General features: G+C 32.8%; 1 protein-coding gene across 4 annotated transcripts; it reads right to left on the bottom strand.

Moving 5' to 3' along the window:
- Window positions 1-19,418: 19,418 nt before the first annotated feature.
- On the bottom strand, window positions 19,419-62,505 carry Dhpr (dihydropteridine reductase). Of its 4 annotated transcripts, XM_085820600.1 has the most exons (7): window positions 62,348-62,498; window positions 62,192-62,265; window positions 56,358-56,547; window positions 33,365-33,505; window positions 27,492-27,684; window positions 25,775-25,865; window positions 19,419-23,393 (listed from the first exon to the last, which is right to left on the bottom strand). In XM_085820600.1, the coding sequence occupies exons 3-7, from the start codon at window positions 56,527-56,529 to the stop codon at window positions 23,379-23,381; spliced, it is 612 nt and encodes a 203-aa protein (XP_085676726.1). In that variant the 5' UTR covers window positions 56,530-56,547; window positions 62,192-62,265; window positions 62,348-62,498; the 3' UTR covers window positions 19,419-23,378. The 4 variants fall into 4 exon arrangements, with proteins under 4 accessions (XP_085676726.1, XP_085676718.1, XP_085676731.1 ...); XM_085820592.1 differs by having other exon boundaries at window positions 62,192-62,505; XM_085820605.1 differs by lacking the exon at window positions 62,192-62,265 and having other exon boundaries at window positions 62,348-62,501.
- Between the last annotated feature and the right edge of the window lie 9,584 nt (window positions 62,506-72,089).

The raw sequence follows: 72,089 nt of genomic DNA, 5'->3' as shown, positions 1-72,089 counted from the left end.
TGTTGATGATGTATGTAATCTTACTTAATGTCGCTATAATTAGCATTTTATATATGCTTGCTATTATTGAACTGAGTACGGCAAAGGAAGTGGAGGTTATCCATCTATGGGAAGGGATTGCTTTATGGAAGACTTTCTAAGGGAAACTGGCTTGTATTTGAATTTCATATAAGGGAAAATTATAAAAGTATTAATGCAGTCAGCCCGTTCGCCAAGATTATAAATAATATCAAACTAGCACCGTTGACCAGACTTATACATTCTCCCCACTAATGAACTATATAAACCATCTGCATATTTAACACCTGCTCCCTTAAATAATTTTAAACAGAGGATTTAAATTACTAGATGACTAATAGCGCAAAATTCATTGTACAGTCAAAAGTCGTTAATCCGGACTCGTCGGGACTTCGGCGATTCCGGATTATCGATTTTTCCGGATTATAGATCATGAGTTTAAATCTGGTAAAATGGCATGCAGAAATTATAAAATTAAAAATATGAAACCGTAATTTACGAAATAAAGAACAATTATGATCTAAAGAGTATCAAAATTTACAAAAAAAAAAAAAAAAAAGCTTAATATTTATTTGTTTACTTTATTAAACATTTCTTTCAATGTAAGTTGTTTAAGTTGCTTCGTTTTTTATGTAATAATACATTCTCTTTAATTCTATAAACAGACATAATTTCTTGTTCAGTTAAAAAGTTCCGCTGTTCAAGTCCTATAATTGCTGTGTCGAGAATACCGACTAATTTGTCAATCGAAATTTTTTCGTTTTCAATAACCTTTGTCACTTTCTTCGCTATCGGAAGCGAATTACAATGACGAGGCATTTGATTTAAATCATATCAAAGACGGAGTACATCGAGATGAAATACTACATTGAGTAAGCAATTATAAGCCAAATAAAATAAAACATCTGCCCTTCAGATAAGGATAGTGCTGACAGATCAACTTCCAATTCATTGCAGGCCGCCGCGGCGTTAAAGATAAACAAAGTTTAGATAAACAAACGTTAAAGTTTAAATAAGCAAAGGATATGCCTTTATCCATTTTTTGCAGCAATTCCACTTTTTGTTTAACGGACTCCGAAAGATACTTTCGCTTTGTATATCCTTTACATATTAGTAAATATATATCGGAAATTCTATTTGACATAATCGAAAGTTCAAGCTCACTTTTATAAAATTGCTCTAACAGTCTGCAAAAAATAATAATCCGGATCCAATTCGAAGATTAAGGAACAACGCAATCTGCAACATTAACTGAAATAGATAATTAGATAATTTTAGCTTAGCTTATCCCGTCCGTTATACATTAAACGCGCATTCGTAAACGTATTTTGCGCACGCGCAAGCGTCAACGCGACGCATGCACAGAAAGTTTGTAGCTTTGAGGTCCGGATTATGGGTGTCCGAATTAACGACTTTTGACTGTACTTAGCGCAGAAAAGTTGGCTTTCTTCCTATATTATAAAAAAAAATTATAATAAAATAAAATAAAATAAATTAATATTTTTGATACATTTAACTGACTTAGCTTCTTCTCCTCTCTTGTGCAATATTTGTGTAATAATTAATAAATGTAAAATTAAATACCCTAACTTACTTTTTTGGAATACTTAATTCTCTTAATCATTGTGATTTTAAAGACTTGGTCCAAAATAGAGCTGGAGCAAACCGCATGTATTCGTTACTGAGTAACGGGTACATCGTTTGACTCGAAGTACCGATTCGGTACTCACAAATTCATTTCGTTACTCGCATCTGTCGTACGATGCGGTTTGTTCGAGTACGAATGATGCGGTTGCTATACGAATACGAATGATGCGGTTTTTATGCGAATACGAATGATGCGGTTTCTATGCGAATACGAATGATGCCGTTGCGTCACAATGCGCTCATATTTTTCATAGATAATTTTGAATTTTTTTGGGCATCGGGCAAGTTCTTGTTTACATTATGTGTTTTAGTTGAAATACTATTTAGTTGTTGATATTTAAGAAAATGAGCAATTTTGATAGCGTGAAGCGTTATTTTGTATTTGCTTTTTACTATTGCTATTTATGTTTGTAATTTGAAAATTTAGATGATTCTTCTTCTTCTTTTTTTTTTTTTTTTTTTTTTTTTTTTCCCTTGAGCGTGCCATAGTCAGATTTTATTGATTTGAAATATTTATATACTGCACTTAGGTATTGTTTATATAAGAATATGTAGGTTAATATAGGTTCTTTACTTCCTTGTATCAAAGAAAATGGTAGTAATTATTGTAATCGAGAAAACTTTTGGGTATCATATTTTAATGGAAATATCCGTTTTTGACGATTACGGAATCCATGTGAATTATTTTTTGGGCTGACGCCTGTACGTACGAACACAATGAAGGACTCTCTCTCTCTCTTTTTTTTTTTCAAAAAAACTTATTGTTAAATGTAATCCCATTTACTCTAAGCTAATACTTATGACTAATGATTAAGTTGATACTTGAAAGGGATTTTTTTCGTGATGTGTAAGTACGTATGTATGCATTTTGCATAACTCAAAAACGTTAGTTATAGAACGTTGAAATTTTGTATATGGTTCCGTTATAACATCTAGATGTGCACCTCCCTTTTTATTGCAATCGGTAATACTACCAAACGTAAATATGTATATATATATCAAATAAATTATAATTAAATGTAAAGTACATATATATATGTCCTTATAATTAAATGTAAAGTATACACACATTTATATATATATATATAATAAAAGCCAAGTAAGGCGAAAATAAAAGCTTTGGCTTTTATTTTATTTAATTATCACTAAATAAGTTACTTGACTTTTATTTTCGCGATCATTGGTTGTAGTCAGGACTTAATTTTTAAAATTAGAAGTGCAGGAGCTCTATGGAAGGCCATCAGGAAAGATGAATAAATAAATAAATAAATAAAATAGCTATTACAATAATAAAATAATTAGCAACTATAATATTAAATTATTATTATTATAATTCAATAAAAATTTAAAGACAAATGAAAATTTAATTAATTCTTAAATTAATGATGAATAACTAAGTAATGAAATAAAATACCAGACATCGTCTTGTTTGGGGGCTGTGGCTAAAATTGCAATTTAAGAACTAAGCCGAGCATTAGCTAAATTCAGGCTTTTGATGAGCAAATAATGTACTGTTTACCAGAGTGTAGATAGAAATTTGGTTATGTAGCCCATTCTTCTAAAACGACGTTTCGTAGCTGCCTTCCACCACCAATTCCCCCCCCCCTTTTTTTTTTTCGGTTTTGGTTTATTCGGTTACAGCAAAGCACACTAGAGCTATTGCCTACGGGGAGGGAGGCCTTCGTGGAGGATTTTTTAAAGGGAACTGACTCATATGCAAGTTACACACGGGAATAACAATGAAACCGCCCGTGCAGCTAGCCGTTAGCCGGGAATTGAACCCCGGACCGAACTATTAGTGAACTTTACCGCTCGAGCTCTGATGGGCTCTTTTTTTCTTTTCATTCGCTGTTTGAAAAACGGTTGTTCACTTTACGATAAAGTAAGCACCTGTTTACTTCAATTAAAATGGGTTAGACGATATGACTCTTCCTACTTTAATCTCACTTAGCTTTTGATTTCTAATATTGATTCAATGTTTTCTGTAGACAAAGTATTCTGATTAGTATGATTTCAAACATGTTCAAAAGGTGTGTATCTGAATATAATTAGGTTTTTATAACCTAGGGCCCATTTTATTAGTTTCACATAGTTCTAAAGCAATTGAACCACAGCATCGCTGTTTTCAAAGAAAGTAAAAATGTGAGAAATGTATAATGAACATTAATATACAAGCTTTATTAAAAGTAGTCAGCCTTTTAAAACGTGACCGTCTATGCTTTTAGAGGATTTTTGGAGCTATGTGCATTTGCTCTGGCATCTTAAAAAAGTGATGTTCAATATCAACGTATGTTTATGTTCTCAAAAATACAGGTTTCTTTCAGAAAGCGACCTCTTAGAAGTCGTCAATAAATGATTCAGTATAGTTATTTTCTAATAGACCATAGAATAAATTTATTTTAACGTCAATTTAAAAATGGCTGCTTGTACTATCAGGACTTGTATTCCTCTTTACTTGCTTTGGAAACATGAACTGTCCTGACTCGGAACAGGGAGCTTACTCAAGCTATGTTCAATAAATTGTGAAGTAGACAATACACACAGGAAGGGTATACAAAACCCTTTTTTTTTCTATCTTTACAGTGATTTCCGGAACTTCGGAATACAGAAACCAACCACTTGTGGTCTGAACGTAAGAATATAAAAATACTAACTAAAACTCTAACTGAAACTAACTTTGGATTAATTTACAAATGCCTAACTTTAAGATTGGCCGTTATTTAACAAAATCCGTATGTAGTACAGAGAGCTGCTAAATCTATGATACGTTTAAAATTATCAAAAGGATTAAACCTCTGGCCTTGAAGGCAACCAGCAACCGAGTAAAACTACTATGGCAAGCGGCCTGCTTCTAATAACTCCTTCCTCTGTCTTGCTTGGCAAAAAGCCACAACTTAAGTACTTGGCGTTAGCAAGACAAATTTGCATAAATAAGTTAAAGCTTTTAATTCTGGCCGGAAGTAGAAAATAAGAAGTGATAGTAAAGATTTAAAATAAAATAAACGTTAGTAAAACTTAGGATCCTTACAGTACTAAGAGTTAAGAGCAATAAGACTCTAATTTTTCTTTCGAAATTAGCTATCATGCCAGCTGAATTGTTTTCTGCATAACCTTTATTGTGTATAATTGAAATATTTAGCTATGCATTCAACAAATATACAACAAATGTAAGACAAATCATTAAAAAAATTAAAATTTGGAACATTAACGATAATTTTTTTGTTATACATAAAATATTATTAATAAATGATGAATTTATATCATATTATATATAAATCAAAATTTAAACTCCTATTCCTTTATAATAAATTGAAGAAAAGCTATAAAGTGAATTAATTTTTAAAAACAAAACGAAAATTTAAAAAATAAATTTTGTCATATACCTAGAATCTAAAAATGACGAACATGTGTGTATTTAATTATGGCAAGGCACACTATGGCTATCTGCCTAAGGGGAGATGCCTTCGTCGAGGATTTTCTAAGGGAAACTGGCTCGTATACACGTTACACATGGGGAAAACCACGAAAACACCCATGTAGCCGGACCGTTCGCGGGATTCGAACCTCGGACCGAACTACCAGTGTTCAGCGACTTTACCGCTTGGCCGCTGGTGGGCCGTTTTACGACTCATATAATAATAAATGCATATTCATATTGTAACAGAAATTTTGTTAGAAGTCTAGCATATGTATAGTTATTTGTGATATTTTAAAACTGTCGTAACATGATGCATATTTATCATTATCGTGAACCAAAACAGTATGCTTTACATCCTTACAAATATACGTGACAGATTTTAATATTTATTTCTGCATATACTTACGTTTCCCAAAGACACGAAAGCAAGTCAAGCAGATTTTTGTTGTATTAAGCAGACTTAAGTTCTCTGTTAGCTACTGTAACATAATTTCGGATGTTAGTGTAACATAATTTCGGATGTTAGTGTAACATAATTTCGGATTCTATGAGCCTTCCAGAATTATTAGCAAAATAGTAGAAACGTCTTTAAAAAGTGTTTTTATAAGCAAACAGCAGATGTACACTGAGCAGTGATCAACTGATATATTTCTTAAATGATTTGGTTTAGTTGATTATGACAAAAAACACTGGGGCTATGTGCCTTAAAGGAAAAATGCCTTCGTAGAGCACTTTCTTAGGAAAGCTGGCTCGTATGGTACGTGGTAAGTTGGCTTGTAAGCTGGTACGGGAAAAAAACCATGAAACGCTTATGAAGCCAACCCGTTTGCCTGAGATCGAACTCAAGTCGGAACTACCAGTGTTCAGCGATTTTACCGCTCGACCGCTGGTGGGCCATTTCTTAAATGAATAAAGGTATACTCATAGCATTATGAAATAACACTGATTGAAATATTTAGTGCTTCACTATTATCTCTAATAAAGTAACATAAAACTTTCCTTACCTTTTATAGATTTCTAAATTTCTTTTAAGTTCTTATTCGTACTTAACCTATACATTTGCGAATGTTTTTATCGATTTTATTGTTAAGTGTAAAAAGCAAGTTGACATTTATAATATAGCATTCCTTGTCTCAACAAATAACAGTCTCAACAAGGAGTTTTTGGAGAGGGGATGAATCGGGGAAATTTCACCCTTTCGTCATTAGCGGTTCTGATGAAGGGAATGGGGGAAGCAGCAAACGAAATAACGAATAACGGACAAATAACGAAAGCTAATCTTTAATGCGGTCTCCCAGTTTCTGTATTTGTGTTTGGGAAAGTTTTATGGTCATTATGAAAAAGTGAAAATTTGATATGGATTCCGCATGACTTCCTTCTACGACTATTTAAATTATGCTTATTTTTTCTGCACTTCATTTAAACTTATTTCCTCGAATTATTTTAACTCAATTAAGCACTCAATTAAGCGATATTCAAAGGCAAGTTACAAATGGCATCAAACATTGCAAATTTTGAAACTAAATTTCCTGGTCAATCTTTGTCCTACGGGACTCAAACTTCTTGTATTTTTATTTTTTCATAACGAGTATAAAACTTTTCCAAATATAAATATAGAAACCAGAAGACGACATTAAAAGTTAGATTTCATAATTTGCTCAAAACTAATTCTTTTTTAAATTTGACATTGACAAAATATGAATATTTTCGTCATTTAAAATACTTCTGTATTTTTGTTGCACCGTATTTAAACTTGCTTCCTCGAGTTATTGACATTAAATTACATTAATTCCATTATCTATCGGAAAATAATTATAGCAAATCATCTATTTACGACATCTCTAAGAAGTCACCTTTTAAGAGATCTCTATTTTTGGGAACATAAACAAACATTGGTAGTGAACATCATCTTTTTAAGACCACCACATGTAAAATCCTCTAAAAGCATGAATGGGTTGCATTTAATGAGGACCCATTACTTTTAATAAGGAATGTAACATTAATCTTAATTATACATGTTTTTGATGTGTGTGTCAAAATAGTGATAACGTACTTCTGTTGCTTTAGAAATGTGTGAAATTAAAAAATGGATACTATACAACAAAAATGTTATTATATTTAGATACACACCTTTTGAACACGTCTGAAATTCATTATTCTGCTCAACATAATTTGTCTGCATAAAATATTAAAAAATCAAAAGCTAAGTCGAAGTAGAAACAGTCATCTCTTCTAAAACATTTTAATTGAAGTAAACAGACGTTCACCTTATCGTAAAGTAAACACCTATTTTTCAAACAGCGGATGAAACGGGAAAGAGGGAATTGGTGGGGGAAGGCAGCGAACGAAATAACACTTTTCCGAGCTGGGGATTAAATGAGAAAGGACGAAACGATACTAAGCCAATAAGACAAGATCTGATATTTTACTTTATTATTTAATTAGTCATCATAAATTTAAAAATTATTTTAATTTTTATTTGTTTTTACATTTTTATTAAATTGTACTTATAAGTATTTTATATTTCAGTTGCTAATTATTATGTTAATTTAATTATTCATTATTTTAATCACTATTTTTTGTTATTTTAATTATTAAGTTTTTTAATAAGTAATTTTTTGTTATTTTAATTACTAATTAATGTTATTATTGTAATATTTATTTCCTTCCTTTCTTTATTTTTTATTTTATTTTTTCCTGACGGCCTTCCGTAGGCCCTTCTGACTTTAGAAACTAAGCCCTGACAGCAATAGAAAATTTAATAATGAATCATATCCAGTGCACCAAAAAATAATAGCCAAAATAAAGTGAATTATTTCTACCCCCAAAAAGGGCGACGGAAAACTAGAATAGCTCACGTGATTCAATGCAATGTGACGTTTCAAAGCCCTTTTTAGGGCCGTAGACCGATAAAATAGGCTCAGTATACGGATACCGATCGATTTTACCGAAAGTAACGAGTAACGATACGATAGTAACGAGTACTGGTTCACCGAGTAACGAATACATACGGGTACACAATTTCTCGTTACTTCTACAGCACTAGTCCAAAATGAAAGGGCTTTTGCTATTCTAGTGTCTCCACTTTTAAAGAATCGCGACGCTAAACTTTATTGCTACAGGGAAAATGGGACCGGATACGGAGGGTTATTCAAAGCTGTAAAAGGACAAAAGCTTTACGACTTAAAAGTATCACATAACCTTCGAAGTATTTTCTCGCTGTTTGCTTAGGGATGAATGGGAAAGGGACTTGTGGGGAAGGATGACTTTCATTGACCTTACTTTTAAATCGAAAACCTAGCTTTTCTATTCAATCTTTGCTAATCACATGACAAAAAATGTAGGAAAAAGGTATCCTTATTATGATGGGGCGATAGACTAAGTATGCGAATTTTTTAAATTAATTTTTTTATTGCATTTAAAAAGAAAAAGAATTTATTCTAAAATTTCATAACATCCATTTGGCGCCCCCTAAATGCTGCGCCCGGGCACAGATGTCCCCCCTTGCCCCCCTAGCTACGCCACTGCTTGATGGGTATACTAAAGGAATAAATTTGAATTATTTTACTGAATAGCATTTAAACCCAAACTTCTATACATCATTTAGTAATAAAGCAATATTATATAAACCATTAAACAGTTATAAACTTCTTTATTGTTTACTGCAACTTTCAGCTACACCATGGTACCAAATTGTGGTGTGCGGAAAAAATGTCACCCGGAAAAAAGGGAAACGGAAAGAATGTCCCCAGAAAATAAGGAACGGAAAAAAAGGAACTCTAAAATCTCGCCAAATAATGTCGCCGATTGGAGATGGGGAAACCTGCCAAACGGGCAGGGTTATAGCGGGCTCTCTTGAGGGAGGTTTTAAAGGTAAGACGTTGAGCTGGCTGCAGCTGAGCAAGGTCATTTCGATAGCAGGTTTTTCCAACTTGCCTGCGGGAAAATCGTATGTTCTCCCCCCGTGGTTTGCTTCACCGGTTTCTTTAAAGAAACCGACCCACCTCACCCGGAAGGAAAGAATTCACGGGGAGCAAATGTTTCTCCTCTGTTAAATAATGATTGCCGGTCTTTAAACTAAATTTCATCCATCCCTAACTGAAAGCTAACAGCTTGTTCACATTAAAGTGTTGATAAATGACGAATTGTCAGTAAAGACGGCACACGAAAGCTGCTAAACAGAACTATTGGCGTAGTATAGTTTGTTATTTTTTATTACGGTTTAAAGAATCTAGCAATAATATTATATTATGCATTCCGTTATTATTTAATCTATCCGTAATATGAAATATAATTTTCTAAACACTAACGGTTTATCATCAGTTAATTTATAAAACAACAGATATTTTATAGTGTCAATTTTTTTCCCCACTTTAACGGTTTATCATTAGGTGTAAGACACTTTGATACTGGAGGACCATTCTTTTCGTGTTAGAGTCCTGCATTATATTCGAAGAAATTAAATAATGAAAAATGTGCATAAATATATGCATATTTCTCGCATTGTGATAAAACAACGGTACATAGAGCCATCGAATTTTGAATGACCTAATCCTCCTGCGAATATGGGCATCTGGAAGCCCAAATTCGAAATTTGTTTTATTATCTATTTCATATTTTGTAAAACTTTAACGAATTTTTGATTAACAAACTCAACGATTTAAAAGCGAGGAATGGCAACACTATACGAAAAAAAAAATTATCTCCAGCGCGCGGAACTGTGTATCGGAAATTCTTCTAAAGATATGCTTTTTTAAAATTCTTTTGCGACATTGCTATTTAAATGAATTTGACGGTTTAAGTGCAAAGAATATGATATTTAATAAATAAAGGTAGCACACAAAACGTTAAAAAAAAAAAACGCCCTCTTTGGACGTAGTTTAAAACCTGAAACCTTTGAGATTTTTTTTTGTTTGTTATAAAGTTTTTTTTTTTTTTTATATGAATGATGGTCCCTCAGCCGACTTCGACTTGACCAGAAGCAGTTGTCACTTTATTATGCAGTCACCTAATAGGTGGGCCACCTTTGACTTCTATGAAGGGACGGACCATTAGAACTATGCATTCCCCTGGATTCGAACCCAAGACGCTAGGTATCGAAGTTGGCTCCCCTAACCACTACACCGTCTGAGCGGCATTTATCATTGGTTAGTTTATAGAATATTATATTCTATACTAATTAATATAGTTATTTTAAAATAATTAGCTAAACCGGCTTGGCTAGTTCCCCCCCCCCCCAAATACTTACTTATTCGAGGAAATAACTTAATTATACGCTTTAACGGTAACATATATTTTACGCTACATTTATTTTATATTAAAATTTTTCCTATATATAAATAGATACGGCCATACACGCAATCGAATCGGCTTAATGTACTTTCATTTATAGAATAATGCACTTCCGAATGTGAACTGTGAACTTTCTTCTGGTGATTATCTTCCTGTGATGATCAGTATTTCTGAGAACTTGGACATCGGTGCTGAGAGCTATTTCTATTATTCGCAAAAGCCCAAAATCTTATGAACCTGTGGTCATCTTAGAAAGGGTTTACTGTACTTTCTGTCTCTAACTGTGGCAATTTATTGGTATGAAAAAATTTCTTATAGTAGAATATAATCCATTCATGCAAGCCCTGTTATAAGAATAATTTAATAAAGAAGCAAAATTATCATTTTATTCAAAATTGCATTTTTCGAGCGAGGTAGTAAAGAGTTCTGACTTTCTTATCGGTTAAATGTTGCTATTTCTGACTTTTAACTTGCTAATCTAACATTTATTTATTTATTTTTTAAGCCCAAAGGGGCGTTAGACCCAAAGGACTATTAGTCTCAAAACGACATTTTGCGTTGATTCACTTTTCAAACTGTTGCTACAAAATATTATTGCCATGCATTATATTTAAAGAAACTAAATAATGAAGATTCTGCATGAATGCATGAATGTTTCCACATTTTCAAACAACAGTACCTAGAGCCATCCAATTTTGAATAACGCAGTACTCCAACCAAACATGAGCACTTGAAATTCCGAATTTGGAATTTGTTTTATTAGCTATTCCCAATTTTGCAACACATTAACGAATTTTTTAATTAACAAACTCATCGATTTAAAAGCGTGCAACGGGAACACTGTACGAAAAAAGAAATGTATCTCCAGCGCCCGAAACTGTGTATTGGAAATTCTTAAATTTTGCGCTTTTTAAATATTTTGTGATATTGTTGTGGAATTGAATTTTATGGTAAAGTGCGAAGAACATTATATTTAATAAATAAAGGTACCACACAAAACGTTAAAAAAAATCCTTTTGGGCGCAATATGAAATGTGAAAGCTTTCAAATTTTCCTTTAAATAATGAAAAGTCTGCATAGATGTATGTATATTTCTCGCATTGTGATAAAACAACGATACATAGAGCCATCGAATTTTGAATGACGTAATCCTCCTACGAATATGGCCATGTGGAAGACCAAATTTGAAATTTGGAATTTGATTTATTATCGATTTTATATTTTGCAAAACTTTAACGAATTTTTGAGTAACAAACTCAGCGATTTAAAAGGGAGCAATGGCAACACTCTACGGCTGGGAAAAACCTTTTTGTCTCCAGCGCGCGGAAGTGTGTATGGGAAATTCTAAAGATATGCTGCGGCATTGCTATTGAATTGAATTTTATGGTTTAAGTGCAAAGAACATGATATTTAATAAATAAAGGTAACACACAAAATGTTAAAAAAACGCCCTTTGGACGTAATTGAAAATCTGAAAACTCAGATATTTTTTTTTTCCCCAGTGGCGTGGTAAAATGAATCATTAAAAACGAAGCTGAGCTTCTTAATTACATTTTGCAGCTTTAGAATGATACCGCTAATTTGATTATCCAGAACTCGAAATATTGAATAAATTAGAGTTAAATAAAATTCAAAATTAATGCGAAAGAATTTGTTTTAGCAAATTTCGTGAGATAGAAGATTATGTTCTGCTGTTCTGTAATTTTTGATTAGGACCGTAAAAGAAATGCATCTTGACGAAGAGGTTAAACTGTTGAAAACAGTCAATTTCCTATTTATGAGAAAACTTTATTATGACTTTGGGGATTAAAAAGTACATATAATAATTATAGCTCTCATTTTTCATGTTTAAATAATTAGTAAGAAATATGGATTCCAATGCAGCAATTGTAGTGTAATTCTAAATGAACTATTTATAACATTGTTATCAATGAAGCAATAATCGTATAATTAAAAAAATGAATGCAAAATTCTATTCTTGTTGTTTTGAGCTCAAGTTCTATGTTTCAAGAGCTTTCAAGTCTGAATTAATTACTTTTCAGACTTAAAATTGCAGTATAACTTTTGTATTTAAAATTTTGTTAGCAGTTCTAAAACAAATATCATGCAGAATTTTAGCAGTATTAGAAAAGGACTCAAAAAGAGCTGACAAGGAAACTTCCTATCTTTTGGCTTTTTTAATTGTTGAAGTGTATGGAGTCAAAATTAAAGCTACTAACAACCAGTTTTTAAAGTTGTTATTAATTAAAACATCTGTAATTTTTAATAAGCATCATGTTTATGAGGAAATGACAATTCAGATAATAAGCATTATCTGATAATTCAGATAAGTATTATCTGAATTATCGTTTCCTAGTCATTCCTAGTATCATCAGGGCCGGTGCCAGAGCATATGCAATCAGTGCGGCCGCACCGGGCGGCAGAATTGAGAGAACGCAAAATTTTTAGAACTTTGGAAAGAGCTGGGCGGCAGAATTTTGAAGTTGTAAAGCAGGCACCGTGCGGCAAAACGTCTAGCGCCGGCCTTGAGCATCATTCCAAGTCTTAGTAAATCAGCTTAGAATAATTAGAACTGATTTATAGGAATTTAGCAAAACTGCGCTACAGTAAAATATCATTGATAAAAGTATATCCCAGGAGAAAATATTCTTATTATTATACTATAATGTTCCCTTAAAAAGAATGTAATATTTAGCAATCATACTTAGTATTGCCGATTTTTCAAGAAAAACAAAATTCACAAGGTTTTGCAAGCGAGTACACCATTCAATACTTAACAAATGAGTCGCACTTGATCAAACAAACCATAGGTTTATACACAACCGTCCAGGAGTAATTTAGTCAGGTATTTTTAAAATGTTAATATGCAAAATATAGAATTAATACTAAATATGCATAAATTTTAGACTTGAGCCTTCTTGACGTGCTTTCGTGGTGTAGTGGTCTGCACGCTGGGCGCGTATTCCAGAGATCCGCAGTTCGATTCCCGGAGAGGGGGTTGCTCATTTTTCAAGTGTCCCGCTTCCATAAAATATCGAATGTCTCTGCAATCTAAGTGAAGAAATATTCGACATAACAGACATTTAACTTTTTCTTATAATATAAATTTTGCGTGGGAACAGTTTTACATTGCGCTGAAAATAAGTTTATGTATTCTGCAGTAAAAATTTACATTCATTCAATTAATTATTTATATGTACTGAAAATTGTTTTTTCATTTTATGTAAAATTTATCTGGCGAAATTGAATTTAGAAATTTTCTGCATTGGTTATAATTTTCTTCCTTCTGCAAAGAATATATACGTATATATATATACGTAAACGAGACATATTTTGTCGAATGCCGTAACAGCATTGCCGTATCCTTTTGTGTTAATATATTCAAAAATTTTAAGTGCTATTACGTAAACTACAGCATTATATGTTACATGAAGGGAATTAAATTGAATCCAAATTCAAAATATTTACATGTCTTTTCACTCATATTTCTAACAATTTTATTTTCATAGCGAAAGTTACCAAACACTGATGATATAATAAAATTGACAGTCATTTGTGTTCTATATTCTTAAGCAGAATACATAATGCAGCTCATCAGCGCTCCAGCGGTCGCCAGGGCCGTAGCTAGAAGAGGCCAAAGGGGCCATCTGTCCCTGGGCGCAGAATCCAAGGGGCGCCAAACTGATATTACGACATTGTAGAATTAATCTTCAGTTGTCCCTGGGCGCTGAAAACCCTAGCTACGACTCTGGCGGTCGCTTAACACTGACAGTTCGACAGGGGCTCAAATCCCAGCAAACAAGCTGGTTACAAGATAATTTAGTTATTTCTTCATGTGTAACGTAAATACAATCAAGTTTCCCTTTCTCATACTTCGTTAAGTCCTCCACGAAGGCATCCCTTCTCTTAGACAGACAGTTCCCGTCCTTTGCCATGATTCAAATAACCGCCAAAGAAGAAATGAGGAGAAAATGCAGTAGATACTAGCTATTCAAGGGATAGAACAATTATTAATAGATGTAGAAGAGCATTTTTGAAATCATTTTTTGAGTACCAATTCCGGGGAGTTCTAAATCACCGAGAGTTCTTAAATGTTAAATAACTTCAGTGCCTTTAATTGAGTCAGAAAATTGGATTGATGAAGTTGAATTTTTTTAATTTTAAAATTTGCAATTTGCTAGAAAAGACGAATTTTCTGCTCATGTGCTTCCAACAATATTGAAAGTTCAAAATTTGCGTATCTATGGGCGACGTACGTCATTAATTACATCAAATGCTTCTAATAATTATTCTAATAACTATTTTAGAGTTTAACATAAAAACTCTAAAATTGCAGGGACTGTAAATAATCTAAAGATATTTAGAAATACAACAAGATTTGACAGTTGAGGAAAATTGAAAAATACATTAATTATCATAAAAGATGAACTGAAAATAATTATAATGTAAGAAAGAAAAATTTTCTCCTTTCTTTTTGTTTATTTTCACAATTAAAAAAAAAAAAAATGATATAAATCTAAAATTTGGTTACTTAGGGAAATTGCTATAAATTAAGCATAAAACAAATCAGTGCGAGAATGGTTTTGCATACGAACTGCGACTGCAACACATTTCAACCAGTTTTAACCAGCTTCAGATGTTAAAAAGTTCCAGAATTAAGACCTTCTTATTGTAAATGCACAAAGTTTAAATCTTGGCATAAAATTAAATAACTTGGGCATTTAAAGCCCGAATATTGGAAAATATCATAATTAAGAATTTTTAAATTTTTGCAATAGCATACGTACAAAATAATGATCAACAATTGATTCAAGGCTTTCGTACGAATACAATAATCCGAATGGAATGTAAAAGATTATTACTATTCTAATTTATATTGAAAGTTGTTACACGACCTTGAAAAATCAATATTATAATTTATAAGGCAGACATGTAACTGAAATTATTAAATGCCACAAAAATGCAAATATAATGAGACTTTTCTAATGCGACCACTAACGGCGGCTTCAAGCGATTTTTAGGCCACTTATATAGTAGATGGTTGCATTAGAGAGGCAAATGTATAAAAGCCTGTTTATTTATGTTGTAGGAAACACTTTTAGAGTTCGCGGTCATGAGATTCTCTGTACTTATATGTAAAACAGTTACAAATAATACGTCTTACTAAAACGAACTGACATATTTAGGCTTCTAAAATGATGTGAAAATTTTCAAAAAGGAAATCTAACAGAAAAATTCCTGATTTAATTTAAAGCAGTTAACACAGTTTATGATAAATAAAACATTAATTAAAGCATCACAGGATTCAGTATGAGAAAAAATTAGCATAATCATCAAATCAGATTATTTAGGTTATGGCAAAGTACCATAAGATTATCTGCCGAAGTGAATATGGATGCCTTCATGGAGAACTGTTTATAGCGAGTAGTTGACAAAAATTATTTCATACGTCTAATAGAAACTGACTCGTATTTATGTTACACATGGAGAAAAACACGAAAATTTCCTGGTAAGCAGCACATCCGCCATGGTTTGAACGCCAGTCGAACTACCAATATTCAACTATTTTTACCTCTCGGCTGCTAGTGGTCAAAGGTCATTTAAGTTATTCTCTGAATTTCAAAGTTATCTGTCTATGCTTTATTACACATTTATTCATACTCAGATTTTTGGAAACAAGAGATAAATTAAAAACTGGAATTCTAGATAACCAAGTTAAATAATTAAATTTATTTAATTTCCCCATTTTGATACGTTTTACGTTATGAATACGAAAAGCTCCCACGTATGACTTATTTGGAGCTCAATTTGGAGAGTAGAATAAATAAGCTTCTTTAATTTGGCTTGGTTTACTTGACTATAACAAAGCGCACAAAAGGTATCTGCCTAAGAGAATGGTTGCCTTCGTGGAGGGCTTCCTAAGGAAAACTAGCTCGTAACCACGTTATATAGGGGAAAAACCACAAAAAGCTGCTTTGCTAGGAATCGTACCCAGATATAACAACCAGGGTATTCAGCAACTTAACCGCTCGGCCGCTTTTAAGTTTTCATAAGCTCTACACGTAATTGTAATTAATATAACTACTATAAGTGAAAATCCTTTCTAAGATATCCATCAGCCATCCATCAGATTTCAGCCTATCAGCGGCCGAGCGGTAAAGACGCTGAACACTGGTATTTCGGTCCGAGATTCCAATCCCGCGAACGGGCTGGCTGCATGGGCACTTTCGTGGTTTTCCCCATGTGTAATATGTATACGAGCCAGTTTCCCTTAGAAAGTTCTCCACGAAGGCATCCCTCCCTTTAGGTAGATAGCCCTCATGCGCTTTGCCATAATTGAATAATCCTAATCCATCCATGTTTCTAGTTGATTTTTGATATCTGTGAAGATCACCACCCTAGAAAGATGATATTCAGTGCAAGTGTTTGTTTATACCTATAGAAATGCCGGTCACTTTTGGAAGTGATCGTCTTAAGGAGATGGTCGCCAATCGTTTATGGGCTACTAGATGGTCCGGCTCTGAGTAGGTTACGCATTGGTGCATTAAATCCTCTCTAATACGATCATCCATGTTTCTAATTATTTTGGTCTTTGGTGGAAGTGGTCATCTTAAAGAGATAATGCTCGGTACAAGTGTTAATTTCTACTCTGAGAAATTATTTTGGAAGAGGTCGCCATAAGAGGGTTCATTGCATATTAAATGTTTAAATCCAGATCACGTGGTTATGGGATCCATTTAAATTAGATTTTAAATTTTTAGTAAAATAAAAAATCTGAAAGGTTTCAGATTTTAAATTACGTCCAAAGGGGCCTTTTTTTAACATTTTGTGTGTTATCGCAAACCGTAACTTGAAATTGCATCTACAACTGTTTCTTATACCAAAGCTCAGGATGAATTAGTTTTCTGTTGTGCGTCAATAAATGTTTCACTAAACCGCAGCTTAAGGCTCTAACTACATGCAGTGCGAGGAGAGTAATTACTAAAGACCTGACAATGACCGACGCTGGACAACCCGCCTTTTTCCCCTGGCGTCCATCGCGAAAGCTTCCCTCTCTAAACAACCCTCTATTTTTAACCTTAGCGAAGAAACTATGGAGGTAGGTTTCATGGAAGAAACAAGCAGCCAACACGTCTTCTTGCTTCTACTCGCACATGTTTCCGGTCATCCGAAGTTACGGTTGTTGAGATAAAACTTTTATCACCCTGATTGGCAATCTTTCTAAACATGCCTTAATTTCCCATTGCAAACGAAGGGTGACATTTTTTCCGTTCCTTATTTTCCGGGGATATTCTTTCCGTTTCCCTTTTTTCCGGGTGACATTTTTTCCTACAACCCAAATTGTAGGTGCTCATCAGTCAAGCTGGTTTTTTTTAGACTCATTTATTTTCCCTAACAAAAAAAGCTGCTCACATATAAATGTACTCTCAGTGATTATTATAAAAAATTAATATCTAGGGGTATTTTTTTACAATTCTGAATAAAAATCAAATCTATATCTTCAGTTCTTCGAGAAAGATTTCAAATTGTAAACTAATTCGCTCCACTTCAAGATTTTCTGGGATTTTACTCAACATTTCTTTTCGGGTTATGAAAATAATGTAAAATTGGAACTTTTTCAAATTCTTGGCATAATAATGTTAATTTACAAGAAATGCATTCACAAACTATGTAGATTTGCTTTGGGGGCTGTGAGTTTCAGACTATCTACATAAGGTATGCATTTTATGTCACATCTTAAGTATTGAATGTCATTTTATAAAAGATTTTGTTTATTCTAATGTAGGGACAAGAATATTTTCAAAGAGTGATTAAAACAAGACATTTTAGAAATCTTAATACGTAAATAAATTGCAGAAATGAAAATTTGAAAAGCAATTTTTCAAGTTACTAGAAAATGCCACACGCTCAGTGAGAAGGATTTTTCCCAATCAAGTATAGTCCCACTTCAATGACAAGCTGTTAAAAATTAACCAGTACATCCTGACTGGTTAATTTTTAACTCTCATATTTCTCATTGCTAAAATGATTATATCAGTTTAATTAACAAATTTTTGTGTTACTATTTAATCATATATCTGTGTAATAAAGCATTTATGTATTTAATTAATTTTTATTCTTTTACAAAAATTCAGTGTAAAATGAGAAAATTTTCATCTAATTTTTCAATGTCTTTTTAATTTAAAAAGATACACATTGCATTATTGAATTAGATATTTTTTCAATAAATATTTTTCAAATAAATATTTTTCAATTTATTGAATGCATATTTATTTAAGTGAATTAAAATGCTAATTACCTGAAAATTACATTTTTAATGTTAATCTGGAAAGGCATAGAATGCAAAATGGATGATATGGAGAAGCTTGAAAGATGTCTACATTATCATTAAAAAGATATAGTGTACATAAATGTCAATACAAATAATTATGATGATAAAATCATACCATGTGTGTAATGTTAAGCAAAAGAAGGGGGGGTTGAATATGGCAAAGCACATGAGAGCTATCTGCCTGAAAAGGATATCTTTGTGGTGGATATTCAAGTTACACATGAAGAAAACTATGAACTAATCTTTTCACCTAAAATCAAACCCACGTCGAACGCCCAATATTTAGTCGTGAAAAAGATCCAGACCCATCATTTACTGAAACTTTAATATTTTGAAATAACATTGTAGTAGTTAAAGTGGTAGGAAGATATCAATCAATTTGACTTCTCTGCTTAGAATTAACAATATGACATTATCTTCCTTGAAATAAAAATTCTATCTTTCATTTGGGGGGATGAATGAAGATATTGATTTTTATCTATTTTAAGAAAGGAAAGTGACAAGTATCATTCTTGTAGAGATTACATGGCATCATTCTCGAGTACATTTTAATTCTGGATTACATTATCTGATTATGTAATCTATCAGAACTGGAGCAGATTACAGCATATTTAAATAATTGGCATTTTAAAATGGTACTATTGATATTTTACTGCATATGATTACCTAAAAATTATGATAATATATTGACAGTAATACGCCAAAACAATATGAATACAGTTCAGTTTAATAGAATTTTATAATTGAGTTACATACCATGGAAGTAACAGAGCAAATCATAGTTTGTACTTAACATTTATAAACATCAATATTACTTTGAGAGATGCATATAACATTTACCATCAAGAAATTAAAATGGCATGCATATCTTTAGGAATGTCTATTAAAAACAGAAATAACTAATTTTTTTTTTGTTACAGTTAATGCTAACAGCAGAATTATTAATGTATAACTTAATACCATAGACATCAAGCTTTCTTCTGCATCATTTTTTCATTTAATGTAAAAAATCATTACAGACTTAGAAACATTACATAATTTGAATGCTATGTATCAAAGCAAATAGTATTTATCTCAAATAAGTTTTAATGAAAATATTAATCAAGCTCTAATTATTGCTTCCCTTATTTTATAATAGACAGCCATATTAGTTTATATAAATTATGTTGTATTAAAATAATACTTTTGATTTTTTTTCACATTAGCAAAGGTTTAAAAAAATATTATTACAACATTTTTATAGGAATATGAATACTCATGCCAAATATTTGTATCATTATAAAAGCAATATACATAGTAAACGCTAGACAGTAAACCTTTGCTGAGTGCGGAATGCTATTTGGCATTACTTTGTGTCCATTTAATTTGTCCCAGTGCTAGAATTTCATGTGTGGTTTAATCCTTTGTGTCACCTAAAATTTCCTTCTGTATGCACAGAAAAATTGAGTGAAAAAGGATTTGAAGGTTACTGCAGGTTACTCTGAACCGTCTTTATTTATAGTAGATGGCAGCTCAACACAAACCAGTCCATATATTTTAGCCATGTTTAGTTTTTTTAAGACCCTCATTTTTCGAAGAAATCTTCCAGATTTTTTCTAGGGTATAAAAGGAATTGTTTGAAAGGAAATGTCTATGTTACTTTTTTGGCTGTATACTAATCTTCTTATTCTATATCTGTTTTAAATTTTTACCTTGAAATCTTGTTTAAAATCGAATGGCGAACTGAAGTGTTTCCAGACTGGGTTCACTGAGAGGCAGCTGTATCTTTGTTTCTCTGCAGCTCATCGGTCAGTTCATTAACATAGAAAGGTGGGTCCACATCTGTGTTTCATTTCCTGTTTTTGTCTTTCTTCTTTTGGACTGATTTTCTGAAGATCAGGGAAAATTTTATCAGTTAGCTGTTTGGTTTTTCACTAGAACAGTTCTCTTTTTCTCTTTCACTTTGGTTCAAAGAAGTTTTCTTAGTGCAATGTTTAAAAGCTTTGAGTTGTAGACATTTATATTTTTATTTTATAGTTTATAATTTCAAATTGTAGATATAATATTAGTTTATTTTTTTCAGATTTTTAATTATTTTTCAAATGGTTCGGAGAGGGCTGACAATTTCTAAAGCACTGAATGTGGTACACGAATTGCTTTCAGATAGTGAATCTGATACGGATCATAGCACAAGTGCAAAACATGCAATATTGGGTTGTGCTTTTTCAAAGGTAGTGTCACTTTCTTCAAAAAGTACCACAATGAAAAAAATAGACTAAAGTGTAAATATAAAATGTAAATAAGGTAAATATCATATACCCAAGTTACTTTTTTTCCCCCATTCATAAGCATGTAATTATCATATAACCAAAAATGAGCTTTTTAGGGGGGTGCAGAGTAGCAGATCCCTCCGTGGCACACCCTGGGTAATGCTAAATCTGCTATGGTATTCAGAATCTAGTGTTTTTTAATTGTAGGCAAAATCTCTTACTTTTTCATGCGCTTCCCAGCGATGCTGGAATACTATCAGTGTGCCCCGCTTCGGGCACACGCACAGAATTAAAACTGTAAGTGCTATCTTTACAAAATTTTACTTGTGCACTCCTCTAGGCCTAATTAAACTGCCTACCTTTTTTTTTTTTTAAATCAAAATTCCAACTTTAAAAGGTAGCATGCCAGAAAGGGTTAATGTTCATTCATCAATATGAATGCATACTGTCATTGACTCTAGTCAGAAGTCATTGAGAATTAAAAAAGATTTCAATCAATTGAAAATTAAACCAAAGAAATTGTACAGACTGTAATAGTAAATGATGGTGAAGGATTTTCATATATAAGGAGAAGTCAGAATTAAGTGAGAAATGAAAATTGAAGAATTGAATAATCTAAGAACACCAGCCAACAGTAAAAGCATAAATCATGAAGATGATGATAAAGTGCCTTTAACTTAAAAGTTAAATGAATTCTTAAAAGGAACTATTTGATTTTTGCAATGGAGACTGACCCAAATAAAGAAAGAAGAGGATAATTTCCGAGAGGTACTGAAAAGTCATCAGTCCCTCCATGAAACTTTTTTTAAAGAGTTGTGCCAATCATTGTCCTGCACAAAAATTGACAGCTTTTTTAAAAAAATAAATTGTGTGATATACATATTAAGCAGTAATAAAAATCCTTTCAGTAACAGCTTTTTTTAAAAATCAATTGTGTTATATTATTAGTATAGCACTGAAAATTCATCAATACCTCCACAAAACCTTTTTTAAAGAATTCTGTCAATCATTGTCCTGCACAAAAATTAACAGCTTTTTTAAAAAAATCAATTGTGTATACTTATTAAGCAGTAATAAAAATCCTTTCAGTTAAAATTTATTTTGTTTTTTCCTTTTAATAAAATATTTGAGTCTATTTAAACTAGAAATCTTTTTTTATTCTGAATTATATTTAACACACTTTTTCCACAGAAAGTTAATTCTGGAGAAGGCCATATGCACAGTGTATTAATGACATAAACTTCACATTCAGCAAGGGTTTGCTGTATTTATATTTTATACATCTACTGCACATTACATTACAACCAGTATCCAATTAGCAGTCCAAAACAGTATGCTTTTACATAAATATTGATTTATGTCTACATTATATGTTTTATATCAATATGGTACAGAGAAATTTAAATACATTTTGAGGCCATTATAATATTTTGATATGAAAGAATTTTTAAAAATTGCTCGATCAATAATATAATTAGTACACATAAATAGGAACAAGATTTGTTTCAGATAGCTCTTCAATTATCAAAATTGAAATTTATTGCATTTTTATCTCTCATAGTTCTTAAGTTATATTTAAATTTCTTCTATCATTTCAGGTTTTTAGGTACTAGTTTATTAGATATAACTATAATAAATATATTTTCAGCTTCAATTCAAAATTTCAGTTTTTGGATTATTTTTAAACAGTCACTTGCTACTTAAAACAGCACATAAATTAACCTTTATTTGTACGCCTAAGAAAATTTTATAATTTTTCTTTCTTACAAGCAACTCACACAGCACTTTAACTCTCCTTATAAAATTATCCATCTCTTAACTTTCACTAACTGGTCAGTGTTTCATAAAAAAAATGCAAAACTAAACCAAGTTTCTATGACATTCATTCAAAAAGGATTTTTTAAGAAGAAAATGCATTTTACCAACAGCAATACATTTTGCATATATGCTGTTATACATGTAGCATTACTGACTAATTCTTCAGTCAAAATCACACTGAGATCCAAAATTCACAGGGAAAAAGAAGAAAATATTTTATTATATCTTCACTAATAAATTTTATGTAAACTGAACCATTTATATTAATTTAGAAATCACAAATTAATTGTGTTATATCCATTACTTGATTTATTAACATACTAGGCATTAACAAATTTAAAACTGTTATTCAGAGAACAAAAGTAAAACTTTCAATACACCAATGATATGAATACATTCAAGTGTTTATTTTATAGGTGCTAATGTAATCCCTGAAAACTGAAAATTTTGATTTATCTAAATACAAAAATATGCAATTACATGAACATGCAACTCATTTAATGTAGTTAATCTCTTATGAAACAATTATTTCTAATCCTTACAAGGTACGTTTAACGGTGCCGTCTCAATGTGAAGCTATAATATTTCCTCAAAATTCTTCAGTTCACAGAAATTGGTCCTTTAAAAAGTATAAAAAAGTGTCATTTACATTTCCAATTGAAAAATGAAATTATTTATTTATTTGCAATAAAATTCAACCAAAATAGACATTTCCTTTGAACAAACTATATTATTCCTTCCTTCTTTTATACTAAATTATTACTGTTACAAAATATCAAAATGTTTCAAAAATATAAATTTTAAACATTCTTTGTACTAAAATTTTTGTACCTTGTTATAAATACATTTTAAATAATTTCTATGAAAATCTCTTTGTTATTATTATTACACAATTTAATGATTAGCTACATACAGGACAGAGGTAATCCAAAAATGTCATTAAATCATCAGTTATCTCCCGCTAAATTTACTGAAGTTAAAGAAATATCGTATAATACTGACAGTTTCACTGCAGCAAAGTCATATATTGCATTTATTTTTTCTCCCACTGCAAAGAACTTGCAACCCAAAAGTCATATTAACATTTAAAATTATTAACATTAAATGAAGTTAGTTTAGAAATTAACATGTCTACAGTTTTTTTTTTTTCCCCTTAATTCTTTAAGTATTCTTTAAGTATTAAGGATGCTTTCTCCTCTGTAGTCACTCTGGTTATTTCACAGACAGAAACTTTATTTATACAGAGCATCTATAGAACCCTTGAGCAACTTTATAATTTTAGATGTACACATAATAATAACATATCATAAAACACTTAGAACTGCTTTACTGCAGCACAATTCACATTTCTAACATTCAATATAATCAATTTTTTTCATAACACATTATGCACACTAGTGTTTTAATTTTAAGATTCTTCAGCGATTTCACGAATTGCTTTTGCCATCCCAACCCTACATTTATCTAAAGAATATACACGACTGCTTTTACGTAATTAATCCAATGGAGTAACAGTAGATCAAACGCACGAAAAACTTGGTCTTAGTCTGTGAGAAAAGATTTCATTCAAGAACATTTTAGATCCAAAACATGATAATACTTAAATGAGGACATTTTTAGCTTTAAAATCAAGCTTTTAAATGCAATTTATAGCATATCTTCACTATTTGAAGTACATCCCTACATATATATCCAAAGTTGCAAAAAGACTTTATAAACAGCCTGTATTTAGTTTTAAATATTAGTCTCATCATATCCTTTCCCAAAAAAGTTTTACTCTAAAAATGCATTTTGTTAAATTCACTAATACCTTTGAATTGTTAATTTATATATATATATATATATTACTAGGATTAAATATTAATAGTTATATAATTAAAATATACATTTATAAATATAATGATATAACTAATATATATATATATATATTATTATTTAAAAAGAAGATAGTAAAATATACTTGTAAAAAAGTCTATCAAATATTTAATTGGAATTGAAAAGAGAAGAAAGCTTTTACAATTCATCTGTGCATAATTAAAATGTGGTTCAATCAATGTTCTTAAGATACACAGATTAAACACAACCCTTCTTTTTCCCTTTTTTAATTTAATAAGCTTACAGTTTGCACTTTCTATAAAGAGTTGAAAGTCTTAAATTCATCTTCCTAAAGAAACTTTTACAGTGAAATATTTTAAATAAGCAGGATTCAGTTTGAAGAAAGGTTGAATTTATTTGAATGGCATGCAAATAAATTCAACCATTCTTCACTAAATTCCTATTACAAATGGACATTTTATGCATCCTAATATTAAAATAATGAATTAAATGCTAGCTTGCTTGAATCTAAAGTGGTGTTCAACATTTGAAAAACTGAGCAAGAACTTAAAATGTTCCATAATTAAAAGCTGATAATACTTCTACCTTACATTTACAAAGTTATTTTGTACATCATATTTAACAATAACAACATTCAAAATAGTTAATAATATCACATTAAGGTCCCTGAATTTGGATATGTTAATCATAATTTCTATCTAAAATTTATATAAAAGAAAAACTTTACAGGTGTAAAAATGTAACCTGAATTACATTTAATTATAAAAAAAAAACTAAAAACCAGTTAAATTTATATAGTGATTAAAGTTAATTATATCAAAATAAAAAATACAAAATGTATATTTAAAATGTTATTGCTATTTTACACTAAAATTAATATAAACATTTAAGAATATAATCCAAAGAATGTTATCCCTATTTTTTACATAACAAAGATATAAAAATGTATATATATATTTTGCCATGGTTAACAAGACTTAGCAAATAAACTAAATTTTTAACATAATTTCAGTGTAACAATTAAGACATTTATCACAGATATGTTTTAAAATTGTGTTACAATAAGCCATACTGTAAATAATTTGGCCTTTTCTCAAATGCACTTACATTAAAAGCATTACAACAGAAATACATGTCAAAATATCATTTAAACATTCAATCAACCTTTAATTCAGTAACACTATTCTTGGTGATGAGCTGCACCAAACTTCCATTTGCTGGACATTCTTTTCCAGTTGCCCAGTTCAACAGCAATCTACATGAAAGTATATTTCTTAATTAACATAAAAAATGTTACAAATGAAAAATATTCAAAAGATGAACAAACAAAAAAAAAGGGGGGATTCTCTTCAGAGCTTCATTATTTAAAAACTTTACAAATAATAAATAAGTATTAACCATATACAGCAAAAAGGAACAAACAAAAAAATTTTCTTGAATTTATTTTTCCAAATTTTGAAACACTAAAGGAAAATGAGAATTTTGATTTCATTATAATTTAGCCTTGGTAATTTTTTACAATATTTAAAAATAAATTCTTAAATTTAATGCATATGTTTATGAATTTAAATGATTTAATTAAAATAAAATATTAGAGATTGTACGGAACTTCAAATAAAACTGGTTGAAAATAAAAGGCATGATAAAAAAAAATGTTTTTTAAACTAAGAAAAAAATGTGTATCAAAATAATAAAATGAATTTTGAATAGTCAATTTCTTTTATGCAAAAAAGAGAACTGTATGAATATTTAGTGTGCAAAAAATGCATAATAATTTAATAATATAAAATTTAGGTACTTTTCCGTTTCGCCAGCACAAATCTTGCCAAGCAGACTTTATTAGAGACAACATACAGTATACAGATAAAAAATGTTAGTTCTAAGAATTTTTTTATTTTGAACACATAAACATTTTAATATCCTTTAAAATTTTGTAAAAAGCCAATAAATAAAGACCATAAATTTGTAAAAACATATTAATTTAAGAATTTATCATGCTTTCATGGTTCAACATCCTGATTCGCCTGTTCATATCACGTGACCCTAAGTAATCTCATCTCGCATAAACTACCCTACAAAAATCTAATTCTCTTAGTAATTATCTACATTAATTTCAAGTTAAATCTTAATTTGGAATGCAAGAATTATTTCAGTTCATACGAATACCTTATTCAGAAATTATGTAAAACTGTAGAGCTTTACTTCGCTAATGCATTCTCATTAGAATTGATGAATTTAACCCTTGACTTTTCTATATTTTCACCTTCGGGTGAGCGGTGTGGTTGCATCCTAATTGACTTAACTACTGCGAATGGCCTTAGAGCATAAAATTGAACTATCTGATAAAAATTCTACGTAACCGTATGCCAGTATTGAAAGAAAGAATCAATCTGATAAGAAATGGCTGCGATTTGTTTTGAAAATGATGCGTAGAAGGTTACCAGCCATGATATTCTATTTGGCATCAGCTGGACCATTATTGGCGACTTTATCACCTGCAATGGCAAAACGGAAATTTATTCAATACTTAATTAAGAATCAATCCCCTCTCCCACAAAAATATTTAAAATATTTTTATAAACTAATGATATTTTCCACTTTTCCAGGAGCAAATTATTTTGTTACATAAAGGAAGAAAAAAGTTTAATAATCAATGGACATAAAATATAAATTATTTTTGAAATTTGCATTCTTTAAATGAATGAATTTTCTAGTGAAATTCTTCTGAAAAGAGTAATGTATTAAAGAAAAAGAAACATTGCTTGTTAGAGAAAAATGTTTTAACATCATTATTTTACATAACATAACCTCACACAGCATAAAAACTAATCACACTTACTTCATAAAATTTACATCTGATTTATTGATACAAAGGACTTACTCGGCAACAAATTCGAGAGGTGTCCATGATAAGAAATCAGCTTTTGGCATGAATTTTCTATTCATAGGTGTGTCTAAAGTAACAGGCAGAATAGCTAACGTTTTAGCATTTTCTGGTATTCCACTATTTGGTGATGCTAAACTTTTCACTAGGTGGTGGACAGCTGCCTTAGCCATACCATAACCAATCATTCCTTTAAATAAAACTTGTCTTGAGAAAAAAATTAATTGCAATTTATTCATAACTAAAATAAGATTTTGAAATTCAAATAAATTTACAAACTAAAAAGTTATTTTTTAAATATATTTCAGTATAAGTTCCTAAAATAATATAGTACAAAGTCTTTAATCCGGACCTCAAAGCTAAACTTTCTGTGCATGCGTAGCGTTTACCCATGCACATAATACGTTTACGCATGCGCATTTAATGTATAACAGACGGTATAAGCTAAGCTAAAATCATCTAATTATCTATTTCAGTTAATGTTGCAGATTGTGTTGTTCCTTAATCTTCTAACTGTATCCGGCTTATTATTTTTTGCAGCCTGTTAGAGCAATTTTATAAAAAGTAAGCTTGAACTTTCGATTATGTCAAAAAGAGTTTCCGATTCTGGAGTTGCCAAAGGATCTACAAAGCAAAAGCATGTTTCAATGTCCATCAAACAAAAAGTGGAATTGCTGCAAAAAATGGATAAAGGCATGAAGAAAGTGACAGAGAGGTTAGTGAATACGAAAAAGTTTCGATTGACAAGTTAGTCGGTATTCTCGGCACAGCAATTATAAGACTTGAACAGTGGAACTTTGTAACTGAACAAGAAATTATGTCTGTTTATAGAATTAAAGAGAAGGTATTAGCACATAAAACAAAGCAACTTAAACAACTTACATTGAAAGAAATGTTGAATAAAGCAAACAAATAAATATTAAGCTTTTTTTTGTAAATTCCGATACCCATTAGATCATAACTGCTTTATTTCATAAATTACGGTTTCATATTTTTAATTTTATAATTTCTGCATACCATCTTACCAGATTTAAACTGATGATCTAAAATCCGAAAAAACCCCTAATCCGGAATTGCCGAAGTCCCAACAAGTCCGGATTAAAGATAATGTACTGTACTAACACTCATAAATAAATATTCCAAGACCGAGTCATTAGCATTTAAATTTTACCTTGTTTTGTAAAATTTTTCAGTCTTAATTTGTTAATGAAGGAAAAATTATGATTTGCAGATCATGAAGAAGAAGAGGGGGTGGTGGAAGGAAGGAGCAATATATGTTACATAAAACAAGTAAATATTGTATAAATTACCTATATTATCAATTCTAAAATCCTGTCATTCAGTGAAAATATTTTCACAAAGCTAGAATTACCAATGATTTCGAATATGCAGTATAATAAAATGATACATCAAGATTACAATATAGAAAACAAACAGCGAGTAAATTTACTCAATGGCATAAGTATAATAATTTGGGGAACACAAGTAAGAGGGCTTTTAAAATTAATCCATTTATTTAATTTGTATATACATTTAGGTCTTCAAAATTTAAAATATATTTACAAATTTATTTCAACAAGTGACCGCATATTCAATTTGAACGTAAATAACATTAGTAGTGCTGCAAGAGCTGTCTGTATTAAGAGTTTTTGTAAATTACAAAAGGTGAAAGTTTTCTGAAATATTTTTAATATTTCAGAAATTAAAAAATATCTTAGTGTTAGAGTCATTATTTCTTATAATTATCAGAATGTTTGACATTAGTAATTTAAATGACCAGACATGGTTTATTTAAATTTAATTTTTAAAAAAGTAACAGTCTGAACTCAAATGCCACTTTTCAATTAATTTAAATACACTAATAATTCTGTTGTTTTATCTGAAAGGCATAAGTCTTAATCTTTTTATTTACTTCGATTTCACTTTTATCTTCATAAATTTACTTCTTATTTTGCATTTGTAACTCTGAAATAAATTGGTTAAAGTACTAAATAACTAAATTAATAATTAAACATAAATTAATTAAAAATACTTTATCCTGTGAATAATTTTGGAAGTTTGTGTATTTGGAATATATGAATAATTTTGGAAGTTTGTGTGATGTGTTGTAAACTGCTAGTACTGCAAACTCAGATAAATGCACAACCAGGCCTAACTTAGGACCTCTATATTAGGCCGGAGGTGGGTCTGTCAGGCAAACCTCCCCTCCGACGAAAGAAAATGAAATTCACTCTACTGCTGCCCATCTCACACTTACAGGCAACAGACTCTAAATGGTACTCTCAAATGCATGGCTGAAATGCTCGACTGGAGTCACTATTCCCAGAAACCACGGAGCACGGCTTTATGAGCCTGAAGATTTGAATAGTAGTCAAAGTGTACCTGCCAGTAAGTATGCAAGCATTCAAGGGATTACACAGAATTCTGTGGACAACAAACCACTAGTGACACCTAAATGGAATTGCACAGAATTTGGATTGAACGACAAGACGTGATCGCTAATAATACCACCAGTTTGGAGACTTACAGCCAGTCCCCCCCTTGGTCCACCAGTTTGGAGACTTACAGCCAGTCCCCCCCTTGGTCCACCATTTTGAACAATCTTCCTTCATGGTTCTGAAACCGTGAGGCTCATGTTTCTGTTTCCTTGATGTGCTACTGCCATAGTAAAATACTCAGTCAGTGTGTACAACCCAGTAGGTAAAACGTGAGGTAGGGCGACTGCACTCTATGCATGCGTCTGAAATGGAATAATGCATACTGTAACAGTTGATAAATTCAAGATTTAACTGTAACTGAACTTGATGATCTGCAGACAACGGTATGGAAGATTGCATATACTGAAAACATGTACCCCTTCTATCAACAAAACATGCAACTCTTCGCCAAAGACAACTTCCCATAAGGTAAAGCTTTTGCATTGGATGCTTGATGCTACTAGGAATAATAATAATCTACAATTTCTTATCACTATTTTATTCTCTTACAAGGCCAGACTAACACAAGATGGAATTGTCATAAAGCACATATGTGGTCAATAGAAAATTTCTATTTCAGTATTACTTGAAAAGCTCGACTGAGGTTCAGAGTTAAAAATTTGGGCAGGAATCCTAAGTGCTTATCTGCTGAAGGCATACCTTTTCCACGAATGCTCAGCAATGAAACATATGTCGGTTTCTTGATGCATATCATTTCAGATCTGGTGCAGACTATATCGCCTACACTGCTGAGGAGCATATAGTTTATGCCTGGTGCATATTTTTCCAATGTGGCATGTAATCACCTCCATGCTACTTAATCCAGGGGGTGGACTACATTTTTTTGCCTTCATGCTTCCCAGATCTCAATCCCTTGAGCTTCTTTTGAAGACGCCTCAAATGACTCATGAGATGTCTGTAAAAACTCTGCAGCATCTCACAGTACATATGACTGCTGCTGTGGAAGACATCAACAGCACACCTGGTACCTTCGAGCACATCAAACAACTGTTTCTGTGGATTGGGTAATGATGTTCTTAGTCACAACTATGAACACCACCTCTAATTTCTTAATATTCTGGGGACGGTTTAATTGCAACTGGATTTTTGAATTACTATTTACTTTCTAACTGTTTATTTAATACTCATTTCATGTACCCAAAATTGCACCTTTAACTATAAAGAAACAGTAAGTATTTATCTATATCTCAATAAGTAGCATAGCTTCACTCATGGTTGTGTGCAGATATATGCTTCTTATAACTTGTTTTTGTTGAATATAAAAGCTGTTAATGCTGTGAAAATGATCAGTAATTTGCATTAAATAGACTTTAATACTTAATATAATGCTTAAAAAAAAAAAAAAAAAAAAAGCACTAGAGGTGATATTAGGATTGAAACTCACTTTTGCGCCTGTTTCACTTTTCAAATTGTAACCACCAAATGTTATGTATTATTTTTTAGAAATTAAATAATGAAAAATCTGTATATGTGTATGTACATGGAAAATTATGGTACCTACAGTCACCAAATTTTTAATACATATATTCCTACCCCGCCCATATTATGCTTTTGAACCTAAACTCAAAATCTGAAATCAAGAAATGACAATACTGTTTAAAATAAAACATTTTTACCTCCAGTGCATCAGATTATTGTCATTCCGCAAAATGTCAGATATTTATCTTTCAATTTTAATCAACAATTTCAGATATTTGAAAACAATGTGTTGCCATACCCCCCCCAAAAAAATTACTTTTATTTTTCACACCTCAGCATGTTGCCATTCAGTAAAGCCTAAGATATTTAACTTTCAGATATAATCTGGAAGGTTATTTGCTTAACAAACTAATCAATTTAAAAGCAGTAAACACAGTTCTTAAAAATATCTTTTTTACTTTTTAATATGATTAATTTAAATAAAACGTACATTAATACTATGAGATATTTAATCAAAAATATTGAATATTTATATGAAATTACACTAGATGTACTCATTAAAAGCATTAATACATTTTTTTTTCTTTTAGAATAACTATTTTAGGCAGTTGTCCATGCTAGAAGCTAGTTTTGTTTTCATATAGTGAATATAAAAAAAAGTATGGCAACTTGACACATTATTGGGAATTCCAAAGTTATTCTATATTTAAATATTTTGTGATTTTGTTGTTGAATGTGATGTGGCATAAGTGGGAAGAATATGATATTTAATAAATAAAAAGTTAAACACACAAAAAGTTAATAATAAAAAGATAAAAGAAAAAAGTTTTGTAAATCATCTTAATAACAAAACTGGATACTTATATAATAAGCTGAGAAAAAACTGAAAAAGGAGAAAAAAGTATTCCAACACTTAATACTACATTGGGAATAATAATATGTAGCTTTTAAAATTTTTTTCTGTTAAATTGTATGTAATGCATTTGTGAAGAAAGCAATACTTAATAATAAAGGTTTAAAAAAAAAAAAAAAAAAAAAAAAAAACTTATTAGCAGGAGTGAATTGAAGAGCAGACTAATAAACTACAATGCTTAGCGAGAGCATAAAAAACCTTAACAAACCCTCTGATGCAATATTAAATCTGAATCTTTTCAGGTTTTTTTTCTTTAAAAAAAATTTCTTTTTTAAACTTTCCCCCCCCTCTTACCTTTTTTTTTTTTTTTTAAGAGGCAGAAAGAGCTTATTTTTTCCCCTTTTTTTCTTCTTTCTCTCTCTTTTTCATTTTGGTTATTGTTGCTGTTGGTGGTGGTTTCCCACTTGATATCAGACAGCCATAAGGATTTTTGCAATTTTTTCCTGAATGTGATTTATGATATATTTCGCAACAATTATATCTTCTTTTCTGCCTGTGCATTCCTCCGAGTTTGCTACTGCATTTACAGAATATCCTGATATTTAATATGACAAGCATTGCATAGTTAAAATATAAGATTACAAAAAATAAAGATTAACCAGATTTCTTCCAATATAAGGTTATTTATAATAATCACATATCTTGATAGATTGATTAAAATACTTAAAAATGATGCTTAAGAATCTCACTTACGAGAATAAACATTATGTCATATATTTCTGTCTCTCCAACGACTGAAAAATAATCTAAATTAAGAATCTGGATGAAGAATTTTTTTAAAAAACATTTAAAAAAGTATGTAATTTACAGATAATAAATATGCTTTATGAATTATTAGTCTCTTTTTCTATGTTTCTCTTTAACTGATTTATTCATTTTGTTGTTTGGTCCTGTTATTGAAGTAATTATTATTATTATTTTTTATTTAAAGTGTGTACAACTTTTTTAATCAGTGGAAATTTGGCAATTAAATATTTGTAGTTAAATATTCAATATTTTCATACTTTGTATGAAATAAAATGAAAAATATTATGAATTACCAGGTGTTCCTTCAAGTGCTGCTTTTGCACCAGTTAATGTCAGTAAACCTCCTTGTTTCAAATGTTTAACAGCTAATTTGGCAGAAATCACAGATGTCCAAACACTTTGTTTCCACATGAGATCAGAATTTTTAATCAAATCTAAAATAAATAAATAAATAAATAAATAAATAAATAAAATAAAATAAAATAACTGCATAGCGAACATCAATTATTTATTAACTTACATACAAGGGAAAAAAAGAACAGACAGAAAGATAAGAAAAGAAAAACACAGAATACAAATTTTTAATAGCTACTATAATTGACAAGTAAGAAAATTTAACAGTAAAAAATAATTTTTTTAAAATCATAAAATCAAACTATTCTAAATAAAGTTCCTCTTCTCAAAACATCAGTTATCAGGATTCATAGAACTTCACAAATCATTGTAAAAATGGCATTATACCAAAAATAAATAAAATCTATATATTTCATTATTCGCAGAAATTAATATAAAACTGCAAGTAGTATGCACTGAATATAATAGATAAGATGAATAATTTTCATTGCACATTTCTACACAAATCAAATATTTCTTCATAGAAATAAAAGCATTAATGTTAATAAAACTGCAGAGTATTTTTTAAATTTTATTATAATCATTTAAAGTAACATCTTTACTACAACTATGTTATAAAGAAAATATGTTATTGTCTTTTATATTTAACAATTTTATTGAAAAAAAAACTTGGAATTAATAGGGGGAAAATAGAAACTAAAATAATAATAAATATGTATTTGAGGCCACCTATTATCTTGCTGTAACATTAAGCAAGTTCTTAAAATGATACAAGTAGACTGTAGCTAATTCTGTATTTTGCATATTGTTGTTCACATTTGTATCCAGAATATACACAGTCAAAAGTCTTTAATTCGAACGTCCATAATCCGAAATGATCTATAATCCGGGCCTCAAAGCTACAAACTTTCTGTGCATGTGTAAACATATAATGCGTTTACACATTAGGTGGTGGACAGCTGCCTTAGCCATACCATAACCAATCATTCCTTTAAATAAAACTTGTAGAAAAAAAATTAATTGCAATTTATTCATAACTAAAATAAGATTTTGAAATTCAAATAAATTTACAAACTAAAAAGTTATTTTTTAAATATATTTCAGTACAAGTTCCTAAAATAATATAGTACAAAGTCTTTAATCCGGACCTCGAAGCTAAACTTTCTGTGCATGTGTAGCGTTTACCCATGCGCATAATACGTTTACGTATGCGCGTTTAATGTATAATGGACCGTATAAGATAAGCTAAAATCATCTAATTATCTATGTCAGTTAATATTGCAGATTGCATTGTTCCTCAATCTTCTAAGTGGATCCGGCTTATTATTTTTTGCAGACTGTTAGAGCAATTTTATAAAACTAAGGTTGAACTTTCGATTATGTCAAAAAGAATTTCCTATTCTGGAGCTGCCAAAGGATGTACAAAGTGAAAGCATGTTTCAATGTCCATCAAACAAAAGGTGGAATTGCTGCCAAAAATGGATAAAGGCATATCCTTTGTTTCTTTAACCCTTTGTGGCTCAGTGTTCCACTACATGGAACACCCAAACTGAATCACTTCTGAAACCTTTAAATTCAACCGTTAATAGATAAAAATGGCTTTATAATATACTTTGAACTTTTCGTTTTAAACAGTAGATAGCAGTATATCACAAGGAGAACAGAATTTTCATTTATTATGTGTTATTAAAATCCACTTTTTTTCAAGTAATTTTCTCTATTTTTTTAATGATATAAAAAATTTTATTTGGAAAAAAAATTAGGCATAATTTTGCTGGCTGTACTCCAAATTATTTGTTCTATTTTTTTTTCTTTTTTAATCTTTCATACAAAAACCATACGCAGAATCAATGAATAAAACCGGGTGTTCCATTAGTGGGAACACTGCACCTTTAGCGATCTCATGCTGTTACAAATCAGAACATCTGTGCTTAGGAGAGAACATCTGTTGTTTACGTTTTCTGTTTTCGTTGTTTTTTTTTGGGGGGGGAATGAATTCAAACAAAGCAGTATTGAGGAGTGAGGTGTGTTTTGTGTTATGAAAGCCCTAATATTAGCATCTCGAATTTTTTGGAAGTAGTTTTTAAACGGGAATTTTATTAGTAGCTTGACTCATCTTTACTTAGACCTGCGCAAATTTTTTGCTGTCGCTTTTTAGACTCATTCCTGTTTATTTTCAATAATTCTGCAGATATTTTTCGTGTATGTATATATTATAGGCTTATTTTTCTTTATTGTTAATATTAATCGTAGTTAATTATTTTAATCGTAGTTGGTTTGTGCTTCCATCAAAAAGGTGTGACTTGCTTTGAACAATTTTACGAAGCTAAGAAATAGGAAAATTTGTAAATATTTTTGTATATAGGACTTGTGTATATAGATATTTATCTCATTTATCTGTATATATTCAAGAATATTGTGTATATCCAGGAAACCATGTATACAGCCATAATACAGTTTTTTCATTCTTATACAAACGGTTCTACTCATTTTCGTGCTTCACTGCAATGCTCGCTTAGTCGCACTTTTAAAAGCTCTGGCGGCGCAGTGTTCCACCTCATGGAACACCCACAGAATTAAAACGGTAAGTGCAATTTAAAAAAAAATTTACCTGTATACTCCTTTAGGACTAAATAGACTGCATACAACTTTTTTTTTTTTTTTTTGTTGAAATTCCGATGTTAACGTATAGTGCACCACAAAGAGTTAACCATTCCGAAATCTGTTTATCAATTTCACGCTGCTCTGCCGGGGGGGGGGGGGGAAGGAACATCGCGGCGCGCAATGAACTGGAAGTTGATCTGTCAGCACTATCCTTATCTTCAGGGCAGATGTTGTTATTTTATTCGGCTAATAATTCCTTACTAAATGTAGTATTTCAGCCCGATGTACTCCGTCTTTGATATGATTTAAATCAAATCCCTCGTCATTATAAATATCACGAATACACATCAAATAGTTTCCTGGTTGCAATTTTCTAATTTTGACTATGTGTAATGTATGCTTTACGCATGCGTGCGTTGAAAGTTAATAATGTAAACAAATAAATATTAAGCCTTTTTTTTTTTTTTTGTAAATTTTGACACCCTTTAGATCATAATTGCTCTTTATTTCATAAATTACAGTTTCATATTTTTAATTTCATAATTTCTGCATGCCATCTTACCAGATTTAAACTGATGATCTATAATACGGAAAAACCGATAATCCGGAATCACCGAAGTGATGAGTCCGGATTAAAGACTTTTGACTATATATTTATATTTATTCCTGTTTACCTGCTTAAAAATCTGTTGTATAAAAGAAAATATTCAATATGAATTTTAAAATAAAATTTATTCAAAAAAGTGCTGAAAAGAAATGGTATAATAAGTTAAATGATGTATTTAGTTTCTAGTAGACATTCATCAAAAGAATACATCAAGAAAATACATCAAAAGATTTATCATTTGTTGTTTGAAATTATTAATTCTCCAGTAAAATATTTTAGTAGTTTCATATTTGAAGCAAACATTTCAAGACATTATAAAATAACTACAAGTTCTGCAAAAATTTCATTGTATAGGAGGTAAAAGTTTCAAAGGCATCATAAAACTGTTTGCATGAACTATCGTCAACTGTGTTTGATGTTACAGATGTTTGAGACTATTAATTTCCCATAAAAATATTTAAACATAGTTTCAAATTTGAAGCAAACAATATAGGATATTACAGGTTATGAGTTCTATTAAAAAATTAATTATGCAGGAGGTAAGTTTTAAATGCATCATAAAATTGTTAGTATAAAATATTTTCCAACTCTTTTTTAAGTTACAAACAATAGGTATTGCACGAAATGGTTGAAATGACATTAAGATTCTATTTCAAGACAACACCACAGAATAAGAAATTTGGTACTTTTCTATTTTGCCAGCGCAGGTGCCAAATTCACCAAAAATGGTACAACCGATGCCAAACTTAACATACACGCTGATAACTTTTCACGCTTTAATTTTTAAAACAAGTCGCAGGCATTTCTTATCAGATTGATTGTTTCTTTCATTACTGGCATACAATTACATAGAATTTGTACTAGATAGTTCAATTTTATGCCCTAAAGTCATTCGCCGTAATTAAGTTATTAGGATGCAATCATACAGCTCACCCAAAGGTGAAAATATAGAAAAGGCAAAGTCAAAGGTTAAATTCATCAATTCTAACGAGAATGCACTAGCGAAGTAAAGCACTGCGATTTTAAATAATTTCTGAGTAAGCTGTTCACACGAATTGAAATAATTCTTGCATTTAAACTTATATTTCAAATGAAGATTTAACTTGAAATTAATGTAGATAATTACTGAGAGAATTATATTTTTATAACATAGTTTACGTGAGATGAGATTACTTGGGGTGTGATATGAACAGGCGAATCAGGATGTTGAACAATGAAAGCATAGTAAATTCTTAAATTAACATCTTTTTTCAAATTTATTGTCTTTATTTATTGGCTTTTTACAAAATTATAAACGATATTAAAATGTTTATGCCTTCAAAATAAAAAATTCTTAGAACTAACATTCATTAACATTTTTTATTTGTGTATAGTGTATGTTGTCGCCAATAAAGTCTGCTTGGCAAGATTTGCGCCGGCGAAATGGAAAAGTACCAGAAATTTTTTCCTATGGAAAATCACGCAAAACTTATGGTTGCTGTAAAACTTATGACTAAATTAAAAGAAAAATATATAATAAAAGTTAATCCAGAAACTGACACATTACCAAGGTATATGGATACGATGGCAGGTGGTAAGAAGGTTCATAAAATGTTAAAAAAAAATCTGGCATTTGGAAATCCACTGCAAGAAAGGATTTATCATGCTGATATAACATGGATATTCAGAGACCAATCAAAATTTCACACATTTAGATCCACTGGATTATTTACTGCAAGAAAGTTCAATGAAGAACTAAACTAAAAATTCCTATTACTGAACAAATAAATAAAAGTTTCAGGAATTCCAATGTTCCTGGAACATAAACTATAGCTTTTATACGAGGGCCATCCAGGAAGTAGATTACGTTTCCGTCTGTGTCCGCTAGGGGCGGGGCTAGCGCGGCCATCTTGGGGTCAGAGCGTTGCGCAGCTCAGTCTGCATCTAGCCGTGCTAGTGAGAGGTTCGTGCTGTGCTCCGTTCAGATACTGTGACGGTTTGAAATGTCTGTGTTAATTGAAAATCCCGCGAGCTGCGAGGTGCGCTCAGTAATAAGGTTTCTGACTGCAAAAAACTGTAAACCGATAGAAATCTATCGGCAGCTTCGTGAAGTGTATGGGGACAACATTATCACTGAAGGTGGAGTGCGTCAGTGGGTCATAAGATTTCAAAATGGCCTCAATGCAGTGGGGGCACACAAGTTCTCCCCAAAAACCCAAGAAATGCATGCAAACAATGTTGGCAAGGAAGATGATGGCGACTGTTTTTTGGGACAGAAAAGGTGTAATTTTGGTAGACTTCCTGGAAAGAGGCACTACAATAAACTCTCAAAGGTATTGCCAAACTCTCCAAAAACTCAGAAGAGCAATTCAAAACATGCGCAGAGGAATGTTGAGCTCTAAGATCTTGTTGATTCACGACAACGCCCGGCCCCACACGGCAAATGTCACTCGTAAAGTTCTTTAATCTTTTAAGTGGGAGTTGTTTCCTCATCCGCCGTACAGTCCCGACCTGGCACCGAGCGACTTCCACCTATTCCCAGCAATGAAGAAGTGGCTGGCTATGCAGCGTTTTGATGACGACGCACAGCTGCAAGAAGAGGTAACGAAGTGGTTGAAGGCGCAGGCGGCCGAATTTTTCGACGAAGGAATTTCCAAGCTCGTACATCGCTACGATAAATGCCTTAATTTGTATGGTGACTATGTAGAAAAGTAGTATTTGAGTGTGGCTTTCATCTGTATATAATAAAATTTGTTTCCTATACTTTGTTTATTTTTTTATTCCAAAACGTAATCTACTTTCTGGATAGCCCTCGTAGTTTAAGAAACTAATTACACTACAAATTTGTATAAATATATAAAGATTCTGAATAAAAAACTGAAAACATCTATATGGAAATTTAGAATGCCGTAAGCATTTTAATTCTTTCAGGATAATGATACTCAATATCCAGTTCTAAATGTTTACATGTGGCTATTGTACAATTGCCCTGATTAAAATCCTCCATATCATTTGCATTTAAAGGCAGAAGAAAACAAGGAACCTAGATATTTTTCCAAAAATGCATCTGAAAGAAATTTAGAAGGAATGGGGGGGGGAAACACATACAGTCAAAAGCCGTTAATTTGGACACCCATAATCCGCAATGATCTATAATCTGGGCCTCAAAGCTACAAACTTTCTGCGCATATATATTATATAACTATAAAAGCTTTTATTATATAACTATAAAAGCTATATGCGTCATGTTGATGCATAGGCGTTTACGCATGCGTGTAAGACTTTTGATGCTAAAGCAAAGTTTAAAGTTTGAAAAAAATTAAACATTTAGCAGTAGTAGCATATAACGTTGCGCACCTACAACTTGCACGCTACCAAGGGTGACTGTGAAAGCTTGTATAAACCACAGAGTCTTGTAAAGGGTTTAAGTCCCTTTTTATTCAACGTAATGAATTACAATTGCGTTCTCTTGACGCTTACAAACGGTGCCAACTCGGCAGTCAGAATAAAAATAAGAACCTGAAAAGAAAGTAAAGACAATATTCTAACTACGAGGCTCTCTAAAATAACTAACTCACCGCGTTTTACAAAAGCCGCAGCTAATTCAGCAGACTTGAAGCTCACTGGAACAATTGCAACTACTTCCCGCCAAGCACATAGGCCGCAACGCGGGGTTCTTCAATTCTCGATTTCTACCTCCGCGCTCGCTAAGTAAGAATAACTCTCTCACCAAACTCGTTTCCTTCTATTTAAATCATACTACTTCCGCTGATAATTTGAATGCTTGCGCGTTCTACTCAAATTTACATATTCTGGCATTGGCAGTTCCAGGGGAAAGTAAGGCTTGACAGGAAAGATAGTTTAAACTTAAAATAAATGTCAGTTAAAATAAATATAAACCCTACATTTGCCGCTGCCAGAATTTGGAAAACTTGGAAGCAGGTCCTACAAACGACCTGTTGTAAGTTTATCTAATTCTGAACTAACTGGCGAAAGCCTCGTTTACACAAAAAAAAATCTTATGTAACAATTATATACTAAAATTCTTTTGCTCGTTACAAAGCTTTCTTCTTACAGCAACTTTTCCTGGACTTCATCAATCAATCTTGGTCTTTCCTTCCAGCATCTGGAAGGAATAAGTATCAGTATCTTTCTACATACATTATAATTTACACTTTCTTGACACAATAAATTTTTGTTTTTAAGCGATTCGTTTTTCTTAGTTATTGCTTACTTCACATTCATTCAATTTTTCAAGCATTAATTTAACTTTACCCTGGCTCTCCACCGTGTGTGGTGTCAAACGGGAATATTCGTGTTTTAGTCTTACAACACTTCCCCTAACCACCATGATTTGTTAGAATTCAACAACCAAAATAGACACACCTTACTCGACATTCTACAACTCAATGAGCTACTTTAATATTCTTAAAAATTCAAATGTAGGTGGAGAACCCTACAAAACACATTCATTCTAGCTTCCCCCTCATTCATCTTTAAACATGCAGGCTTTCGCTCTGAAGCATGACTTTACAGTTTAATACTTAAATTTTGACTTCATTGCTTTTAAGCATTCACTTTTAGCATCTACAATTTTATGCTTCTAGACTAAATTCTACTTTTACATAACATGCAAGTATTTACATACATTGACAAAAGTTTAATACATATGCTTTTTACAATTTACCATAAAATGAATAAGAGAAAATAAATTTTTACTTTACTCATTCTTCGCCAAGCTGGCGGCACTGGAACTAAAATTCTTATTAGTACAAGAATACGAAGTTATTTTTATCTTCGGCCAAATTTTGGCTTTAACATAACAGAATTAGTCTTTCGACCAACAGAAAATGCTTGTTTTTAGCTTTTACACTTAAAGAAAATAATACTGTTGCCTTAGCTAAATAAAGTAAAACAAAACTAAGTCTCAACCGAGACATATTGACTTTCGTCAAAACATAGAACTTCGTACTTATGCATAACATTTCGGAACAAAAGAGAAAAAAAAATTTATAGAAGGTTTTAACTTATCTTTGAGTTTTCGATGCTTGAAACTCCGTCATCCGTTTTTGACAAAATTGATCCCAAGTTAGAGGTGTCATGGATGTCAATCTTCTCCTTATTGATTTCCGTGTGTCGTCCCCGTTGATCTTTCTTTTGCGTCCTCTACATGCTGGCCTCTTGACGGAGTAATCGTCTGGTTGTTGGCCTTTGCGTTTCTGCCTGGGAGGGCTGGTCTTGACGTCCTCCGGTCTGGAGTCCTTGAATTTCTTCTGTTCCTCGTACTTCTGTGCCTCCTGTTGGCGTTTCAGTTTCCGGAACGGCGGCCTTGCTGGCACCTGACTCTGTGGCCGTGTGCGCGTTCTCCTTGATGTGTAATTTCTCCTGCCATCTTTTGTAGGTGGTGTTTTCGTCTTTACCATGGTTTCTTTACCCGGTTCATCTGTATTTTTGTTTTTCTTAAACGCCGGTGTTTGAAACTCATTTTTTCTTTTTGATACCGACGTCCGGGTTGTAGAAGTGCTAGGTCTCTCTTCAGTTCTCCGTTTCTTGGGTGGTGGAATAGTTGTTGCAGTCTCTGGCCCTTCTATTTCGTTTAGACTTGAGTCCTGCAAGAAACTTTTAAGGATTTCAAAATCATTTGGATTATAGTATTTTTTCACCTGGTCGGGACTTGCTTTACAGATTTCCCCTCTCTCGTTTTTAAGATATAAGACTACTCCTTTGATTTCCTGAATTACATAGGGGCCTTCAAACTTTGGAGCTAGCTTTGCCATAAAACTGTCTGGGGCACTTGATAAAGAAAATTTCCGTTTCAATACTTTATCCCCAACTTTAAAATCTGCTTCACGGCGTTTTCTATCATAATAAATTTTATTTTCTGTCTATTTCTTGGCGTATCCGAGGTTTTAAGTGCCTGATCAATTAGCTTTTGCACGTCCTTTTGTCTAAATTCCTGCTCTCTTTGTTGCACAAAGAATAATTTATCTAAAGGCGTAATTAACTTTCTGCCTAAAAATAATTCTGCTGGAGTTTTTCCTGTAGTATCATGATGTGCCGTTCTTAAAGCATAAGCTAATTCATTTATGTAGCCATCCCAGCGCTTGTGATGTGTGCTAACGTAACTGCGAATTATTTTTACAATGTTTTTATTAACTCTTTCTGCTATGTTAGCCTGTGGTCTATACGGAACCATTTTGATATGGCGTATATCAAGTCCATTGCATATGTTTTCAAATATTTGACTAATGAATTGTTTTCCGTTATCGCTAATGACTTTTATCGGTGCACCGTATTTTAAAATGTATCTGTGTAAGAATGCATCTGCGACTGTTTTGGCTGACGCGCGTTTAAGTGGAACAATTTCTATCCATTTTGAAAAATGATCTACTATTACTAAAAGAAAACGATTTTTATTTAACTCGCTCTGGGGGAAGGGACCAAGAAGATCTATGCCTAAAATTTCATTCGGAAATGTAGCGCGAATGCTATTTAAGTACTCGGCCAGGCTGTAATTAATATCATTTATTAACTGACATTGATTGCAGGACCTGACATACGCCGTTACTATTTTGTATAATTGCGGGAAATATACTGCCTCGCGTACCCTTTTTAAAGTCTTTCTGACCCCGAGGTGGCCCGCTGTTTTTTTTCCGTGCAACTCCTTCAAAATGCTTAATCGAAGCGAGGCTGGGATGACTGGCTTATACTCAAGATTTTCGTTTGTTGCTTTCGTATAGAATAATAAATTATCTATTATTTCATAGTTTTTTGCTCTATTTCTTATCGCATCGATATCTGTATGCTCAAAGCTTTCGGGGTCTTTCAAATAAGCATAGATATTTCCAAATTCAGGATCAGCTTTCAGTTCAGTAATAACCGTATCTCTAGAATCTAAAATTTTTGAAGTCAACACAGCGCATTTAAGTTCATTACCTTCATCGTCCAGTTTTATACGAGAAAGTGCGTCAGCTACATTGTTTTCCTTACCCGGTTTATATTTTATTGTGATATTATATTCTTGGAGTTTTAAAGCCCATCTTATTAACCTGGGCGTTAGGTTTTTTCCCGAGTAAAGTCTACCAACAGCCGCATGATCCGAAAAGACTGTTACTGGCGATTTGCCGAAATAAACTCGAAATTTGTGTACAGCCATTAATACGGCTAATGTTTCTCTTTCTGTAGCTGTATAATTCCTTTGTGTTTGATTCAATGTTTTACTAAAAAATGCCAGCGGATGGTTATTTTGCATAAGAACCGCACCCACCGCATAGTCTGATGCATCTGCCGCAATTTCCAGGTTTTCATCCCCCTCAGGGAATTTTAAAACAGGGGCATTAATAAGCGCTTCTTTTAATCTTTCAAAAGCTGTGTTCGCTTCCGCTGTCCACGTAAATTTACTCTTTTTTCTTTTGATTACTAAGAGTGATTCAACAATATTAGCGAAATCTTTTATGAAAGATCGATAGTAAGAACATAGTCCAAGGAAAGACGAAAGTTTCTTGGCGGTGTTGGGCGGTGGGAAATTCTTAATAGCTTTTATTTTTGAATCTTGCGTTTCTATACCCTTTTGGGAAATTTTATAACCGAGATATTTAAGTTCTTTAGTTGCGAACTTGCATTTTGAGGCGTTAATTGTAAGACCGGCCTCTTTTAATAATTTAAAAACTTGTTCGAGGCCATTAATGTGTTGTTCCAACGTACTACTCGTTATAATTATATCATCTAGATAAATTAAAGTTGATTTTCCTAGGACAGGCTTTAGAACAATGTCCATAGCTCTCTGGAATGTTGATGGGGCCCCACACAACCCAAAAGGCATGCGTAAAATTGCATAAGTGCCCGATTTTGTTATAAACGCGGTTTTATGTATATCTTCGGGTCTCATAGCTATTTGATAGTAGCCAGACGTTAAGTCCAAAGTAGACATATATCTCGTCGATTTGATCTGTCTAATAATCTCGTCTATAACCGGCAAAGGGTAAACTGGAAATTTAGTTTTCTATAATCGATAGCAAACCTCCAAGCCCTTTTATCCGAAGGAGGAAACTCGTTCTTTTTCCTACATAGTACGACTGGACTCGCGTATTCACTATTTATGGGCATTATTATTTTATTCTTTAACATCTCCTGAATATGTTCTTCGATGATTAGGTCTTTTTGTTTATCATAGCGGTAAGGTTTAGTCCTACAAGGTTTTTCGGCATTTAATTGAATCTTGAGCGTCACGATCTGACAGTTTCCCGTTTTTTCTGAAAACAAATGAGAAAAATTACTCACCACTTGCTGTATTGCTTTACTTTCCTGGTCATTCAAATGGCTAAGGTCCAATTCAGGTGTCTCCACCGGTTCCACCACTCTCTGGTCCATCTCCAGCACCACGGAACTATCTTGAAAATTTAATTTGGCCCTCGCGGCCCTTAAAAAGTCCATACCTAAAATAAGAGAGTGTTGGAGGTGTTTCACCACAAAAATTAATACTTTGAGATTTTCCTCTTTCATCTGTAAGTTTAATGATACTTTCCCGATGCAGTGACATGTTTTTCCTTGCGCCGCTATAATTTCCGTATTTCTGGTTTTAAAGAGTCGTATCCTATAAAAATTCTTTTTGAAGAACTTTTCACTCATGAAATTTCCTTCTGCCCCTGTATCGATGAGGGCTTCTACTGGTACATCGCCAACCAGGACTTGTATAATTGGTAGCTGTGAGTTTTTTACGATGACTGTATTTAGATGTCTATTTGAGGGTTTTTCTAAAACTTCCGGGGTCTGGACCCTCCCGTTCACAGGCCCCTCTAGTCGTTTAAAGCTTTCCTTTCAATCTGTGTCTTCTGGGTACGCGGATGGTTATTTTCAAATTTTCTTTTTGGGCCTTGACCTTCGAGTTTCGATGCGTTAGCTTGATAGTTCTTTCCCCCATATGAGCGATTTCCATTTCTGGTTTCCTCCTTCCTTCTGGTATTTTGAGAATATGTTTCCCCTCTCGCTCTTTCCGCTATTCTGCGATTTTGAAATTTCACCGCCAATTCGAAAAGTTCCTGCAATGTGGTTGGGTTTCTAATTTCGAAGTAGTCTTGGACAGCGGGTAACTATCTTGGTAATATTATTTCAATAATCTCCGCATCGGGTTTCTTGCCATACAGCATATCAGTTAGCTTGATTTTTCGTAAAATAAAGTCCGTCAATTGTGCTGTATCCCGTTGATAGAAACTATATAGCTCGGCTTCCAGCCGTGCGCGATCTTTCACTATGGGGAAGGCCTTTACTAACGATTTTTTGAAATTTTCAAATGTATACGTCGGGCTTCCAAATTCACCTAGAAGAAATTTGCCTATATTTTTCCACCATAGCGCGGCCTGTCCTCTTAGTGCTGATGTGGCAATAGCAACTTTTTGTCTTTCAGGCACAGGATAGAGCTGAAAGTGGTTTTCTATACCTTCTAAAAATACGGACACCGAATTTTTTCCGTCGAAATAGACGTTTGGCTTGATTGATGCTCTCAAAGTCTGGACCAGGTATCCAAATCCTTCTAACTGAGTTGTCATTTCTTGGTGTTGTCCAGCGGCTTCCATCCAATTTTCGGCCATTTCAGTTCGATAAGTGTTCGGGCGCCAATATAACGTTGCGCGCCTACAACTTGCACGCAATCAAGGGTGACTGTGAAAGCTTGTATAAACCACAGAGTCTTGTAAAGGGTTTAAGTCCCTTTTTATTCAACGTAATGAATTACAATTGCGTTCTCTTGACGCTTACAAACGGTGCCAACTCGGCAGTCAGAATAAAAATAAGAACCTGAAAAGAAAGTAAAGACAATATTCTAACTACGAGGCTCTCTAAAATAACTAACTCACCGCGTTTTACAAAAGCCGCAGCTAATTCAGCAGACTTGAAGCTCACTGGAACAATTGCAACTACTTCCCGCCAAGCACATAGGCCGCAACGCGGGGTTCTTCAATTCTCGATTTCTACCTCCGCGCTCGCTAAGTAAGAATAACTCTCTCACCAAACTCGTTTCCTTCTATTTAAATCATACTACTTCCGCTGATAATTTGAATGCTTGCGCGTTCTACTCAAATTTACATATTCTGGCATTGGCAGTTCCAGGGAAAAGTAAGGCTTGACAGGAAAGATAGTTTAAACTTAAAATAAATGTTAGTTAAAATAAATATAAACCCTACAAGCAATAAAAGCTCGCTGAGATATGTTGTGCAGACATTGAAGACAATAAAAGATTTTGAACTTAACCAATTTATTAACAATATAATAAATAATAAAAACACAGAAAATAAATTTCAACAATATCAGAGTCTTAGGAAAAATATAATATAACCATCATTCATCAAATAATATTTTTACCTGGTCTCCAAAACACTGGCATTCAATACAAATAAAATGTCCTAAACAGTAATTAAGCGGCCTAAAAATGAAGCTGGCTACACATTCAATAAGTCCATAATCAATGGTCAAGAAAAACACCTGAAAAAATTTAAATGAAGTTCTTGAAAGCACTTAAAACCAGCCTAACTCCGTTTGCACGAGGAATCGCCACTCACGTGTTTTAAATTCCGCCTTCATTGAAGAACATGGATGCCGCCCACAGCAGTCACTCATATGGTAGCCTCTGGAACCAAGGAACTTTATTCTGGAACAATCATTTTATGGATATGAACCAAGGAACTTTTTCCGAAATAGCCATCCCGCAAACCGGAACCAAGGCACTTTAATCACCGGACTACATGCATCCTTCTGACGGGGCTGGAAACCACTCACTCAAGTGCCTGGAAAGCAGGAACTAGAAGGGGGTTGAGCCTTGCTTAAATGCTTAAATGCTAATTGCTTATGCTTATATTAGCCCAGTTGGGCTTTAATAAGCTATATTGATTTAATCCCCTAAGGACAATCAGAATGTCAACTATCAGCTAGTTCCCAGCCGGGAAATCGGAGCGGGTAAGGAAAAGGGGGCCCATCGGCCATAGTGACAAAGTCCAATCATCAAAGTAACTTAACTCTCACCCGTGAGAAAAGAGTAATAATCACGTGTATGGAGCTATGAAGATGCAAAAGAAATGAAAATACATGAAATGTGCATAGGATACAGTGTTGAACATGTAATAAACAAATGAAAGTGAAGTAATGTACGCATAAAAATGTGTTTCGGCTTTTCAGATGACGTAACATCACGTTTCGTTTTTGCATCTCAATTAGGTTGAAACAGTTCGTTCTCAATGCAAACAGTGGCAGCAAGAAAAAGAAGTAGAAGTAACTACTATATTACATTAAAATAACAACTAAACTAAATAAACATTTCAAGGAGGAGAGATGATGCAGTAAAAGGTTTAAAAATAAGCTATATTTTCCAACAAATGCCCCCCACATCATCATCTCCGACCTGAAATAAAAACCGAATGCCAGTATCTTTACAAAATTCAAAACAAGAATAAATAAATATCACAATTTCATTCAGAAATTTTTAAGAAAATTTTTCTTTGGGAAAATCTTATCCCATTATTCAAAAATTTTACCGTAGCAAGAAAGTCCAACATGTTACAGAATAATACAAAGACATATATATGATCACACACTCGATACTTTTACCCAGGGCCCTGGTCACTCATACAACATTCTACACTATACAATTTTACATTTACCTAATATCCATCACATATGACTTAGTTTCAAATAAACAAAACTTAATTTAAATACACACAAAAACAAATTTCATAAGAAAATTGTTCCACAAAATCTTATCAGGTTATGCTTAGTCAGCGGTTTTGTCATGGGATCAGCCAGATTATCTTTACTTGGGATATATTTTAAATCAAAAATTTCCCTGTTTAATAGATCACGAATGAAAAATAGCTTCACATCTATATGTTTTGTCCTTGAGTTTTCAATGGGTGATTTTGTAAAACATATAGCAGCCATGTTATCAGCAAACAATATTGATTTTGAAACATAGTTACTTGCAATTTTAAACTGAATGCATTCATCCAAGATGTTTTTAAACCAAACTAATTCTTTTGCTGATTCAGTCATGGAGATAAATTCAGCCTCCATAGTAGACAAACTCACTCCCCTTTCTTTGAATGTACGCCAAGATACAGGTGATTCTCCCAACAAAGCTACTTGTCCACCAATAGACACCATATCATCCCTGCTTGAAGCAAAATCCGAATCTGAATATATATTGAGCTTCAGTTCCTTGCATACCAGTTTAAGTTTGTACTGTCTGGTATTGGAAACGTACCCTAAAAGTTTAAGTAATCCTTCCCAGTGAAACTTACCAGGATTGCTTTGGAACTGAGAAAATATATTAACAGCATAAGCTATATCCGGATGAGTACGATTGCAAAGAAACGAGAGACATCCCAAAACATTTCTATAAGGATAATTCATCATTTCAGTCGTTTCTTCTTGTGTACTGAGACTTTGAGTATTTCACACCTTTAACTATTGGAAGGGAAGTAATTTGTGTTTTAAAAGACTTAAATCAATCAACTATGCCTTCTATATATAATTGCTGATGAATTAAAACACTATTGTTCTCAAATTCCACACCCAGAAGCTTTCTTGTTTTACCCAAAATTTTCAAATCGAAATGTGAACTCAGGACTTTTAATATCCTTTTGGCCTGAACTTCACTTTTCCCAAACACTACTATATCATCAACATAAACCAACAGAATGACAAAATCTTTAAAATGATAGACACAATTACACCACTCAAACTTGATAAACCCTAGGTCACATAGTGTTCTATCCAACTCGTAGTACCATAATCGCCCACTCCGATGCAAACCATACAAGGCTCTATCTAAACGACATACAAAAGTTTCTTTATCTCGCTCTACAAAACCCTGAGGTTGGGACATGTAAATTTCCTCTGATAAAGGAGCGTAGAGATAGGCGCTTTTTACGTCGCATTGTATATTTGCCCATCCAAGGTGTGCAACTAAAAGGGAGAAAAAGAGCCTTATTACTGAAAAGTTGACTACAGGCGAGTAGGTTTCATCATAGGTATCGTATTTAATTTGCCGATAACCCTGAGCCACTAAACGAGCTTTAAAACGAACAATGTTTCCAAATTCGTCACGTTTAATGTTGAAAATCCACCTGCAACCTAGTGGAGTCTTGTCTTTAGGAAGTAGAACAAGATGCCATACGTTATGCTTTCCCATGTTGGCCATTTCCTCTTCCACTGCCTCTATCCATTTAAGCTTTTCTGTGGATTTCATTGCCTGGTTATAAGTGTTTGGAATTGAAACATCTAGTCAGCTATCTCGGGTATATGACGTTGAAGGAGTACCAGTTGGGTCGATTTCACCACTATAAGTATTGCTTCCCTTGAAATCAAACAAGGTAGGATCATACTGAATATTATGTTCAGTGCAATACCTTTCTACATCATTTGGTGATTGTAGTCTTTGATTAGACCCCCTCTCAAAATAATACACATCCATACGAGTGCCGTCTGGCCTTGGAACAGGTTTACGAAGCCAAGTTACTTGTCTCAATGTAGATTGAGTATCAGTGTCAATTGTAGAAGAAGGTACATTGGTATCGGTTCTTTTCTCTATTTCAGGAAAATAGCCAACTGGAGTATCAGTGGATTGGAACTCTACCCTTTCTTCAGATTCCAAATCAGGAAGGGTGCCCAGTGCAGCTCCACTGCCACTTTTCTGCATTCCAATTGACTCTTTAAAAGTAGCATTTAGGGTTTCTACTACCTTTTGCTCATTTTCCAATCAAATCTTGTACCCTTTTGTTCGTACACTGTACCCAATCAATCGGCCCTTCGTTGCCTTTGGATCAAGTTTAGAATTTCTTTTAGCCTTTGGAATTCCCACATAGGCAATCGTTCCAAATGCCTTAAGATGACGTACTGATGGTTTCCGCTTAGTGTATAATTTGAATGGGGTTTTATCTTGGCCCTTATGACAAATTCCATTAAATGAATATGCAAAATACATTACTGCATCTGACCAAAATTCGGAACTCATTCCACTATCGTGTAAGATTGCATGTACATTGTTGAGAGATGTCTGATTAAATCTCTCACAAACTCCAATCTGTTCTGGGGTGTATACATCTGTAAATTCGTGCTTTACACCATTTTTATTACAATATGATCCGAATTGATCATTATCATATTCTCGCCCATTGTCAGTCCTAAAGTATTTCAATCTAAGGTTCAAAGGTCTTTCCGCACGTGCTATATGCCTTTCAAATACTTCAAACACCTGACTTTTCTCCACAATGGGGTACACTACCACATAACGAGAATATTCGTCAATAAAGGAAACAAAATAACGTTCACCATTCCTACCTGGAATGTTAATAGGTCCCCATACATCAGAAAAAAACCCTTTCAAGCGGTCTCTTTACTTGAATACCTTCTAAGGGTCTATAGGAGATTCGTCTTTGTTTATTGATTTGGCAATGTTCACAAAACAAACTAGGTGAGTGCTTTAACACAGGAAGACCTCGAACTGAATGTCTCTTACTAGTCCTGACAATAGCACCATAATTTATATGACCAAACCGACCATGCCATAATTCACTATTATTATGCTGAACTGTGGATGCCTCAAATTTTACAGATTTGCCCCCCTTTTTGACTATTTTCGGGAATACATGATAGTTACTTCCTATCAACTTAGCTTTGTACAAAGTTTCATTTTCATCATCAGTAACTTTAATTTGCCCATTTTTACCATAAAATCTTGCTCCATTGATATCTACTCTAGGTCCAGATATTAAATTTCGTCTCAGTTCAGGTGAGTATAACACATCTTTAAGCAAAATAACCGTATCCCCAAATTTCATTTTAACAGTACCCTTCCCATGAATTGGAAAAGTTACCCCATCAATAGCTACTAGCATATTCTCATTTTTCACAGGAGAAAAAGTATCAAACAATTCACGACTTTTACAAAAATGATGAGATGCAGCCGTATCAAAAATCCAACTATCATCATTTTCTTCCAAATTGTTAACATTAGCTTGAGCTATAAAATGGGACTGTGCATGGGAATTATTTTTACATTTACTCAACTTGGGTTTATTCTTACACTTAGGAGATGTTTTATTACTACTAGATGCAGCTGAGGAAACAGAAAAAGCAGGTGAGGGTGATCTGGAAAGATTACCTTTCATTCTACAGTATTTTTGAATATGACCTGGACGGCCACATTTATAACACTTGAGCCCTTTAATCTGCTTAAATTTGGGTTCGCAGTGAGTACTTTGAACTTCTATAGTCTTATTGGAGTTTTCCCTATCTATCTCTCTTAAGTTAAGTAGCGTTTCCTCTGCTAGTATTTCAAGTTCAACATTTTTAAATATGAACTTTTCATCTGGCCACCTCAAAACATTCTGAACTACTTGATCAAATTTATCTGGAAGGAACCTAAGAAACTGGAAACATATATATACGTCTCTTACAGCCTGATTAATATCAGCTAACTGTTCAGTTACGCGTTTTAATCTAGAAGAAAAGAAACTAATGCTTTCATTTGGCTTAATTTTACAATTTAAGAACTCTGAAAACAGGGACATATGTCTAGACCGATAATCTGGCTGGAAGTATTTGGCAAGCGTATTCCATGCCACTACCTGGTCATCAATTTCACATATCAAGTTTCTATATTCAGGGCTTACATTCATATAAATTAACGATAATGCCAATCGACTTCTATTTTGATAGTCAGCAATAATTTCTTTTGTAATACCCTTAACATCATTTAAATCAGGACATTTTTCAATACCTTTAACCAAATGCCATGCATTTTTTTCATTCAAGACAAACTTCATATCTTTGGACCATGTAAAATAATTACATGCATCAAGTTTAGCAATATTATGCATGACACTAACAGTAGCCATATTTGAATTTTAACAAAAACCGCCCCCCAATCTCTTAAGTCCTAAATTAAATTTAAACTTCAAAAGTCTGCACTAAAAATAACTCAGGAGCTGGGCCCATAACCAAAATGATGCTAAAGCAAAGTTTAAAGTTTGAAAAAAAATTAAACATTTAGCAGTAGTAGCAATAAAAGCTCCCTGAGATATGTTGTGCAGACATTGAAGACAATAAAAGATTTTGAACTTAACCAATTTATTAACAATATAATAAATAATAAAAACACAGAAAATAAATTTCAACAATATCAGAGTCTTAGGAAAAATATAATATAACCATCATTCATCAAATAATATTTTTACCTGGTCTCCAAAACACTGGCATTCAATACAAATAAAATGTCCTAAACAGTAATTAAGCGGCCTAAAAATGAAGCTGGCTACACATTCAATAAGTCCATAATCAATGGTCAAGAAAAACACCTGAAAATATTTAAATGAAGTTCTTGAAAGCACTTAAAACCGGCCTAACTCCGTTTGCACAAGGAATCGCCGCTCACGTGTTTTAAATTCCGCCTTCATTGAAGAACATGGATGCCGCCCACAGCAGTCACTCATATGGTAGCCTCTGGAACCAAGGAACTTTATTCTGGAACAATCATTTTATGGATATGAACCAAGGAACTTTTTCCGGAACAGCCATCCGCCATCCCGCAAACTGGAACCAAGGCACTTTAATCACCGGACTGCATGCATCCTTCTGAAGGGGCTGGAAACCGCTCACTCAAGTGCCAGGAAAGCAGGAACTAGAAGGGGGTTGAGCCAGAGCGACGCGAGATACTTATAGCAGAAGTAGGAATGACGTCATCTCACGGCAACCAATCAGCTATCGGCATGAATCGGCTTCTCAGATGACGTAACGTCACGTTTCGTTTTTGCATCTCAATTAGGTTGAAACAGTCCGTTCTAAATGCAAACAGTGGCAGCAAGAAAAAGAAGTAACTACTATATTACATTAAAATAAGAACTAAATAAACATTTCAAGGAGGAGAGATGATGCAGTAAAAGGTTTAAAATAAGCTATATTTTCCAACAACCTTTACGGCTGCGCATATGTGTGTGCGCATGCGCATAATGTATAACAGACAGTATAAACTAAAATTATCTAATTATCTATTTCAGTTAATGTTGCAGATTGTAATGTTCCGTAATCTTCGAATTGCATCTGGCTTATTATTTTTTGCAGACTGTTAGAGCAATTTTATAAAAGTAAGCTTGAACTTTCGATTATGTTAAATAGAATTTCCGATGCTGGAGCTCCCAAAGGATCTACAAAGCGAAAGTATGTTTCGATGTCCATCAAACAAAATATGGAATTGCTGCAAAAAATGGATAAAGGCATATCCTTTGTTTCTCTAACCATTCCAAAATCTGTTTATCAATTTCACGCTGCTCTGCAGGGTGGGGGATGTAGCGGCGCGCAATGAACTGGAAGTTGATCTGTCAGCTTTATCCTTATCTTCAAGGCAGATGTTTTTATTTTATTTGGCTCATAATTCCTTACTAAATGTAGTATTTCATCTCAATGTACTCCACCTTTGATATGATTTAAATCAAATTCCTCATCATCATAATTTGCTTCCCATAGTGAAGAAAGTGACACAGAGGTTATTGAAAACGATTGACAAATTAGTCGGTATTCTCGACACAGCAATTATAGGATTTGAACAGCGAAACTTTGTAACTGACAATTTTTATGCAAAAATCGCCACTATACAAATAAAAGTCATTTAAAATACTTTTTAGTTACAAGTATATGATTAAGACTAACGATTATGAAAATAAAAGACAGAAAAGGACTTTTAAGCCAAGTAAGGGAAGGGTAATATAGCATATCAAGCTTATCTGTAATATTGCAGGATAAGTTGATGGCAGAGATGTACAAATTTTGCATTCCATAGATGTAGATTTGTAATGAAGAGAATTTGACAGCCATGGCAGATTAAATACAGTCAAAAGTCTTTAATCGGACTCGTCGGGATTTCGGATTATGGATCATCAGTTTAAATCTGGTAAGATGGCATGCAGAAATTATAAAATTAAAAATATGAAACCATAATTTATGAAATAAAGAGCAATTATGATCTAAAAGGTATCAAATTTAAAAAAAAGCTTAATATTTATTTGTTTACTTTATTAAACATCTCTTTCAACGCCTGCATGTGTAAAGCATACATTACGCATAATCGAAATTAGAAAATTGCAGCCAGAAAACTATTTGATGTGTATTCATGATATTTATAATGACGAGGAATTTGATTTAAATCATATCAAAGACGGAATACATTAAGATGAAATACTACATTTAGTAAGGAATTATAAGCCAAATAAAATAAAAACATCTGCCCTGAAGATAAGGATAGTGCTGACAGATCAACTTCCAGTTCATTGCATGCCGCGCCGTCAACGCGACGCATATGCAGAAAGTTTGTAGCTTTGAGGTCCGGATTATAGATCATTTCGGATTATGGGTGTCCGGATTAACGACTTTTGACTGTATTGATTTTTATTTTGGTAAACATTTGTGGCCATAAAAAAATTAACAGATTACTCGTGCCTTTTCAAGAACTTTTACATTTTGCATAGTTTTGTGGTAAAAGAAGCAACAGCATGTAGCAGTTTATCTAGGCCGAAGTGCAAAAAGCAAATGACTAGGTTCAGGATGAAATCTTAATCCCGAATGATATAGTTTCATTTTCAATGCAAATGACTGGAAATTAATAATGCTGTAAAATTATTATTAGCTGTTTGAGTTTTAATTCCATTTACATCACCAGAATAATGAAGAGTCATTTGAAATGGATTAATCTCTAAAAGAAGCAGAGCATAAAAAGTTTACTATTTTTAAAATAAAGATAGGAAATAAACAAATTAAAATTAAGAACTAAGGGGCTGCTGCTAATTTAAGTTATTTAAATTATAATTTATATTTACATATTTTTTATTTTTTTTTACATGTATATATATGTATAGCTTTATGTTTGGTAGTGCTGATAACAATAAAAAAGGGAGATGCACAACTAGATGTTATACCAACCCCATACATAAAACTTCAACGATCGTTTTTGAGTAATGCGAGACACACACATACATACATGCATATATTGGGGGGGGGGCACCAAAAAATCCCTTTTTAATTCATTTTACAAATCATTCTGGAAAAAAAAATCTTTTAATGTGTCTGTGCATACAGATATCAAAGAAAGAAAGAAATCCAAATAGATTGAAGAACAGTCAAAAGAGAAAAAGACACCAAATTTGAGAAAAAAAAAAGTTTAATGATTTGAGAAAAGATGTTTTATGGTTCAGTATGGGATTTTTGATGAAAATTTGGATCAGTTTTGGATTTCTGTCAAAAATCAGAATCCAGCAACTGGCTTCAAAGCTACTGAAATTCTTCTGCCTTTTGCATTTTCATAGTTCCATGAAGTTGGATTTTCAGCATTATCAGAAATCAAGTCCAGAAAGCGAGAAAAACTTTCAAAAGTTGACGATGAAATGCAAAGTTTCTGGTAACTTTGGAACTTCGTTTTTGATTAAATTTTTTCAAGAAGGCTTAGCCCTCTCTCTGAATCAATTTTGTAAATAATTTTTTTTTAAATCATAAAACTTCTACATTTTTTATATTCAGGTGTACCACAAATAATTCTTGATATTTTTAAAGGGAGGTTTCCCCAAAAAAGATTGACAAACACTGACTTAAGTAAACAAAACTGGTTATACTGGTTAACATTTAAGAAAAAGTTAAAATGCTACAGGTTTAAATAGTAATTAATTTCTTAAATTTTAAATAATAATTATAAATAAAATTGTGTGATTTACCTTTTGCTGAAGCATTTCCTCCAGCCCATCCTCCAGCAACACATATCAGAGCATCAAGCTTTTCCTGATCTAGCACTTTCTGCACCTCAGTTAAAACAGCAGATTCTTGTTCATCCCATGAGCTTGTTGGTTGTACTACTACGCTAGCATGAGCTTCTTCATTAGGACTCATATCTATTGATCCTACCCACTATAAAATGAATTGATTATTACAAGTTTTTGCATAGATAATCATTTAATGTTTTACAAGTATTTTACATGCTGAAATTTTACAATATAGAATAAATATGCAAGTCACCAAAAGTGACTTGATATTTACTTCACATCTTAAAACAGTGCTATATAATCTTACATTTCTTAGTCTTACAGACATAAAACAATGTCATTTCAATAAAACAAAGGGCTAAAATTAAAAGATACATAAACTACATACTAAATGAAAACATATCAAAACTCAAATAAGACAACAAAATTGCAAGCATTAATAAATAACAAAAAATACTACAAATAACAATCAATACTAATTTAAAAAAAACAGATAAAATATCAACACTAAATTAGAAAAGTCATGGGTTTATTAAGTGAATTTATCATTCAATCACATATCTTACTATATTTCAAAACCTCAAAATGACCGGCTGAGGTCAAAAATATAACATTAAATATAAAAATTTAAGTAATTAAATTAATGGTAAATTAGGAAGATAATCTATTTGAACGAAACCAGGGTTGATCTTTGGATTATGGTAACTTGGCGATTTTTTGGCAAAAATTTGGCGACAAACTCTGTTACAGCAACCCTCTATTTTTTTTCCCCGCCGCCATTTTGTCTTCACGAAATAAAGACATGTTTCTTTTCTTTTTATTTACTCAACACTTTTTCCAACAATCTACTAGCCGAATTACACTTATGCTAGAAATTTTATGTAACAAAACTGCTTAATCATGACAAATATTAACTGCAAAATTGGGAAAAAGTGCACAATCGCAAACTCTTTGCGCGTTTTTCAGAATAGCACATACACATAAACCATTTACACGTCGACTTATTTTTACTTAAAAAAAATCCCAGAATTACACAAAAATGGCATTGCACACACTCTTAACTTTATCCATCTACACTGCTATTTTCTCATAAATTACAAAAATTTGCACGAAAATGCAGGAAAATTTTCTTCATCTTTAAACTCAGTAAGAAGCACATATATGAAATTACCTGATCGCGAATAAGTATATACCCTTTCCAAGAATGAACATTTCCACGTATAAAATAAATAAAATATCCAAAAGCTTTTACCTCTAAATTATCTATTATATTATAAATGTCACCAATGAATTTATACACAAACATTAAAAATAGTTACAAATACTTAAGTGTCAAATATTTAAATTATTTCCATACACGTTTACTTCAACTGAAACGTATACCAAATTCCTACAAACATAAAATTCACAAAATAACTATCATTTAATTAAAATCTAACTAAACCATGTACACGTCAACTTATTTTTACTTAAAAAAAATCCCAGAATTGCACAAAAATGGCATTGCGCCCACTCTTCACTATATCCATGTACACTGCTTTTTTCTCATAAATTAGAAAAATTTCACGAAAATGCATGAAAATTTTGTGAATCTTTAAATTCGGTAAAAAGGACATATATGAAATTACCTGATCGCGAAAAAGTATATACCCTTTCCAAGGATGGACATTTGCACTTATAAAATAAATAAAATATCCAAAAACTTTTACCTCTAAATTATCTATTATAAACGTCACCAACGAATTTATAACAAAACATTAAAAATGATTACAAATACTTAGTGTCAAATACTTAAATTCTTTCCATGCACATTTACTTCTACTCAAACGTATTCCAAAATACTACAAACACATAACTCTCAAATTCACGATCATTAAATTAAAATATAATTAAATTAAAAAACACTACTTAAAATATAAATAAGCACATACATTAAATTAATAAAAATTAGCTTACGATCCTAATTACTTTAAACTAAATCAGTGCTAATAACAATTTTCCAATAATACCATATTAATTTATATACTCCTTACATTTAGAACAATGCATAAAAATAATATCCTCAAATAATTAAAAATACTAACTTACCTAATCTTCTACAGAATCTTGAGTGCATGGTGGATCACAAAATGTCCATTTTCACCAGGTTTCTTCCACCACCATTCAAACTACCTGTAATATCCTTCCTTTCACACAATCTCATTTCATTTCCACATATTGGACATTCATACTTATCTGCAATTAAGCAATTCTTTTCAATTACACATAAACGTAATAAAAATTTCGGATTTACTTTATATACAGCCATGGGATCCAAATATTAAACAACACTGTTTCACAGAACATAGAATGAAACTACTCCTATAAAGTACAGCAGATATTTTTACAATATACCCCCTTTTCCGATTAAAGAACAGTTATTCGTCCATTAATGTCACATGACATATCTCATGATCTCTCATTTCCCTCACACAAAATAATGCGTAATCGGAACTGAAAACTTCTCACATTATTCGCAAAGTCCTAGGTAGTAACCTTCATTGCCTCCAAAATGTCGCCAAACTACCTGTTACCATATTCCAAAGATCAGCCGAAACCAGTTAAATATAGTCTTTGTTTTTCAGATGAGAAAATATATAACTGGCTTTATTTTTGAATGCAACTTCTAGATATTTCTTTTCCTTCAACGTTGGTTTTGATTACTATGATCTATTCACTTTATCATTTCAATTAATAATAATTTTTGGGAGAGGTTACTTTTTTATCTCGTAGAGTTGTTTATTTCTTCAAAAGCAGGAAAAATGAAAAATAAGCAGGAAATGTGAAAAATAAGCTATTCCTCGTTGTGATTTGAACACTGGATCTTCCGATTGCTAGCTCAATGTGCTACCTATTAAGCCATAACAGTCCACAGTATGAAAGGTGAAATTTCTTTACATTCTCCCCCACTCAATAAGTGTTTGAGAAGGGAGAATGAGACCCAGTTGAAAATAACAAATTATCAACTACAGTCAAAAGTCGTTAATCCGGACTCGTCGGGACTTCGGCGATTCCGGATTATCGATTTTCCCGTATTATAGATCATCAGTTTAAATCTGGTAAGATGGCATGCAGAAATTATAACATTAAAAATATGAAACTGTAATTTATGAAATAAAGAACAATTATGATCTAAAGGGTATGAAAATTTACATAAAAAAGCTTAATATTTATTTGTTGACTTTACTTTCTTTGCTATCGGAAGCAAATTATAATGACGAGGAATTTGATTTAAATCATATCAAATACGGGGTACGTCGAGATGAAATACTACATTTAGTAAGGAATTATAAGCCAAATAAAATAAAAACATCTGGCCTGAAGATAAGGATAGTGCTGACAGATTAACTTCCAATTTATTGCGCGCCGCTGCGTTTCCGCTCCCCCCTCCAGAGCAGCGTGAAATTGATAAACAGATTTCGGAATGGTCAGAGAAACGAAGGATATGCCTTTATCCATTTTTAGCAGCAATTCCACTTTTTGTTTAATGGGCTTCGAAACATACTTTTGCTTCCTAGATCCCTGACATATTAGTAAATATATATCGGAAATTCTATTTGACATAATCGAAAGTTCAAGCTTACTTTTATAAAACTGCTCTAACAGTCTGCAAAAAATAATAAGCCGGATCCAATTTGAAGATTAAAGAACAACGCAATCTGCAGCATTAACTGAATTATATAATTTTAGCTTAGCTTATACCGTCCGTTATACATTGCACACGCATATTCGCAGCCGTAAAGGTCTTACGCGCATGTGTCAACGCGACGCATGCGCAGAAAGTTTGTAGCTTTGAAACCCGGATTATGGGTGTCTGAATTAACGACTTTTGACTGTACCACATTTTAATTGGTTTCTTTTACAATTTTTGGACCAAGAAATGTACTTTGGATCTAATTGCTAAGTGAATGTGCAACCAGTTACAACCAAGAGAGCATGCACTGGCAAAGTTTAAAAAAGAAAGGAAAAATTTATAACTTTGTTATTTCTATGTTAATGTTTTATTTTGTTTTGTTCATCACTATTACACTATGCTAGGATTTATTGCTTGCAATTTTAGTTACAAAATAAAGCAAGAGATGCTTGTCAAAATACAGTAGCAAAATTTAGTCTTACTTTCCTGTCCATGATTACAAATGAAAAGGCTCACTACATTTCAAAAGATAAAATTATTATCTGCCCACTTCGAATGAAAATTATTTGTTCTTAAAAGATACAGACTATATAGCTTTTTCTTTTGAAAGTACCAGTGAATTTAAATAACATTCTTTTTTCCATCTGAAATCAATGATGAACTATAGCTGAATTTTGATAGTGGTTTCATCAAGAGCAATATTTAGAAAAAGTTAAGGGGAAAGTGCAGAATTGCCCACTGCTTGGTGCGTTTTTAAGAATTGCACATACTCGGTATCCATGTACACATCGACCTATTTTCAATTAAGAAAACATCCCAGAATTGCACAAAAATGGCATTGTGCACTCCCTTGACTTTAGCCATGTACACATCAACCTATTTTCACTTAAAAAGTCAAAGAAAATTGACAAAAATCCAATTTTTCATACTCTTGTAAAAAGCACTAAACAAATAAGTGGGCGATTCTGCCCTTTAGCCAAAGTTAATATCAAGAGCAGTTTTATATATTTATGTTACATTTCTAAATATACAAATTTATGTATTCAGAAAATCTGTAAATATGTATATTATTATATATTTACTAGTAACAGATTTCTAGATCCAATTCTTAAAAAGTAGCAACATATTTTTAAGCTTATCTTTGGCAACAAGCCTAAATAAGGTTTTCTAAAAAATATTCTTAATTTAATATCTGATTACTTTATATGTATATACTAGAAAACCGAATATCTAGAAGTGAAATAATCACAAAGTACAAAATACAGGAAAGGAACATATTCTACTTCTGCCATCAGATATCTTACACTTCATATTATAGCTTTACGTAAAAGTGCTTATACGTTATTTGAAAAAAAATTCAGCTAAGTTTCATGTTTTATTATTTAAGCTTAATCTTAAATAATAAAACATGCTGTAAGGTCACAATGATAGCCTTAACACAGCACACAATCAACTACAGAATGAAAAGAAGACAGCTGTTCCCTCAAAAGTGTCTTTTTGCATTTCATTTTCCTCTTCCACTTTCTAAATGAGTTTAGTATCTATTTTACTACCAAACAAAAGTTCATTTACATAACCGTGCAAACTGTTTTCTGTAGATGATATAAAGGAAATGTATTCATAGTGGTTTACTTTTAAAATATCACAGATTAAGTTGATACAATCAGATCCTAATACAATGCTAATAAAACTGAAATGGAAAGATGTCATGCTAATACTTGGCAATAAACTAGTTAAACTAATACAGAACCCACAGATAAGAATGCTAATATTCTGCTAGTTAACGCATAATCCTATGAAAAACCTATCATCTATAATTTTTTTTACATCTATATATGTAAATTTATAAATTCTCTACAATTTTTTTTAAAAATTATGATTTTAAATTAAAAACAGAAAAAAAATTAAAAAAGAATCACTTCTTAAATTAAATCATCATATAAATTTATTGCAATCATACATGCTTCCAAATATCTCACACATTTCTAAAGAAAAAAAAACGTTAAAAATATTTTGCATGTTGATCTTAAAAATTATTTTCTCCAATAATCATCAGACTTTGGTAAGATATTTATATTGCGAAATAAATACTAAAATTAAATGCTACTCAATTTACCCAATTACGAGCTTGAAAATACGAAACAATTGTACTTCCTAAAGCTCCCTTTCCTCCATAGACAAGAACACGTCCTGCATTAGAAGACATATTGATTCAACTACGATTTTAAAAAATTCTTAGAAAACTTTTTGAAAATGCAGATAAAGAGATTACTACGTATTCGGGTATAGACGTCACACCTCCACCCAACTTAATGCAGTGATTGAAGTAAATCAATGATTCTTTACATCACACATGTAGAGAGCGACCTTTAATCGATGAGTTTGAACTTCTCGACACAAGCGTCTAGGTACAGCCTAGGTAAAGAATCTGTAAGGATTCTTTGGTCAGCAGGGTCATAGTGCGGCGCGCATGCGCAATATGATCTGCGACCAATATGAGGGTTGTACCAGTTTGGCGATGATTTTGTTCATCTCCACAGAAGTCACAAAGCGGTGTGTTGGCGGTGAATTTCGCAATAATAGCAAAAGAATGAACTTAAAACATCTGAAGTTAAAAGTAAACTGGAGTCACAGTAAGACTATTCCTCAACAATATTAATAATTGCACCTTTGTAAAGGGGTTAAACATAAAATCTATACAATTCAAAAGAAAAAAGGATCATAGTAGTACAAACTCGAAAACAAAAAATGCAAAATGGAAAAATATACACAAGATAATAAAAATATAAAAATTAATTTTCCTTTATTGAAACTTCAATTAAGAACTCATCAGGGCAGTTTTTGTCTTGTCATCAACTATCTGTCAGTTTTTTCTGATATTGATATAAATTGTTCTTTCTCGTAATTTGATTTCTTTGGATTTTATTCTTGGAAAAAAAATATTGTGTTATTTTATAAGAAAAGTAGCACAAGACTTGCCTTTCTCCTTTCTTAATTAAAAAGATTTATTTTCAGCTGCTGTTTCATGCTTAATTTCTTCTCTAATCCATTTTATTGTATATTTTCCTACTTTTAATTAATAGCATTCTTTATATTGCTTAATATTTATATAATGATCTAACTTTAGGAGTTTTATTCTGCAAGCATCATAAACATCTTTACATATGTGATTTGGAGAATGTGGGAAAATTCGAAAGTTTTTCTCTTTTGATGTGTATAAAAGCAATTTAAAAGGAAACAAATCCTGTTGAAAATAGTAAATATTATTAACAGGTAGACAATTGGGAATGGTTTTGTATTTGAGATAAAGCATGGATAATTGTAACTGTATTAGTACTTTTGTAAAATTGAAGCACATAAAATCTTCCGATACAAAAGTTTTCTCAAGAGCTTTGTGATAATACAAGGCAAGCTGTATTAGATTTGATCATTATGAATTGTGCACATATGAGTGAAAAATAATGTGTATTACAGTTACATATTTCTTAAAATCAATTTTAATTAGTTACTGTTTCCCATATTTAAACATGTAAATCATAATTATAAATAGAATATGTAATTGCATGTGCATCATTTATAAAAATGTAAAATCACATGAGGGAAAAAATCCTTAAATGTGCTAAAGCTACATTGGTAGAGGTTGAATATAAAAGCTCATTATGTACTACATGTTATACATTTTAAATATAGTCCTCACTTATTAATTATCTACACATTAATGATGTTTAAATATTAATAATTATATTTTGTTGAACACATAGTTTTAGCTTTAAAAAAATAATTATTATTGTAATAGAAATTTATATAATGAAATGTTTTCTTAAAAGAAAAGTGATAAGGTTTCCTTCCTTCACTCTAATTTAAAAAGATTTGTGTAGCTTCAATAAGCTGATTTGTTTCATTCCTATTTTTTAATTACAACTTGATTGTGTGCAGATTATGTGATAATTTTAAAAGTTGTATTCCTTTAAGAAGTAGGACTGGATTATTTGAATTAATAAAGCACAAAAATGCTGTTCACCTAAATCAAGCCGATCAAATATCCTGAAGTGACAGAAAAACAATGCAATGTAGAGAGATAAGTGTTTCTAAATTAATACTAAATAGGTAAATAATAAATTAAAATATAAAAATTAAATGAAACAACAAAAAATTGAAAGTAAATCACTAAGAAATCATGATTTAGACAATATAAAATTTAAATGATAAAAGGAATGAAGAATAAATTAATAAAATATTATAAAACTCAAATGAATGGTGAAGAAATTAGTAGTAACAAAATAGATTACTGAACATAAAAAAGAGGTAACTATTTTCAACAACATTGTGTTCAGCTAAAACTGCATCTTAGGCTCCAATTTTAAATCATATGTATTCCTATACACAGCACAGTTCTATTAATGCAAATGAATGCCATATATGAAAAAATGATACTGCAATCTTCAGTAAATTACGAGACTTTCTTGGATCACCCATAAGATGACAAACTGTAAACTACAGTTCATATGCTAACACCAGTTTAAACAGAATTTTTTGTTCTTATCCAGAAAATACAGTTAAATAAACTATATGTGAACATAGCAGAATGATTTTAAACAAATAAAGAAATTCAGCCCAATTTTACTGCAGTTTTCTGTTGTTACTGAAAGTTCCATTGCTACTAATTAGCAATAATAACAGTTACTTCATATAGGTGGAATACGTTGTGACAAAAATTTTCTTTTACATGGCAGTACATTAAACAGCTTTACAGCAGCTCTGAACATGAGTATGACTTAATTTCTAAATCGGTAAATGTAAAAGTTTGAGGTGTAATATAAGGTTTTCCTCAATTTATATTTTTACATTAACTGTATAATCAGTTCCTACGTTTTTTCTTTGTAATGGATATCCATGAAAATTAATAATGTTACATAATGCAGTTGCATTAAGTGTATTTTATTGTTATCATTCATAAGGGTTCTATGAGTAGCACTACAATTTTGAAGTTAAATCGGCATCTTGTGTGGTCATTTTTAACATTAAATTGTTAACTGAAATAAAACAGGCTATGCATTTTGATACCATGATGTAATTTTTGTGGCAAAGACCTTGAAAAACTAATTTATACATTCATTCGAAATAAAAATCCCTAGTTACAATCCCATGTTTTAATTTATTATAACCCCAAGTTTTCTCCAAAAATTTTTAAGGCAAAGCATATTTATTCCGTTTTTATCTGATTATATTTCTTATTTTGGCCAATGTTATATCTTATTACATCTTTTTTTATTTACAGTAATTCAATATCTTTCACTTATGATGCATGAATGTACCAGGTACAAAGGTGCATTTTGTCTTTCGAATGTTTTTCTTTTCTCAATAGCAATATTCGAAACATGATTTGGTTTAGAATCGGCAGATTTTTGGACGACAAAGAGTCACTCATAACCATTAAAAATTAAACATGCTAATTAAGTTCCACTTTTAGTCGAATGACCTCCTAACTAAAATTGACCAGCACAATGCCAAATTGGCGAAAAACGTCGCCAGTCTGGAGTAATTCCAGTAGCAGTGGCAGACGGCGGTCATAGAAGCGGCGGATCATACTGCGCATGCTCGCCGCATCGTGACCTGCTGGCCGTAGACGCTTATCTTCGCGACAGTTTTGCATCGACAGCAAATCTTGAGCGTGACTGGTGAGTTTTACAGCTTAAGAATATATAACGCAGTATCTAATTGGTTAATTCAATATCCCATATTTTAAATGCATCAAAATTGATTGGTGAATTCTGCTAACTATATGGGGCAAGAGGCATCCAAACCCACGCACGAGGTGCGGGGGAAACCGGGCCAGTCGACGTCATCGCGGAAGCGAAAGAAGCAGACTATCGACTCTGACGGGTTTATCACCCCCGCGGCTCGAAAGCAGGAGAAGGCGCCTATTGTGGATCTCACAACAGATGATTTGGCACATAACATTAAAGAATCAAATTCTACTCTTCCAAATTCTAAATTATCAAATAGTTCAAAAAATGCTACTCCTAAAAAGGAGAGGAATACAAATAAGTATGAAAGAATTAGGAACTCCATCATTAATGATGAAACCAACGAAACTGAAATGGCTATTCATCTGAAGAGCAGCAAAAACTGGAAGACGCAAGTGTCTTTCATGAGAGAAATCGCCCCAAATTTACGGAGCTTCCTGACTGGAACTTATTTAAATATATTTGTTCAGACAGAGCTGAAGTTCAGGGAGGTCACCCGCTGGATGAAACAAGCCGGCATCCAGTTCAAAACTTTCGACTTAAAGCAGGACCGGCCAGTCAAAATTGTTATCAGAGGCCTCCCTGTTGAAACAGACATCGGGGACATCAAAGAGGAAGTTGAGGCGATGGGATTTAAAGTGCATCGCATCGTTCGGCTTACTCAGCCTGGCTCCAGACATCCAATGCCACTTGTTTATTTACAAGTCATCCCACACCCCTTCCTCGATCATCTGTTTGCCGTCACTGACATGTGGGGCACAGAGATCAGCATTGAGCGTTACCGCGGCCGCAAGGGCCCTACTCAGTGCTTTCGGTGCCAGGGCTTTTTCCATTCTTCGGAACTCTGCACCCTTCCAATCCGTTGTGTCAGATGCTCTGGACCCCATTGGGCACGTGAGTGTACCAAAGGCTTAGAAGTACCTGCCACTTGCTGCAACTACGGTGGAGATCATCCTGCTTCTTATAAATCTTGTCCCCGCTACCCAGGTAATAAACGGGCTCGTGGTAAAAATCTCACGCTTAAGAATAGGGCAGCTGCACAGACAGCCACCCCACAGGGTTCTTTTAAGCCCACAGCAACCGCTGAGACAGGACGTCCCATACCTGCTCCCCCATGCAACGTCAGTTCACCATCTTATGCACAGATGGTGAAGAACACCACCGAGCACGGATTCAAATCCACGAATCCAAGACTGCCGGTTGCAGAAGCCTCTGCAGCCCCAGCAGTATCAGCCACAGCAGAGTGTAGCAATGATTCCGATGATGTCTTCTCATCTACACTAAAATGCTTAATCGAAATCTCCCGCGACCCAGCGGTAGATAAGCATATTCTGCTTCTTGCCTTCAAAAAAGCAATGCCTAAACTCAGGCAAGCAGATGCTTTAATGAGGGCATTTTATTTGTATGAAAGCTATGTTGAGCTTTCAAGTTAATTTCGGCATTTTTAGACCCATGTCTTCTGTTTTTCAGTGATGAACCTCTTTTTAACGGCCTAAAATTCAATTATGTGAATAACAGTTCAAATACCATCAGAGAACTGACCATTGGCACATGGAATGCCAATGGATTAACATAAAAAATTCACGAAGTTCGTGATTTTATAGTAGAGCATGATATTGACGTGTTATTAGTCCAAGAGACTCACCTCACCCCAGGGAATACTCCCAAAATTAGGAATTATGACATTTACTGTATTGACAGGCTGTCACAGAGCAGAAATCCCAGTGGTGGCACCTGTATCTATGTGAAGCGTTCCTTAAAGCATCATATGATGCCGTCCCCTGATTTAAATACTCTAAAAGCGACTATCATCAAAATTTTCCTTCAAAATTCTCCCCCGCTGACAAAAGTCTCAGCCTATTTACCTCCACAATCAACAGCACGTGGAAGGCCAACTTTTCCTGTCAGTGACTTTGATAAACTTCTGAATGTTTCAAATCACCTAATTATTGCTGGTGATCTAAATTCGCGCCATACCGCATGGTTTTGTCCAAATAGGAACAGGTATGGTATTAGTCTAAATTCATGGTGCCAGAGTAACCATGTTCAGATCATAGCTCCTACCCTCCCGACTTACTACCCTGCAAGAGGGTCCCCTGCTGTTCTTGATCTGGCTGCCTTTTATAATATATTTTTTGGCATGAGATAAAAGTGATTCAGGAATTGGACTCTGATCACTACCCTGTCTTGATTACCTTAAATATTCAAAATCGATACTCAAAATTAGAGGAGCAAGTCTCAACAAATTAGAACGACTTTAGATTTATTTTGGAAAAAACTGCTTTCCCTCCCATCAAAATTTCCAGCAATTCGGACTTTGACAGGTATATTAAAAGTCTGGAGTCTGTACTTAAAGAAGCGATAGCTGCGGCTTCAAAACCACTTAAACACTTAGGTGCTAGGCTCCCACCTGAGACTAAATTCAAAATTAAGCAGCGGAACTACTTGCGAAGAACTTGGCAAAGGTCACGAGATCCAAATATCCGTGCCCAGTTTCGCAAGATGCAGAACGAGATAAGGACCGAAACCCGCTTACTGAAACAAGCGGAGTGGAAAACATACATTGAGTCCCTAACGACTGAAGACAAATCGATTTGGCGCGCAGCCGCCCGATTACGCAAACATAAAACACCCATTCCGCCCCTTCAAACGGCCGATGGCGCACAGTTGGCCTACACTGACTCAGGCTGAAGTCATTGCTGACAGCCTTGCAACTCAATTCACACCAAATCACGCCTCCTACTGTAACCGCCCGGTTACACAGGGGCGCATACAAGCACAGCTTAAAGAATTTTTAACACAACCCATCGCTACTGAACTCCGACCTACGGATCCTACTGAAGTTATGGTTTTCATAGACAAATTGAAACCTAACAAGGCACCGGGCATAGATTCTATTTCGAATCGCATGATCAAAAACTTCCCCCCAATGTTTATCATCTGGATCACGGTAATTATAAATTTAATACTTAGGAGAAGCTATTTCCCTGACTGTTGGAAAATTGCAGCAGTCGTCCCTATTCCAAAACCGGGACAAAATTTAAACTTACCCGTCAATTACAGACCCAAACGTTTGTTATCCTCTCTCTCAAAGATCTATGAGTTTGTCTTACTTAATCGCCTGAATGAATTCTTTCGGGATCAAAATTTATTAATCCGGAACAATTCGGCTTCCGACCTAAACACTCCATAGTACACCAGTTACTACGTGTAGTGGAATTCATTCATGAAGGCTTTCGTAAGCGAGAGAAAACTGGTATCATCTATTTCGACGTTGCCAAAGCCTTTGACAGGACTTGGCATGACGGAATTATTTACAAGTTCATGCGACTTGGTTTTTCGGCTCATCTCATTAAAATTATTAACTCGTACTTGACCGGACGCAGTTTCCGCGTGCGAGTTAACCACGAACTCTCCTCTCCGTCCAATCTATGCCGGCGTAGCTCAAGGTAGTCTCCTTGAACCTTCGATCTTTAACCTTTATGTAAATGATATTCCTAAGGCCCCAAATATCGATCTTGCATTATACGCAGACGATACAGCCATCATTTCACAACATTCTAACACCCTCCAGGTAATCTCCCAATTGCAGAGTTAACTTTCGGCCTTAGAACTCTGGCTCGGTCAGTATAAAATCAAAATTAATGTCGCAAAATGTGCTGCCACTATGTACATCCGAAGAAACATCCCAAGTTTACCTAATTTAATCCTCTTCGGTGAACCCATTCCCTGGGTTTCTTCTTATAAATATTTAAATGTTTTACTAGATTCAAAATTAACTTGGCAGCCTCACATTTGCAAAATCATAGCGAGTGCAACAGCTGTCAAAACCACCTTACGCTCCTTTTTCGCTACAAATAGCGACCTGTCACTTGATAACAAAATCCTGCTCTACAAATCTATGATAAGGCCTGTTCTTACACATGCGTGTCTCATCTGGGCCCTTCTGCACTGACTAACAGAAAACATGTTCAAATTTTTCAATCCAAATTGCTTCGGCAAATACTAAAAGCTCCGTGGTTTGTACGGAACGAAGAGATTCATAACGACCTCAAAATTATGCCTATTAATCGCTTTATACAGCGACTTTCGGAAAAATTTTTCAAAAATATTCAACATGTTGCTAATCCTGTGCTTCATATGCTACCCGTATATGTTGCTTATTCCCGGAAAAGACCCCGAGCGGTTCTTACCCGGAATATTCAGCTGTCCCATTTAAACGGGCTAGGAATGAGCGCACTGACGGCCATGTGAATAACTACCTCTCGTTCCTTAATCCCCCCGCTTCTAAAGTTCTTTAATGCACACAGGGGCGTAGCTAGAGGGGGGCAAGGGGGGCATCTGTGCCCGGGCGCAGAATCCAAGGGGCGCCAAACTGATGTTACGACATTTTAGAATTAAATGTTTTCCATCCTTGGCAAGCAGTAGGGGGCGCGAAATCTTCAGTTGTCCCTGGGCGCTGAAAACCCTAGCTACGACTCTGAATGCACACAGCATTAACTTGAGGAACCCACTTTAACGTTTCTTTAATAAGAAACATCAGAGCCTAAAAGGACTGAATTAAATTATTTTAACTTTTTGAATAGCCTTTAACTGATAAAGATTTCTAAATACAGCTCTTTTCTTCCTTTAAGAAGGAACTCTTTCAGGCGTTTAACAACGTCATTTTTGGGCTTTTAAATACCGCGTTGAATAGCGGTCAAAAACGAAACTTCTCCCTCCCAGCTGATCACTGGCAGAACTACTTTTTCGACCTGTAACCAGGTTCCTCCCAACGAGATAATATACTGGTAGAGAGCTTATTGCAACCTTCAACCGGTTCCAACATTAGTGTCATGTGACTGCTGCGCGAATTCCGAAAGTCCGGAAATACTTTACATTGCTTTCTATGGGACGAAAGACTGCTGTTCTGCTTGGTCACATAAAATTTAAGTAAAAATGGTTATTCGCTGTAGCACCTATGGATGTAAAGAAAGTTTCGTGAAAGGAGGACCTGTAACCTTTCATAGGTAAGTTAAAACTGCATGATTTATTATTTTATTTTCAGTATTTCTGTCGTTTTACTATCTCTGTTGAATTGGTTGGAAATTTTCAGCCATATTGTACAAGAAAATTGCCGCTGTATATGACATTTTCAGCATGTATTAGTAGCATCAAAATGTATATTAAATACTGTGACACTATTTACTGGATTCATCCTTTACAAATAATTGAATTTTATATGTTTTTTCCGTGTATTCCGTTGAAATAGAAAGCTGCGCCAATTGGCGTTAACTTTTTTTCGCCAAGTCGTACGCGTTTTGATTTCATAAACAATTACTGCTTGCGATAAAAAAAGAAAAATGCTGTTATTAGCATTAAATTATTGAGAAAAGATTGTGCGATATGTTTACTTTGTTAAAAAAAAAAAAAAAGATGAAGATCTTGATTCATGCAACATTGAACATAAACAGTTAAACAGCATTATTTTAAAAATCAGATTACTTTTATAGAGCTCAATGCTGTATCATTATTTTCTATAAAATCAGTTAAAATAAAAATAATCTGGGTTATAATTCTGTCTCATCTACGATGCTGTTAGAAATTTAATGTAATTGAAAAAATGTGATGTAAAAAACTTAACCATATTTTAAATAGTATTTTAAAAAAAAAAAAAAGGAGAGTGAGAGAATTTTTAACTGTAATATCGTTTTGATCCTATTAATAAATACTGAGTTGAAGTTTGTTACCGTTTGATACATATTCAATATAAAATATTTGTTAATAAGTTAGTTAATAAGATGTATTCATCCCCCCATGACATACACATGAGTGTGGAAATCAGTAATTAAGATTGCATTATTTTGTTCCAGTAATATAATCTCAAGAAAAGAGAGTGCATTATTATGTTTCAGTAATATAATCTCAAGAAAAGAGAGGTGGTGCTCATTTTAGAAGTTGAACCTGCATGCAGTGAAATATAATTTTGTTAATAGATTTTTATTAAGAAAGAATTGTTGATGACAAAATCAAACTAACTTTTTTCAGCATTGCCTTGAGCACAAATTTTTCCCATCATTAACAATCTAATTTGAAAGTGACTCATTTTCTTTTAAATTTCACTTGACCCTCTTTTCTCTAGAAGGCACCTTTTGACCTGTAATTTGATGTATTACAAATTGTGTTTTTGAATGTACGTACTATTGTAAAATAATTTTAAGAGAACTTTAAGGTGGTCCAAAAGGACCCTTTGATTTCCATTCCAATACAGAATCACGAAATAAGAAT

The sequence above is a fragment of the Stegodyphus dumicola genome, chromosome 1 (genome assembly GCF_044657685.1).
Source record: "Stegodyphus dumicola isolate Sdum_Otavi_A_Nest chromosome 1, ASM4465768v1".
Classification (NCBI taxonomy): domain Eukaryota; kingdom Metazoa; phylum Arthropoda; class Arachnida; order Araneae; family Eresidae; genus Stegodyphus; species Stegodyphus dumicola.
Note: the sequence above shows the minus strand (reverse complement) of the source record. Positions and strands in the feature narration are given on the sequence as shown.

Coding starts and splice junctions, on each gene's coding strand:
- Dhpr (XM_085820592.1), bottom strand. CDS start 62,281: ATGTCTTCTAATGCAGGACGTGTTCTTGTCTATGGAGGAAAGGGAGCT. Junction 33,506..56,357: donor AGGAAATGCTTCAGCAAAAG/GTAAATCACACA, acceptor TATTTATTTTAG/ATTTGATTAAAAATTCTGAT. Junction 27,685..33,364: donor AGCACTTGAAGGAACACCTG/GTAATTCATAAT, acceptor TTTTATTTAAAG/GAATGATTGGTTATGGTATG.